This window comes from Siniperca chuatsi, linkage group LG5 (assembly GCF_020085105.1).
Source record: "Siniperca chuatsi isolate FFG_IHB_CAS linkage group LG5, ASM2008510v1, whole genome shotgun sequence".
NCBI classification, from domain to species: domain Eukaryota; kingdom Metazoa; phylum Chordata; class Actinopteri; order Centrarchiformes; family Sinipercidae; genus Siniperca; species Siniperca chuatsi.
Genome location: NC_058046.1, coordinates 16,276,508 through 16,348,596, shown reverse-complemented (window position 1 = coordinate 16,348,596; position 72,089 = coordinate 16,276,508). Strand labels below are relative to the sequence as shown.

Below are 72,089 nucleotides of genomic sequence, written 5' to 3'. Positions count from 1 at the left end.
TTATGTTCTATGTGGTAACATTGAGATAGAGTAGTTAGCATTTCTCTGTGCATCAGCTTATTTTAATATGTTTTGTGATGCTGTTCTTTTAAATTGAGTCAGATTGTATATCTCATTGTTGCATGAAGTTATTTAGATCTCCTTTATAAAAAATGCAACTTAATTCAAAAAAACATTAAAGAAAGATATTTTCTACCTCCACATCTCTTGAGAAATACTACACTAGGTGTATGGCAGCGCAGCAATCACAGCAATCAGCACTCTTATTTCAGGATTTCTCTGGACCACATAGCACTGACAAAACACATGTAGGAGCAGAGCCGACAAATCTGGATACAAGATGGGCACTCTGACCTTCCCCTGGCACGCCGCCCACAGCCTACAAACCCACTCAACATGACGGGTATCTGTGCGTCTCTGCTGAAATCGTGGCAGGCATAATTGCGCCTCCTGTCCAAGTGCGAGGAAGATATTCTTAAGGACCTTTTCTCTGTGCATCTCTGTGAGACACGACAGAACAAGAGTACTCATCGTCATCTATGGATCAGACCCCAAAGGTCCCTTGCTTTAGTCGGAAATGTAATGAGACATTACATTAACTCAATTTTCACAATTTTCAGAGGAAATGAAAAAGGCTTTTCTGTGGGACTGCAGAACATCACAACCCTTTAATTATTTTGTCTGGAGTCTGATGTGGGTGAACAAATGTGACTTTGATACTTAAAATGTCAAAGATGTGGTAGTGTCCATGTAGCACAAAGTTTATATATATGTATATATATATATTGCATATACTGTATCATGTGTATTGTATCAATGTGTGTGTATATGCTAAATTAAATATGTAACACAATCTTGAGTGTTTAGGTCGTTTATATTTATTTTACCTTCTTCTTTCATGACCAGTGAAGGACAAGTGATTCTGTCCCCATGAATGTGTGTATGTACTGTTTGAGTGTGTTTTGTGTGTGTGTGTGTGTGTGTGTGTGTCTGTGTGTGTGTGTGTGTGTGTGTGTGTATGTGTATAGGTCTGGAAATGGATGTATCTAACAAAGGTGGAGACAGACAAATAGCCCCGCTCCTCTGTTATCTCTGCCTTTCTAGGTGTTAAAGGGTGCTTACCACAACCATGGGTCGCTGTACAGATGCCGTTGACATTTTGACATTTACAGAGCTTTCTCTGCATGCACACAAACTCACACACATAAACACACACTTACAAAGAATCACAATGTTAATCTGTGTCACAATGCCCTCTGAAAAGATTGGGCACCCTTCAAAAAACACCCCTGCTACAAAGGACAGTTCGTAGCACCAGCACATGTTGTCAAGGCTGAGGTCATGGTGAACCATGTCACTGTAAGCCCAGAAAACAAATGAGGCAGGTCTATTATGCCAACTCCTGGTTACATGGACACATTTAGGGACAGACATTTAGGCTGTCTGCTTGGAATAATCAACTTGCCCTGGATGGCTGGCAGAGAGTGTGAGAGAGAAAAGGTCTTAGTTTTACCCCTGTGTCCTCCTCCTTTCCCCACTTCTAATTGAACACATGTCCATCAACTACCACAACATCTCCATTTAGCGCTAATGAGAGTCTCACTCGCAAGTACACACAGGGGTATGAGTGACCCTTCGCAACGGACATCAGCGCCCACAAGCTATGATGTTTGGCCTCTCATCCACCACAGCCCAATTCTTAAAACACAAGAGATTATTTAGTGGAAAATGTGAACATGGAGAAGAGAGGAAGTAGAGAATTGTTGCATGAACCCAATGTAGACCTTTGTTATTCTGCATACATATATTTTTCTCTCTACCAGCGCACTTTAGATTAAGAGAGAGAAATCCTGGCTGTTTTTGGGTACATCACATGGTGTATGCATGTGAACTGCTTGAGGAGGCAGCTGCTGGTTTGAAGCTGCTTGTCTGTCAATCTCTTTCACACATGATGTCTGGACTGTGATGTTAAACTGCGGGCCTGGGGCCACAAGAGAAACACATAATTGTTGTTCTGTTACTACTTCCACTGCTGTTTCTGTGTTTAAAATCTGAAGACTTTTACATCTGTATGTTGCTCCTTTATTTACAGAGTGCATCTGCCCACACAGAACAAGTGTGTATGCCCAATGGGACTGCAGTACTGCAGTAGGAGCAGGCACGGGGTGCAAGGGAATGTTGTCTTCCTGCTCAGAGACAGACTTAGTGCCACTGACGAGGGGAGGGATTTAAAAGTCACAGTCTCCTTGGTAACAACATGCTTTCTCCAAAGCCCAATCTCAACTATTTAAATCGCTTTAATCAGTGAAATTATCAACACAATTACATTAACAACGCAAACATGTGAATAAGCAGTTCAGCATTTATTCCTGCTGGAATAGAGGATTGCATGTTGGTGAATAATTGGCACTGATGAACAACACAAAGCCACATGTGGTTATGGCAAATTAAGCAAGTATTTGGTAGTATTAAGTTATTAGCTGGTTTCACTTTTCAACAATAGTGTGAGTTCTCACTTTTAACTTTTTGGAAATCTGAATAAAGGATACCAAAAAAAAAAGACTTGCGACTTTAATCAGGAGCCTTTCTTCAGCTTTTCACTTATTACTTTAGTCAAACCACCCTAGTGTTCCAAGAAATGTTACAGTATATATTTTAAAAGGTGTATCATACCTCTAAATCAATTGTAAATTAAAGCATAGTTTAATTATACATATATATATATATATATATATATTATATTATCCTTAGCCATCAAGATGAAAAAATGAAACACTTGCCAGGTGGACAGCCCAACCAGTAAAGGGTATTTCCAAGCTGAGCTATCGTTCCAATCATCTACCCACCCCCTGTCCTTCCTCAGTACTAAACAACTAAATTGATACCACCAGAAAGCATGCACTTCACCGCTGACACTGTGAGGGGGATTTGGTCCTGTGGGGATATAAATACCTGCCGAATCATGAAATGCCTACCACTGAGAGACGGAGGAGAGGCCAATCAGGTGAATAATGGCCATAGTTTTTACACCGTAGCCGCCAGTACAGGTTGCCATCAGTAGTAATGTCCACCTTGAAAAACCCTAAGTGTGCTGTTTGATCAATGCTGCCTGATGGGAAGGGAAAATCAAGCCCATAAACAGGCCCTTGGATGCTAAAAGGGGAGTGAGACCTGAGGGACCGAGCATTGAAATGTATGGTGAGAGGAATATTGATGGCTGAGTTCCGAGAAGTAGAAGTTTGACCCTATAGCACTTTCCTATACTTGCTGTATATATGTGCATGTTTTTTGTGCTGGCAAATATATGTGCACAAGTGATGTGTTATATACATGGAATTAAGATAAAGAATCTGTCCAGCTGCAACACAGTGCTGAGAGACAGTTATGACCTTCCTGCATGTCTATTAGATCATGCTTCTGTGGTTGAAAAGTTCATCTCTTCAAATGGAGAAAAAACTGTAGAAGCCTCTTGAAGCAGACAACAAGAGCAGAAGAAAGGCAAAGACAAGGAAAATGAAAAAAAAGAAATAAGTAGCAGCAAAGTTTCTCTTCTCAGCCAAGAAGAAGGCATGTTTCTGTGTCACTGTTTTCCCTTTTCATGGCAAAGGGAGGAGAGCCAAGGTCGAGCATGTCAGTGTGAGTCAAGCCTGAAAGTGTGAAGACTCCAATTAGACATAGCCTCAGGTCTGACTCTAAAAGACAAGGATAACACACACCCCTCCGTGAAAATGTGCCAAACAACGCATAGTGCAAACACATACACAAACACTAACACACACACACATACACACCACATGTCTTCATGTCCCTGTTTTACATGAAATGCATGTTGATACCACAGCTGTTTGCACCCCATCCATCATCTCTAGCAGGCAACAGGCAGAATTATTAACAAGCAAAATCTGTCATGCCCTATTAGCGCAATAAGGAACCTGCTAAGGCAAGTAAACAATTTATTAATGTATGGCTGGTGTATCTAATTACTGTGTGTTTGAAAAAAACAAATATTTATGATTTCACAGTCTATTTGCACTTAATTGAACATGTTGCTCTTAAAAAGTATCACAGCATTAATTATTTAATGAGCACTGGAAAGATTTACAGTTAAAGTTTATAGCGATGGATTTCTGTTACTCTGAACTTCTTGGTGAAGACATGACATCATCATTAATGTTTTTTTTTTACTTGAGGTAGTGAGCTCTAAATAAACTGAAAAGTGAATTTGTTTTTTTCACAAATTATTTTCACTTCACTGCCATTAATTTTATTCAAGATAATCCCAGCACGAGTATTAGATATGTTTGTATAGATTTATAGATGTATAGATAGGTTTCTTTGATAATTTGTTTTAATTGCTTTTAATTTGCTTTCTTTTACATAATATTATCTTTTAATTTGTGTGTTTTGGTGTTTTATGCTGCATCACTTTTTAACGTGTTTAATACATTATCTAAAGTAATTTAAAATGTCTAAATAAAATTTGTCATAAATGAAGTTGCCTCTCAGTGCTGTAGGAAGCTTGTCTACACATTCAAATAAATCAAACAATTACCCACATAAGAAATACTTTCAGTGATGCCAATAATCATAGATCATATTATGGCTCATTGAAGTGACCTCGATCCTATCTTTCATGTTTTTGGAAACCCACTGACCTTCATTATTATTAACTGGTTGCTTTTCTGCTGGTTTGCCAATCAGTTGTGAATGATCCAACTTGTTTGTGGTAAGTAGCCTGACTAACAAAGGGAATGAAAATGCACTGGCTTCTCATGACCCAAACTCAACACATTACTTGATAACTGAGGCCTCATAAACCCAACTCACCACATCAGTGGATAATTGGGAGCACACTGCAGCAACTTACTTTGTGAGGATAATACCATTACATGCTGTAGACAATAAAATGAATGGCTGTCACCCAGTTTGAATGGTTTTCCTTCACTTGTAACAAAGAACCACTCAAAAGCTCAGCTCAGTTGAGATTAACTTCACCCTGAATTAACCTTGTCCCCTGAAAATAATGTTCATAAACTAATACTTTTGTGTGAACATTTCTACAAAATTGCAAAATGTTCATTCTGAACATATCTGTAAAATCTTCACTGTCAACATATTTCATTTGTTTTTCCTACAATATCTCCTTGCGGAAACTAAAGCATGGTAGACATTTTAATGATTATGTTAAGGCAAGTAAAACACTTGGTTAAGGTAAGGGAAACATCCAGGTCTTTGTTTTGACTGAAAAAGTCAAAGCTGGCAACATGTCTACTTTTTCAATATTTAACAAAAACCCCAATCTTTCCTTAACAGTAACCAAAGTGTTTTAGGAGCCTAAACTTAGCAACCTAATAACACACAATTCCGAGTCTCTGGTGTCAAAGTCCTGCAGATACTTCACTCACCGTTCATCCTGACCACTTCTCTGCAACTTGTGTGCGAAACAAGAACACAGTGTAGTTATCCCTTCTGCCTATTAGGTCAATCCCGTATCTCTCTCTTCTGTGCACTGATGCCTGGCTGGAGCAAGGCATGAAATACTCCAGTGTGCAGAAAATGCAACAAGAGAGAACATTTTTGTGTGTGATTTGGAGAGAGAAAGATTGCGGAGATAAAATAATATACAGTATTATAGTGTGTCTAAAAAATACAGGCAGCGAAAACACACTCGCATACAAATGCCGAGCAGATGTGCAGTGTACAGTGTGGACTTAATGAGCCATGAATGATATGAGAGGCAAGTGGAGATGCCTGTCCCTATCTGTTTTGAGATAGGTTGTGCTTGGTACACATCTGATACCTGCCCCCCTCCCAATGGCACCTGTGCTTTAGATGCTCAGGGACAGTTGTGAAGCAAACCAAAAGTATAACCTCAACCTCATCTGATATCCATTGCACAGTAGGCCTATAAGAGAGGTAGACCAAGACCTAATTCACTGTACACCTGGTACTAAAATGTTCTCTGTCTAATTTTCAGCATAGATACAATTCTCAATGGAATAGTTTGACATTTTGGGAAATGCAATTTTTTTTTTTTTTTTTTTTGGAAAAGATCAAAACCACTTTCATGTCTGTGATGAGAATTAAGCTAGAGCCAGGAGGTGATTATCTTCACTTAGTGGAAGCAGGGGTGGAACAGCTAGTCTTGCTCTGTCCATTGTTAACAGATTGTATTTTGTGTGTTTAATACATACACAAACAGAAATATAAAAATTACAATGACTGCGTTTTTTTACGGGGGTTACGTATATATCTAGTCTTTATGCTAAGCTAAGCTAATCCCCTCCTGGCTCTAGCTTCATAGTATAATAATGTAATGCACAGACATGAGAGCAGTATCATTATCTTCTCATCTAACTCCGGGTAAGAGAGGGAAGTAGGTGCATTTCCCAAAATGTCAAACTATTCCTTTAATGTAATAGGTAGCCATTCATATCACACTAATCTTTTACTTTCTACGCAATATGAACTTGTGAACTACAGTATACAAGTCATAGACACTTACATCACAATAGCAAATGGGTATACAGTTAGATTTGGCAGAAAAGGGTCTGCTGTTTGAGCATACTAACAGTATTCTAATTCAAGGGAAATATTCTAAACTCAATGTACAGTACATAACCTAAGAGAAGCAACAAGCATGTTGCAATTCCCCTTGAATGCTAGCAAAGTCCTTCTCATCTGAGATGTAACTCAATAATATTGATTACTCTCAGAACATAGGTCGAGAAATATTCTACAACTAAAATGCATGTAGAGAAACACATGTTGCTCTTATGCAAACCACGGCCTCCTCTCTTAAAGCTAACTATTAACAATGAGCAGGAGTTTAGCTATAGATTCCATATGATATGAACAATCATAAACCAAAGTTTGAGTAAAGTATTATCTAGTGATCAGCTAAAGACCATGCATGAGGTAATAGAAAAACCCCAAAACAGCTCCCAACCGCCAGGGGACGACATGCCCAAAACCAATTCAGCCCATACAGGAGTATTCAAATTATCACTGTGGACATTAACAATAAGGCAAGCATACCAGACAACACCACAAGAAATTAGCACAAGTGTTATATTGACTGCAAATTAATAAACATACATTGCAAATTCATACACAGACATTCAGCAGCATAGCAAACTGAGCAGCCAGCAGCACATCACAGCACATCAGAAGCCATAAATGCCGATCATTTGTGCTCATCACAAATTTAATCTTGAACAGTAACAGTAAAGCAGCGAAGCTAAACCGAGAAATAGCCAACAACAATGCAGCCATAGCTAGCTTACTGGCATTGCCAAGCAAATACAACAGCAGCACAAGCAGCATAGCAGCATTGAAGGGCCAGTGTGTAACATTTTGGAGGATCTATTGTCAGAAATGGAACATAATATTCATAAGTATTTTTTCATAGTATATAATCACCTGAAAATTAGAATCTTTGTGTTTTCATTACCTTAGAATAAACTGTTTAAATCTACAGAGGAAGCAGGTCCCCTTACATGTTGCACCTCCATGTTTCTACAGTAGCCCAGAATGGACAAACTAAAGACTGGCTCTAACAGTAACAGTAACAGTAACATGACATTGGTTTCTATTTATTTATAAAGCCCTAATGGCAACTTGCAACAATATATCACTTCCTTATTAAACTGGTCCCACAGTCATTATTTGACTTGATCTATTGATTGGTTGATGCTCAATGTCCTCGCCTGCAAACACTAAATTTGGGAAAACTACTTTTGGTTTTTGTGCTGCATACGCTCAATACATTTGTACCTATAGGTCAATTTAAAACCATGATTACAAACTACTCCACACTTGAATGTAATTGTTTTTAACTGTGTTATGTTGCTGTCTGTTTGTTTGTTTTCTCGATAATTTTTGAAAATGAGGGCATGCCCCATAATTCCTCAAGATTTATATAAGGGTAGAATGAATTAATGAAAAAAGATAGGGCCCTTCACGTTTTTCATGTTTTTTGCGAGTTTCGCGGCCACCATAGTTTTTTCTACACGCTTGGAAGGGGAGGGTGAGGCGAGCAGTACTCAAATGATGAGTACTGCTCGACTCACTAGATGCCACTAAATCCTGCACACTGCTCCTTTAACTTAGGCCCCGGGCATAATCGCAAGTCGAAGTCCAGTGTCTCCAGACACATGGTTGTGGTCCGACAACAACCACAGGAAAACTCTGATTCTGTTCTGGCATCTGAACTGATGGCTGTTTGTCAAACGGGGACCACCACAGGTGGGAAACTAGTTAGCCCACCTTGCTAGGTTCCACTTTTAGAGATAAGTGAAAGCTTAACTGTTCAAATTCCCAAATGCTGAGTGTTGTAACGACACACACACACAAAATTTTTAACGGAACACAATGCCATGTCGGCTTGTTAGAAAAGGGGGAAACAGTTTTGTATCAACGTTCGTAGGCTACACAAGGCTATGACGTGCTCCAGTCAATTGCGCACCAAGGAAGGTGCATCTCCTAGCAACACTGTCTCATAAATATCAGTCAACAAACAGCCACCCTGTTTGAACGTTGTTTTCACAAATCTATGGTTTTTTTAAGAGTGGACAAACATGCACAATAGATACAGTCCCCTGTTGGTTCACCCTCTGTGTTTGTCTGTGTGTGTGTCTGTGTGTGTGTGTGTGTGTGTGTGTGTGTGTGTGTGTGTGTGTGTGTGTGTGTGTGTGTGTGTGTGTGTGTGGCTGGCCAGGCGCAACCTCCCAGGAACCTCCAATCGAGAACTGACACACCTACTACACTCCTGCTGTTACTCACCTGATCTCCATCCTGTAATCAACACCTGACAGTATATATACACAGCTCTTCCATCCAGTCTTCGCCAGATCATTATTTTACCTACGCGGTATTGAAACTCGGCCTCTACCTGTATGCAAAGAAATATTATTTTGCTTGTATGTTTTGTGAAACCCTGACTAATCCTCTGATTCCTGTGTCCAGGCTCATCTCACCAACCAACCTGTCTCCAACCAGCACCGGCTCGGCCAGTCACTCACCAGCCTGCCTAAGCCACTAGCTCTTACCGTTTCCCTCCACGCACCAAGTGTCTCTTCGTGGTTCTTTCATTTGGGTCCAGAACCTCCGTGAATCATAACAGTATCATCATAGTTTATATTTTCTTACACAAAAAGTGAGAAGAATTCAAATTTCAATTTGACTTTAACTAGCTCTCAGGCTTTGCTCTATGCACTGGCCATACAGACATATAGGGTTGACAAATGCTGTTAACTAGCATGCAACCAAATAAGACCCACCTTTGCGCCACTGTTTGCTGTTTATGCAGTTCAAGTTCTTAATTTCCTCAAATGTTTTTGTATACCCACTCTTTTTATCCTGTCTAGCTTAGGAACACTCCAGTATCCCCTCGGAGGAGCTGGGAGCATAGCTCAAAAAAACATCCAGGATACCCCACCATGACTCAGACCTGGAATTATGTCTGAAAATGAATGAAATGGATGGATGTATTTTTTAATTTACTTAATTTATTGTTCCAACAAAGGACAAAGGAGGTTTAATGGTTTTAGTGGAGAGTGATTAAAATATGGAGAGGGTGATTATAATAGGGCAGAAAGGGAAATGAGAAAGGGAAGTGAGAGATACCGAGGATGAATGACGGATGATGGTGATGCACTGGAGCAAAGCTCTATAAAAAAAAGCAAGAGAGGAATATCTCATGAAGGGAGCATGGAAATTGATGGTGGTCTGTTGTTTGCCCACTGGTCTACAGCTAGCTCTGTCAGGGGCACAGATGACCCAAAACCAGAAGCTCTCCCTGCTGTCGTCCACCTCTCGAGACCTCTATGGCACTGACCTAATTTACATTGATTGATCTTCTTCCAAGCCCTCAAATGTGACCTCTCAGCCACTTTACCTCACAACTACAAATTTGGATTTGAAACTTTCAGTTTTGAAAGTGTTAATGTTTTTAATCAATCTGTTATGCCTATTATTTATTTACATAGATGCATATTGTATAGAGAAAAGTGTGTATATGTCTACCAACAAGTCTATCTGACTACTGTCTGTTTATTGTATTATTGCTTTTTCATGGTGCTTTTGCTTGACAGTGAGAAAGCAGTTTAATATCAAAAGAGTAGAAAGACACAGAATAGAAAACAGCAGTGTTTAGAAAATCCACCATAAGATCAGGCAGTGTTATTGTTTAACAAGGTTAAATGTGCTGAAAAGAGATGCTGCATCTCAGGGATTGCTGTTATAGCAATATATATTTGTGAAAGGAAAATGTTGTGTTTACTTTTCTGAAAAATGTGTGCCATACCATGTACAGGATGTGTCTGATATGGTACTTTACTTGATTGTTTGATGATCGAACTTGGAATTTTTCAGTAAATGTGAGAATTTTTCTTTTCTCTCTCTTGCACAGACTCTAGTAAATATAATATCACAGCACAATATTATAAATGTCTTCCCTCTTTTTAGTTGTCACTTCATTTGTGTGATTGATATAAGGTTCACCAACAAAGCCTGTCAATTCTCACTTTATTGCCATTGTTGAATCAGATTGTGAGCTTGGAAGAATTCTTGAGAAAAGCAAAACTCAAATATTGTACATTACTTTATATCATATTAGCATATCAGTACAAGCTGAAGCACTGTCATCACCACATCCCTCCTAAAACAAACAACAAAGTGATAAAGCACGCTGGGGGAACTATATGTTACTCAATTTGTGTGTGACACCTGAAGATTATAAAGGACAATGCTAAAGATTCAAACTTTGGTCTAGCTCTCTATAGTCCACTTTGTTTGATTGCCCATGCTTATCAGAAAAGTGTTTTTACTGAGTTCACACTGATAAATGATTCTGCAGACGCAGAAGAAGTAGCAAAATGAAAAACATTGTATATTTAATTATAACATTTTTCACTGTTTAACATTGCTGTCATTAGTATTATCGTCATTGCCATCATCACTATCATTTTTAGCAGCAGCAGCCACAGCTGCATCATCATTATCATCAGACTCACTAATGGCATCATCATTGTCTTCATCAGGTGAGTAAACAACTGTGATTGCTGGGCAACACACAGCATAAATTCTGTTAATGGATCTGAAACCCAGATAGAATGCAACTTCATCCATCCATCCATTTGTCTATCTAGAAAGGTAGAGGAAAATCACTGGAGGCCTCAGACCAGCCTCTGTAGTCCCACACTATCCTCTCCTGTCCAGGCAGCATCTCAGTGAGATAGACTGAGTGGCCTTGCTCCAGCATGTTGAATAATGAATTAGAGGCTGATATCCTGTGACAGAGACTGGGAGAGAGCACTTCCTCCCTGGGCCAGAGTGGGGCTTGAATACCCGTGAATAATACATGGCCAAAAGTGGGTCTGGTGAAATGACTCAATACTGGGAGTCAAGTGCGAGATTATCTTTCCACGGTTATGAAAATATTGCAGGCTTCGTAACAATAGGAGAGGTGAGAAGATGATCGTAAGAAGCAGGCTCACAGTTACTGTACTGTGTGAACAATTTGTTATCAAATTAGATACTATTTTATCCTACTTGAAACAGGAGGAATGTATAACTATTACTTTTCACTGAAACAGAAAGAAGAAGAAGAAGAAGTGTACCTCTGTTCAGCATGGCATGAGTAAATCTGCAGTCGTACATTATTTCTCAGTCTTTCCTTTTTTCCATGTTTCATCGTGGGATTCTGGTTGCATGAATGTGGAAAACTAATAATCACGGCACCTGTCTTTTCAAACAAAAATAAATCCTCCTGGACAGAATTATGATGTATTTACTTATCTTTATACAGTTGTCAATTTACACATTCAGAAATGGATTTTCAGCCTCCCACAAGAATAACCGGGGCCCCCTGTCTCTCACTGGGCCAAGAAAGCCTCCAAGAAAGCTGGAAACCGCAGGCTCTCACTCAGCCCCAGCTCTCCCAGCTAACCGCTAATCCATGTGTTTGATACATTAGACACTCTGCTTGGCTTTGTTCTGCAGGGATGTACTGTCCCTTCTCCTGCCAAGACTCCCTCTTTTCCTCGACTATGTCTCTTGCTTGTGCTCTCTCTTGCTCCTGCTGCAGTCCAGAGGATTATGCCGGAGTCCATAGGATTTATCTAATTGTGTTTAATTATGGCTGGGCTAGGCCAGAGTCACAAGGCTCAGGCTGTTAGATTCTAGGAAGCTGCTATGATATGATGATACCATGGAGTAACCCCTCCAGATCTGAGGCTGGCAGGTGGGCCTGAGTAAGGTGAGAAAGAGCCAGAGAGAGAGACGAAAGAGAGGATAAATAAATAGATTGAGAGTGAAGAGAAAGAGATAGAGGGCAGAAAGAGGTGGAAGAGAGGAATCAGTAAGGCGACAACAGTGTCTGTGTTGGATTCCCCCAAGGAGAAATCGATTGCCATGTGCCTCGCTGTTCCCCAGACCTCTGCTCCTCCATGCTTCTCTCCATGACACCATGCTGTGGGGAGTCGTAACTCACCATGCCCTTGGTTGAGGCTTAAGCGGATTGTGGGTCAGGAAGTCTTCCCTTTGGCATGATGCACTGTATCCCTGCTAAAATAAATTCTCCACTGAAGAGCATTAACAGCAAGCGGCCTCTTGCTCTTGTCTGCTGAGGACTACCAAGGGCTTAGAGGAAGACAAAGGCACAGAGGGGGTGCAAAAGGAAAGCACCAGTTTCTTTGATTTTCATCGACTAAAGACCTCCAAGTCTACTGAAAGCATTTAACACTCACTATATCTGGGTTACTTGGATTCTATGTTGTCACATACAGTCCTATCATAATTCACCTAACAAGCAGTCATGTATGCAGTGCATACATCTAATATAGAAAACAAACATGTCAGCATTTACTCGGCCCACTACATCACGCAGTGTAAGACTGATCTAAGATGTAACCATAGGAAATGAATCAAGTGGTTAATGACCCTCATCTCGTCAAAGGAGAAGCATACAGTTTTTTTCCATCCAATAATTCTGTGAAATGCTATTGATATTGAAACATGCCACATGTAAAAATTCAGCAATACATCAAAGAAAAATGTTTACCCTTGTAAAGGAGCTGTCATGTTAAATCTCCCGAGCGCTTTCTCCTGTTACAGACAAAATGGATCTGGTCGCCTCATAATGAGCCCTTATTATGGCATTGTGTTTATGTTGGGCGAAACAAATTGTTATTCCTGTGGGGAGAGTTGGGAAAAAAATGCGTGTGTAATTTGTGTACCACGGCATTGTCAACAGGAGTTACTGTAAAAGTGGGCGGCCTCTGAAATGTGAGCTGCTGACACACACACACAAAAAAGTATGCAGTAGTAAAGCCACACAAAAAGGAGTTCTGGGGCCCATAAGGGCATGCTGATGGAGCGGCAGTTGTAAATGAAATGTAATGAAATGCTGCTGCTTGCTGTTGTCTTGACTCACTTCATCACTTGTGATCTAAGACTTTATGAGACAACCACCCCAACTGGCAAATCTATGTAGTGTGTTTCTTTCTTCCCTCCGCCTGTGCATGTATCTAAATGTGTGTTTACCAGAGAAAGACAGAGATGGTGTGTTTATTATGTTCAAAATATTGACAATCATTTTCAAGTTCAGGGTTTAGAAATCTGATTGCGGACATGTCAGAAAAGCCTACAAAAGGACCAAGATAGTTAGTCTCTACATAATAGCATGTCAGTGCCTCTATTAGATACAACTGCAGCATGCTAAATTGCTCAATCCAAATGACTGCCACAGACTAACCGTACTATATAACCCTATGATTCCCCAATGTCCATCATAACCAATGTGTTGATTCAGCAAGAGAGACAGACGGCCAGTGATAGCCATTGCCATCAACCTCAATTGACTCCAAAAGCTCCCACAATTACTCACTACCTCTTAATCACAATGACCCATATCAGTATCCAAGGCACTCCACTGGGCTCAGAAATGGTTCACTGTACAATTATTCAAATCACAGTTGAACAAGAGCAATGGATGGATTTGTTGGAATTGAGTAATTATAGGGGCAGCCTGTGGTGGCTCAAAATGCCACAAGCTGAGCGATTAAGTAATAGCCTTGTATCCACAGTAACATTTCTGAAGGAAAGTAATATCTGTATAATATGGCCCCATCTGATCAGAGAGAGAGAGCAGAGATGTCCAACATTTTTGTGACCAAGGGAACATTGAGGAAATGGTTGAACAAAGACTGCTATTATTGGTTTTTAATATAGTATAGTTAATTTATTTTTACAGTTTTAATGCAGGGCATTCTTTCCATGGTGTCAGTATTATATTATGGTTTCTGACAAGTTGAGAGAGCCACTAAACTGGCTTTATGGAATTGTTGCTGTGTGCCTCTGGTTCCTCACATAGGCACTGCAATTTCTGTGCAACTTGCTCTTATATCTATGTTGTTGATACCCAAGAAATAGCTACCATCACTGCCCTGAGCAACACCCTTTTTCTGGACTTCCCTGACACCTGCACGTATCCTATCATAAAGAAGAAATGGGGAAACGTCTGTGTGAGGTTTCATCACATGGAACCAGATGGAGAAAATGAATAAAACTTTATTATTCATCACAAGGTTGGCAGGGCGAACTACTGAACACAATATATCCATTTGCATCACCCTAACAACTCAGTCCTCTGTCGTCCCCAGCATTAAGAAGAGCATTAAGAATTGAGCTCTATATGTCAGCCCTGGTCAGCCCCTTTCAAATCTCTGCATCCTCAAGACAATACTCCTTATTTGATTTGAACTTTTGATTTGTAGCAACTGAGGAGGATTTTTGTGTGTGTGTGTGTGTGTGTGTGTGTGTGTGTGTGTGTGTGTGTGTGTGTGTGTGTGTGTGTGTGTGTACATCTACTATAAAAAACACTTTTAATTGTAAATACTGAATTTAACATCTTGGATTTACATTATTCACCACTGGATGGTTATGTATATTTTATTCCTATTTTGGTTTACGACATATGATATAAGCAAATTAGATTAGAGCTATAAATCACATTTTGTCACTGGGCTTGAGTGTACATTTGATATGTAAAAAATCAAGAATACTGAACTTACAACTTACAATATTAAGGATAACTGAGGACTAATGAGGAATGTGGGCAAGACATGGCTGACTTAAGGGATTTTCAGTGAACTAGGCATCTAGTTAGACAAAAAGGTGAGATGATTTTGAGTCTCCACAGAAATTCAATCATATTTATTTAAGTCAAACAGAGAACATATAATTCTAAATGACACATGACTATACACATGGCAATACAATTTTCATGTAAATCCTAATAACCTAAATATCAGGAAGAATAGAACAAAAAGAAGAGAGGATAGTCATACAACAATGCAGCAACAAAAAAATCAAGGAGTGAAACTGGATGCATGGTTATTTTCTTTGCATAAGTCACCTTTGTAGACTGATGCTATGAAGTATAGCTGCATTGTCCTGACTTCATGAGGTAAAAGTGGGACACAGCCAAACTTAAATTAGAGAGAGGCACAGCAGTTGCATGTGCGCACATAACATTGAGGCTGGTTGCCTAGTCACAGCGGAACACAGCGCTGCATCCTGGTCCCAGAGAGTGGACTGGAGATGCTGACTCAGCCAAATCCCTCAGCTGCAGGCTGGAATTGGCCCCCAGGAGCACAATGTCTGACCCACATAACTCCACTCTAGGTACAGTACAGTACCAGCATACATTAAGTTTCACAACACTTTACTTGTCATTAAACTAGCACTTCTGGTAACATTATGTCCTAACACATCAGCGTTGATACACTCTAAAAAGATATATGTTCTATTCTAGTTGAACATTGCACAAACAAAATGATTTTGAACTTCCTAAGCAGGTAACTGAATGACATGCTTGAATAGGCTGTCCTCACATGACCCATGAACCTATGAGGACATTAAAAGAATCACCTTGTTTGTGCAGCATCTGTGTAATTTGTGGAGTAGCTTGCAGCTTAGTGTTAGTTAGTCTCTAGTAGCTGGGCTTTTTTGTTCTCAAAGTAGATTTAAATCAGACATTGGCCATATACTGGTCAATTACACATACCCTTACACACACACAAAGGGCAGTCAGATGTGTGGTGGTCTGAGGCTTACGTGCCCTTGGCAACAGACTGTACGACCATCGCCTCCCATTAACCCCCTCCAAAGAGGGGGGCGAGAACTGCAGACAGACAAGAGCTGGAGACTTTATATTTAGAGGTGTGCTGCTGAGGCTCTGCTAGCTATCTGTTCCGTCTTTGGTCCACCTTCAGAGGCAGTGCTTGCAGGCTAGCAGTAACCTGGCAACAGGTTAGGTACTCTTCACTGATTGTGTGCTTTTATAAAAAAAAAAATTTGCCTGTTGAGAAAGTTAGGTAAGCTCACTCACTCTTCATATAATATCCAAGTGTGTACAGTTGAATTGGCTTTGATCAGTAGAAAACTGGCAGGTGGTAAACTGGAGGTCAAAGACTTGGAACAAAGTCAACCCAGAAGAGAGGGAAGGAAAGAGGAAACTTGGGTTCTTGCATGTACGAATGTGGCCTATGATATTCAAGCTGTGGCCTGGATGAGCACTTTTACATAAAATAGGTTTTCAGATATGTGGCGTTCGTGCTCCCTCTGCTCCACTCTTCTGGTGGAAATATACTCAACATTATTCAAGATCAACTTTTGTGTGAGAGCATGCTTTTGTCTGGGATTGATCGGTAGCATGGCCATTTATCATGCCGGTACGTACAGCATGAGAGCACTGAAGTTTGAGTGTGAAAAGAAGGCACAGTCTTTTTGATTCTGCTTTTGCCTGTTTGTGCTTGTGGTCTTCTGTTAAGCATTATTTGGTTAATATTGTTCTGAAAGACTTCTTCCTCCCTTCTAATCAATAATTCAATGTGTTTTTTAAGCAGTGAGTGATTCGGATCTATTCAGATAACATGACCCCCATTATGTTATCATGAAGACATGAAGGTCATTGATTGGTGGAGAATCATTTGCGACTTTCAAGCTGATTCATTTGCAGCTCCATTTAATAGGCAACATGATTGTGAATGGAGAAGTCAGAAGATTAACTTGCCCCTACAGCTTCTAATCAATACATGCCACTGTAACCAAAGCTCACAAAATGGTTCTTAATTTTTACAAACTAATGCAAATGATTAAAAAACAGACTGAACATACTGAGTGACACTTCCTCAAAAAAAGCAGACATTATAGTACACATATAAGGTTATATGACTTACACTGTTTTATTTCTCAGACTGGAGTATGAAAGCTTGTGTGTACTTTTCCACGCCAACTTTGATCAGAGCCCTGGAGATTTTTTTTTTTTTTGAGTAATGGTCATCTGGAGTCTGTAAAGGAAACTTTGTCTTAATTGTTAAAACTAACACTGTGCAACCTGTACTGTGTTCTCCCTGGGTAACAGTGGGCACAACGGCAGCTGGCTCTATTTTGTTGTCAAATACAGGAAGGCAGGGAGAAGAAAAACACCATGAACTTGTATCAGAAGAGAGAGAGAGGACACTTGGTATTATTAATAGTAACAGACCCATGACAGTGAACAGAGAGGAGCCTGTGTGAGCTGCCTTTTATTTCAACCACCCTCACATATGCCCCACAACCTCCCACTTCCCTCTATCCAAGCATCTTATGAAATATGTACAAGGCAAACAGAGGTGGGGTTGATGCGCAGACCTTCCTTCTCTTTGACTAACCGCTACACGTCCAGTACCATTACTTATTTATAAGGCATGCCGTGTAAGTGCCAGAGTGGCCTCGCTTGCTTCCCTCCATGCCATAAGGGCACTTTCATAACACCCTGTTTACATTTCAACCACCAAGAGAGGAGTGATAACAAAAAAGGATCTCCAATTAGTTACAGTGTCCAGAGCATGGCGAGACACAGGCGGCTGTGACGGTTCTGATAAATATTTGTAATGTCTCTTAGAACCCGTTGGTTTGTGCTGGTCATCATCCAAGGTTATTGGGGGAGATGAGCTGAATACTTTTCCATAGGGTCCCAATTGGATTTCAAACTACAGAGGGGGAAAAAGTGTAAAAACTATAACAGCTTAGTTCTAAAAGAGCTGTTCAGTGTACATTGCAATTAAATTCAAGTAACAGTCTACATAAGTACTATTATCCTGTTCCTTTACATTGTCTGCACTTTTGAAATAACCTTTTTGTCTTCTATTCTGGCTATGTCTTTAACACGGGAATGGATCACAGATGCCAGTTTGCATTTTTATGTTGCAGGGCCAGAACTATTGCCATGATTCAATATTATAACCACTGTGCATGGTTTAAAATCATTTTGCAACGACATTCATTTCAGTCCATTTAATGATTTCAAATAGATGTACTGCACATTGAAAGGAATGATGGATGCTCAATAGCTGGATTAGATTCTCTTGATACACATGGATTGAATAATAATTAAAATCAACATTATTATAGAAAAATCAATGAATATGGCAAAGCCTCTTGCATAGTGAATATATTGCAGCTTTTCACAGAAACCGCTGTAATAGAATATGTGGGAGCTTTTAAATTTGGCTTCTCAGAAAGAAAAACACTCTTTGCCACTTGCATAGAAATAAGTGGGAGGATTCATTGTCAGCAAGTAAACAAAGCAGTGTGACAAGCCAATACACACCCCCACCCCACAGTTTTTGTAACACAATAATGAATCAGATCAAATCTGGATTAAGAAAAAAATGCCTATGGCATTTTACATGCACCTCCCAAATGTATAGATTGCAAGCTTTGCCAGGGTACTTACCAAGGTACACCATCTGGTTATAACTACATTCTTCTATATGGTATTGTTTACTCTGTGTAAACCATGGAGCTCAATGGATCTTTTCTACAGACACTTCAAATCAGTTAATTCTCTCTAACATGTATCTTTTACCAGTGCTATAAATTGGTGTTGATGATGAAACTGATAAAAACAACATTGTAAACCTTAAAATATGAATAAAAACATTTTTAGAATATATTTTATGGAAAAATGTAGGCTGCTCAGGAATTTATATAAAGAATGTCTTTGAGATAAATGTGTACATGTTGTATAGTTATTGTACACATAAGTATTCAGATTGCTTCTGTGTACATTGTGAAAGCTAAGCATCCTTCCTCCCTTATGGCAATGTAGGTCATATTTTCCTCCAACTCTGCCTCTTGAGTGTCTCAGCATGAGGCTAGCCCTGCCCCATCTCTGGATGCCACCAAACACAGAGCTGGCACTACCTCTAGGGACGCACACACACACACACATATTCCAACAGAAACAGTGCCAGGCAGACCTCAGACATGTTACCATACTGCACCACTGTCTGGGACCTCCATTGCCACTATATCCCCAAACCACTATCCAGCACTATGCCTCATAGATCCAGCCTCAGGCCAGGCTAGCCCTGCCCAGCTGTGTGTGATCCAGCCCAGACCTGGCTGACACAAGTCCACCCTCCATCCACACCATCTAGTCCATCCTTCTCCACATCTCCCACACCCTAATCTCTCTCATCATTTGTCTCTGGATGGATAAGGGCTTGGGATTGACGGCAGGCTTGTCGCCTCCGTCCTTGCCATCGCCATCTGCTTGGTGAGCCCAAGGAAAGCGAGAGGAACGGTTGCGTGTGTCTGCCAGCCAGCCAGCTAGCCTTGCCGAGGGCCGCTGTGTCCAAAAACGCTGTGCCGTGCCACAGAACCTTAACTCACTGTCACAGGGCCGTCCAATGTGATTGATCTGGTCCATTTAGTCAGAGCAGCCAAGTCTGGAGGAGGCCTGGTCCTCCTGTAGCCCCTCCAGCCACCTTCAGCTGACTCTAGCCCTGACATCCCAACTAGCACAACACAAACACTAGAGCCCTGCCAGCTGGCCCACAGGCTTGACATGCTCTGTCTGCTTTTTAGTTAACACGCCACGGGCCTAAAACCAGGCTTAAATGGCTGTCCACAGCTCAATTCTTTTGGCTGTCCTATTGAGGAGTAATTGAACTGAATTGAAATATTGTAAATGTTCACATTGTGATATGCTTTCAGTACATGATAATGTCATTGTGTTGGGAAAGCAGAGTTTTGTATCTTATTAACCACAGGTAATCTGAGGTTCAGTGGGTTAAATGCAGTTGCAACGTACGACCAAATTAATGCTCAAAGAGAAGCTTTTCACCAGCTCTATACTGTAAAATTGCACTGATTCACAAAGCAGAGACACATAGTATATCTATCTTTTTATTTCAACAAAGGTGCCCTCAAGAATATCAACACATTAATAAGTGACAGATGAAATGTAGTTCAGAGGAAATTAAAGAGGTCATCAGTACAGGTTTGTGCAGTTTTATTTTACATCCCCAATATTATTTCCTGTTCAGCATATTTACGTTTCCCTATCACTTTTATTGGATGGTCGGTGCTCTGGCTTGGCTCATTCCAGGGAAGACATTTCATTGGTGTTTAGTTACTATGAAAATCAGTTCCCTAGACACAGAGGTCATGGCCACAGCCCTTCATCCAGTTGCTATTTATGCTCTGTGTGTATTACATCACTTTGAAATCAGGCTAGTCCAAAGCATCGACTTCTCAATGCTCCCTTTTAACAAGCCCAGTGTTAGTTTTTGGATTTACCCATTGCCAGGCTTTATGGTTTTCCTTAAAATTCCAACCACATCACATGGACTTATTTTTCTTTTTAGACGTCTGACTGCTGAGGAGAAATCGATTCTCGAGCTGCTCCATTTCACTATATAAACAGAAAATGATTGTAGATTTTGTGTTAAAAGTCATGTAAGGTTTACTTGATTTGCTGATATAGATGTGACATTTAGCTGAAACAGACATTGCTGTAAAGCTTTAATTGTGAGCACTGAGGCAAGGCAAAGATACAGACCTTTTAGTTTCAGGCCGGGACTCAGAAAGAGAAATTGACTCTATGTACTGCACGTACATTGTCAGTGAGTTTAAGAAACTCAGGGAAGTTGTTAGGAAAGTTGCGTGTCCTAACACTTTAATATTTAACAAGAGGAGAGCTTTTTCTGTGAAACTTTTCAGCTTCCTTTTGGTCACTGTATTTTTTTCTCATCTCACCAAGCAATCTTCTCTCTCTCTCTCTCTCTCTCTCTCTCTCTCTCTCTCTCTCTCTCTCTCTCTCACTCACTCTCACTCACTCTCTCTCTCTCTCTCACTGCCTGCTATTTCTGTATTACCTTTGCTTCAGAATACGATCTTTGCATCAGACACAGGGTAAAAGGGACAAAGAAGAAAGGTGTACACCTTAAATAAGGTACTAAACCCCTAGCTGGTCATGCAGATCTGATATTTATTAATAGTCCAACTTTATTTAATTGAGACTTAAACCAAATATGCTCACTCTCCCTTGTCTAAAGCAATATGTATAAACACAAGTGAAAATGTTTTGACATTTTTCTCCAGTACAGTAGTTTGTGTACAGTGGGTCAATAATTCTAATCTCCATGGTCCTCTACCAGAATTCGAAGTCACACTATGATGTGACTGACTTAAGCAAACTCCCTATCTGATTGAGGCAGTTGGAGCGCTTGTCTGTGAGCTGTCCAAGGACCACCATGGGAACTTTACTAGCAGGGCTGGATGGAAAGATTGTGGGAGTGCAGTGACAGTTGGGGGACTTTTCTCATGTGAAAAGGGCCCAGCCATTCCATAGAAAAATACACCACTACAAACAAAGAGCATCCATGACCTGATAATGAGAGACTCTGAGTTAAAAAGTAGTGCAGTTTACCAGTTTATGGGGGGGTGTTGTGGAGGGTTTTTTTTTTTTTGCCTTCTCCACATTCGTAATCGTAGCCAGGTTAATTAAAGAATTCTTTTCTTAATTCCTCAGAATATAATCATGACAGTTTTACAAGCAGCAAGGTAATGTGATCTCATATTTTTGTTCGGAGCTGCTAACCGTGTTGCAAAGTAGTTTTAAGCGTGTCTCCAATGGTGACATCTCATCATGGCACAGTATGAAATGGTCCTGAAGTTGAATGAGACTCAAACAAAAGCGTGCGGGAATTAGTACATGTGAGGCACATTTCCAGAAAGTGTTTATGTTCTTCTTAAAGCCTTTCTCTGGCAGAAGCGATTACATGAACGTCTCCTACTTATTTGTTTTCATCTAAACGTTTGGCTGAGGGGTTTATCTATCTTGACAAGCACATAATATGGTTTTTGGTGCTGTGAGGGAGAAAATGAGAGATCGGTGGAGAGAGAGGGGAGAAAATGTGAAAGTTAAAACAGAGGCTCTATGGTGGGGTTTTATCACTTTTCTTGCTCTTCCCTTCCTCTCTTTAACAACATGCTTAACCCCCAAAGATGTGTTGAAAGATCACAATAATCCCCTCGAAATGACATTAGTCCTCACTCTCCTCTTTGAGTAGGTGGAATGTATCTGAGCCAAATTGCTGAAGACACTCTAGGGTGTTGGGAACGATGCGATAAACACATAAAGTTCCCAATGTAATTTGATTAAGTCTAAAAAGTATAAATATGGTGTCTGCTCAGCATTCCATGCTAAGCCAATTAGAAGCTCTACAGTAAATTATTTTTTGTCCATATGATAGTTTGACTTGACTTCCAGAGTAGTCAAAAGGTTTCTTACCAAATAGTGAACTTACTATGTTAAACTTTCCATCATCCTCTGTTGGACACTATCATTTTTTAAGAAAAAAACTTCCACACCAGCATGAAATAGGTTATTATTATAAAAATTGCTTACACAGGCTATAGTTAATGTAATTGATCACACTGGATCAAGACACTATCAAAGTCCCATTCTTATGCTATGTTGTATTCTAAAATGTACTCCACCAACCAAAACCACCATAGTGATCAGGACAGAAAACAGAGGGTTTTTGCTACGTAGAAGGACAAAAAAGGAAAATGCATAATATTGCCTGGCTGGATTGTCCTCTAACACACTGTCTCAACCACTTGGCCACTACTTTAAGCAAACTTCAGAATAGAGCATTACAGAATGTGGACCTCTCCCTCCACCAATGGTACATTTGAACATTGCAGAAAGAGCACCAAAGTGCTTATTTCTACTCCATCAAATGGGGAGCCTGGGAGGCTGGATTGGAGTGCTCAGCTCCAAATTTCTGTCAAGATATGCCACTGACTTTTCAGCCAGCTTTCAGTTACAACAGTATAATACAAGAGTGGAGAGAAGGGGTCTCTCAGTTCTTTCTCTCTTTGTAGGGGTACTTATGACCAAAATATTTTAGTTTGAACAGTGTTTGTTCCCCCTTTTATTGTTTTTTAGCCTTGACCAATTTAATTTTGTTTTTGTTCTAATGTTTCAATTTATTAATTTGTCTATGTGGAAAACAATGTGTGACACATGAAACTGACATGAGTAAATATTTAGTAGATTTAGATTAATTATATTAACATGTTTTTCAGATTGTAATGCTACCTATGTATCTATCGTGTGTTATAACTTGTGTTGTGTTGTATCCTAGTGGTGTATGCATATGTCTGACAGTGTTTTTGCAGCCCATATAGTTCTGTATGTGTGTGGCTGTCTGTTGGCCAATCCACTTCCCCTGGTGTGTGAAGTGTTGGATAATTAGCTGCCTTATCAGCCTGGGACACGGGCAGTCTCCTCTCCACTGACAGGTCATGGAGCCCAGGACCAGCGGGTGGTTGGAGAAAAGGAGGAGGTGGGATGATAAGGCCTCTTTTGAGGAGAGACAAGGAGGAGAGAGAGAGAGGGAGAAGGAGCTGAAGGGAGAGAGAACGGGGGGGGCGTAAGAGAGGCAGACAAAACCTGAAGGAGAGAAATGGGATGAGGAGCCAGACAGAGAAGTAGACAGAGAGATGGAGCAGTTAAAAAGGGGGAGACAGTTAGGCCCTGCAAGGACAGAGCAGCTGCTCCAGCCTATCAGCTCTTCCATGAGACCTCGGCGCTCATTAACATAAATTCGAATGACAAATGTGGCCCGCTTTGGCAAAGACTAATTAATTCACGGAGGGGGGAAACTCACCAGAGTAAGAATTCAAATCATTCAATGCCACAGGCCTGAACAAGTGTTAAGAGGCAGCGTGTTGAGCTCCAGTGTGTTTTGGAATTACTTCAGTTGTCTTACATGTCCTGAAAAGGTTACAGCTTTCATTTCAGTATTTGAATTGTGTTTGTTTTTTGTATATACATTTTTTAAGTATTCAGGTTGAGCGCTCAATTTTTGGAGAAGTTTGAGTTTGTAAAGGTACAATGTTGCTATTTTTAAATATATTCCATACTTACGTGGTATGTGTGGGTGGGTGTGATTAGGTTGATTAGACTAATGTTCACTATATTTTCACACACACACACAGGCACACACACTCAGAACTTCATGATTTATAAGAGGGAACAATGGACTGGAAAAGATTGCTTTACTCTGAAGTGACAGCAGGCTGTGCAGCCTGGGAAACACAGGGAAAGGATAAGTGCTCCCCCTTGTGTTCATCACACACATTTCTATCTCAATCTGGTTTCATAAACTATGATCATACTCTGCAGGACAGTGTAACTCTAGGTCACATTAAAATGATATTGCACTCTGTGACTATGGATACCTGAACAAAGTTTTGAACATCATATTCAGCCTCTTCCTTTCTTAGCACAGTGAGCATTACCTCCATTCACTTGTCTGAAAAAGAGGCAAAGTCTGCCAATGAAATGTCTGTGTCCTCACCTTTTGTTAACAAGCCGTTCTTAGGGGATTTGTGTACACTGAATCAATCCAACATGTTGGCAAGTGACACCAACTGGCGTGGGGGGCCTAAATGATCAGTTTGAATGAGCTTATAAAGTGTCTGCTTCATGCCCCAGCTTGTGCTAGCCCTCAGTCCTCTTTCTTTTCCACTTTACAGCAGGCTTAACTCATCAAGTCCAGGTGTTCCTGCAACAGCGCAAGTGTGCATGTGTCTGTAACTGTGTGTGTGTGTGTGTGTGTGTGTGTGTGTGTGTGTGTGTGTGTGTGTGTGTGTGTGAGTTGGAGAGAGTGTTACTGTCTCTCACCCTCTCTCGCTCTGTGTCTGTCTCATTCTCTCTACCTCCTTACGTCTCTGTCTTTTCTTTCCTTTTCCTCCCTACTCCAAAACAAACCAAGCTCCGCCAGGTGCAACCGTTTTCCTTACCAAATCCCTTGTTAAAGACCATACAACGGTTGCCTAAAAGCAAACCAGGCTCTTCTTGCACCATAATTACATCAAAACAGAACATGTTGTGCAGTGTGAGGACTATTTATATATCCACATCGAGAGCCAGTTTTCGCTCTCTGTGCTTTCAAGGAACATCCTTCTGCGACTACTGTGTGTGCATATGCGTGTGTGTGTGTGTGTGTGTGTGTGTGTGTGTGTGTGTGACTTGGGGTGGGTGTTGGGGCAGTAAATGGGTGGTGGTTGGCAGGCGTAGTCTGATTCTCCAGGTGGCACACAGGAGCCCCAGTTGCCGCTGCCCATTACCAATTACCCCAAGACTCCTACACCTGTGAAACGCATTATATCTTGACCAAAACACTGAAAGTCAGTGGTTCTCTTTTTGCCTGACAGTGGCGGACAGCTAAAGCAATTTGAAGGCAATGCTATAACCAACTGTTAGTTCAAAAGGGATCATTCAGGCAAAGCCACAACTATTATGGGCCTACTATTCATATCTTTGTATGAGGCCATCACAATTTCCATACTAGCTCTGTATGTAATATGATTGCTCTCTGGTTTAAACTACAGAATGGTCTTTGTTGGATAGATCTCATAATCGTGCAGTGTTCCAGGCTCTGATGGGCAATTACACTGTAGGCTTGGTCATTTATTTATTTAATACCGTCGCTACCATAGCAATGACGTTTGTCTCATTCACGCTAAAATGCTGTGATTTCATTTTATTTCCCAAATCTCCACATTTGCAGACAGATTTTCTCACTGATGCAGTGAGTAAGACATCATCAGGTCAAGATGACAGATGACAGAGAAACTTAACTGGCTGACAGAATGAGAAACTTCATTTAGAACTGTTAATTACTATATGGTACACAGTTTATTATATTGACACGTTGGAAGACACCTGGAAGAAAAATATGGAAATAAATAGAATAACACACTTACTGTATAAACATTATATATGCTAGAGAAATCTTTATGCATTGCTGGCAGTTATTTGACAAATCCATCCATCAATTATTATGTGAAAAAAATATTATCTTTGATGTAAGGAAAAAGCCTTCTGCAGGGTACATATACAAACACAGACAAGAAATTTAATGCCCCCACACTCATCCTATCAACTTCAGAGTGTCATGACCAGTTGCTTCAATCCACTGAGGGGGCTCTCATATCACTGATAAGCCTGGGGAGCTTCAGAGACAGAGATACAGTAACAGGCCCCAAAACTCTAAGCTAGTAAAATTAATTGACATCAAAACTTTAAAACTCACTCATGTTGACTAAATTTCTGAGGACAATGTGAGTTGCCTATATATGCCTATATATATATATATATATATATATATATATATATATATGCTATATATATATATATATATATATATATATACATATATTAATTTATATATTAGTGTAAATTTTAAAGTCAGTAGTCCTATCTTCCTTAAACGTTTTGACTTCTTTTTAACAAGGATGATGAAAACACTGAAGCTTTATATCTACTTTCCTGAAGGCAGCTACAACCTGATCTTAAGATAACGAAACTCACTTACACTAAGGTATGACTCTTGCTACACATTTCAATACTCTGCAAGGTGTAGCCATGGAGCAGAGAGGAAGGGAGAGGAGGAATCATGGGAGGAAATGGTTTCATGGCTGAGCTGACTGTTTGAATTAGTGTATCTGAAATGGGCATCGTCTGCTAGCACTCTGACATGGTGTTGCTCTCGCCTTTGGCATGCATCCATCCCTTCAGACTGACACACATGCAGACACACACATAGTCACACATGCAGACATACGCAAACACATATGCACACACTCACACAGGGAAACACACGTCGTGCATTTAGCTTGCCTTCCTCCGACCTCCCCGCTGTGTCTGACACAGTACCCATGATCCTTTGCCTCACGGGCTGTGAGCTGTCAGAGTGATAGGGCATGAGGAGGTTGACATGTGACATGATCAAATGTGTCATCATCTCCTCAAACAAAGAAACAAAAAGATGAGAAACTCTTTTTCTTTAGCATAAGCAAATTTTTCTCTGTAATATCGGGTTTAAATTTTTCATCCTTTTCATCCAATTTTATCAATTTTATTTTATTTAGCTCTTTTAATCTACAGATGCATGTAGGGGAGGCTTTGTTTTGAAACTAAAACTGCAGTCAAATAGGCAAAAGAAATGTTGTAATGTAAATATTTTCAATTTGTCCATCTTTGTGAATGTTATGTCATAGTTCTGTGGCACTATTTCAAGTTCCAGTTCCAAAAACTGAATATTATGAGCAAATGGATTTGGACCCATATCTAGGTGAAATCAAAGAAAAACTATACAGTAGATGGGTCAATACTGAGAACATAAGCTCAATTATTATCTGATCTGAGCAGGCTGAGGTGTTAAATTTAGATTGGGGCAAAAAGGCATAAGATTACCGCAGTAATCCTCTACTTTGCTCTCCTGTGTCTAACAAGCTGTCGTCAGGTAGAGCACATACAGTATGAACACACACACACACACACACACACACACAAAGCTGTCCAGGTCTCACTAGCTTAGTCCAATCTCTCCTGGGCTGTCCAGGCCTCTGGCGTGCTAGTAGACCACACATCCACACACCAGCCCTTTATTGTTTCTTCCACTGTGGTAATGGAAACAGAGTCAATGTGGCACGGAGGGGGAGGAAGTGGTGGCCAAGGGCTGTGGGTCCTGGGCCCTGCATGGCCCCTCCATGGTTGGCATCTCTTTACTTATACACACTCGCACACACACACTCATTCACACATACACATTACTGCACACAACCTGTCTTTCTTTCCCTCTCTGGATTTGACACACACATATATACACCATTATGAGGGAGTTCGGCAAGCCGCACTGTAGTGAAAACACACACCGCCCCTGCATCCCTTCAAATGGTAGGAAATCCTGGACATGTCGAGCACATTTAGAAAAATACTTGAGGTTTTGGAGAAATTGGGATCACCTCATCTCGGAGTAACGTGATGCTGGTTATATTAAAAAATGAAGGGGTGCCCATATGGAAGCCATCGCAGAGCTCGTGCATGCACATACAAATTAAAGAAACTCCAGCCCGGCTGCTAATGAGGGTGACCGTGATGTTTTTATGCTGTTATCCTACTGTGTGGCGTAGGTAATGGCTGTATGGGATGGGAGGTTTCATCCACACACGAACAGGGGGGTCCAGGCGGTATTGTTACAGCCTAAACACTTTTTTTTTTTTTTTTGGTCTTTTTAGTCTTTGAATTACAGTATCAGCTCTACACATGGCATGTAGGGTTTAGTGGTTGGTTAGCAAGCTGGATTTATTTACTTTAAATGTCTCACAGCAGCCAAATTGACACAGGGGGGTTGGTGCTCTGTTCACAGTGTAACAGCAAACACCAGTGGTTCATCTGAGCAAAGCGGAATAGAATAAAATAGAATAGAATAGAAGATAGGCTTTAATTTCCATGCTGCACAGGCCTTGTAAAATTGAAACAGAACTATAAAATTACTGGCTTTCACATTTTCTAATTGATCTTTGTGTGAACAAAGAGATTTTAGATGTTGTGGTATTAATTGTTTGAGTGCCCCTCATTGCTGTTAGTGTGTGTGTGTGTGTGTGTGTGTGTGTGTGTGTGTGTGTGTGTGTGTGTGTGTGTGTGTGTGTGTGTGTGTGTGTGTGTGTGACAGATACAGTGCGTGCATGCCTGTGTCTGTATATTTGTGCATCTGTGCGTGTACTTGCATGCCCCTGTGCTATCAGTCTTAGTCAGGTACTCGCCTGGGTGTGTTAAGGTTTGTCTCCCTGTGTTGTTGCAGCCTGTGTAATCATGGTATTAATTATTAGCTGTTTGCTCTCCATCATCCCCCTCCCCTGGGGCGGGCACCGTGCCTGGCCTGCCAAGGGCTGGCTCTGGGTGTCTCATCCACTGTAAATCTGTACGGTTAACATCACAATCATTGGAACAGCAGTGTGAAGCACTAAGTTGTCGTACATGTCTAATTGCAGCGTGAAGAAATGTGAATTGCTAAGGTTAGTTAAATTTTTACTTGCATTAAAACAAACATTTCTTGCCTTCCTTTGTTATTGTTGTAATAGGTTTTTTGCAGCTACATAAGACGATGCCATATTTTTTCCTGTGTTTCAAAACCACACTTATAGCCTCAAATCATGTAGTTCAGCCAAGAAATAAACAATGTGTCCCCATGGGCTTAGCCTAAATGGTGTGAGAAAAGATGTCTCACTTTATCCTGCTTAATGTCCTCAGGCCAGGCTGTGAATTAGTCTCAACTCTATCTGATCTCATATGTGTCCTTTTCACGTACTGCCACCGGCATATCCCCATCACTCACTAACACACACACGCTTATGTACATTTGTCTCCCTCAAATGCCACCATCGGCATCGCTCCTTCAGAGATACTTGTGAAATGAATTGTCTGAGAGAAAGTCACAGCATCTGGCAGTGATTGTGGTGCCACAGGCAGTGTGTGTGAAACCCAGAGCACGTGTGTGTGTGTGTGTGTGTGTGTGTGTGTGTGTGTGTGTGTGTGTGTGTGTGTGTGTGTGTGTGTGAGTCACCAGGAGGACAGGGGCTTTCACCCCTGCTACTCTTTAGGGTAAGAGACAGCTCACCCCATTATTGACCACCAGGGCCTACTTTACTTTTTGACTTGTGACTTCTGAAAACAATTTAGCCTTCAGTTTAAGGTCATGAGTTAATTTGACAATATTTATCTATCCTTTATATATTTTTTACTATCGCTGTTTATTAAAAAATATGACAATGTGTACCATCATAAGCAATCCAAAACAGTTAAAGTAATTTACTGGATTGAAAGCAATTTACAAAATCTTAAGATTAAACCCCATTATCCGTCATTTATCTTGGCCAATTTTGCTTTAGTTGGTTTTCAGCGGTTACCACAGCCTCTGTCATGTTTCCCATTTCTTTCAAATTCAATGATAGTCATAAAGACCAGAAAAGATCATTTTAGCAAAACACATTTTACATCAATTTACTGAATGGAAACATAAATGATCGGTATGAACAAAAATCCAATAAACCTAAACCAGAGAGAGATATATATTTCTTCTGGAACCACAGCAGAGTTAATAAAAATCACTTATGGTTTTCAGAGAAACAACAGCATTTCATTGTCCAGGATAACGGCTTAAAGATGAGGTAACAGATTTGGACGCGCCTGTTGCTAGATTCAAAGCAGGATTTTTGTTTTTCATCTTAAGATTCAGGAAAATAAAGCATTTGTCCAGAGTTTGTTGCATTAATTAACAACTACCAATGTTCCCCTGTGGTTTCCAACCACTTTGAAGATTCCTTCACACTAGACTGAGAGACTTAACCATTTAGGAACTGAAGGGGAAAAAATCTCTGTGATTGGATCACAATGCCACATGTTGGCTGATTGCAAGCGCAGGAATTGTATCGTAAAAGCAAAAACTGCCTCTCGGGAATCATGTCAGGAAAAATCCCAGGAATGCTGCCAACTAGTCTTCACCAATGACTCATAAAAAGAGATTTTTTTAAATCCATTTTTACTTTTTTTTGCTTCAAGACAGAGAGATGTTCTAATCCTCTGTTCATTGTTAGGGTTGTGTGGGACTGGCCGAGGGAAATAGCTTTTTGATGGCAAAAGAGGGGAAAGGGAGCTTTGCCAAAGAGGGCTTCAGAAGTTAATGGGCCGGTTTCTATGCTGACAGCAAAATCTTGGCTGGAGCCATCAGGAGCTTCCGAGGCGTTATCTACTTCAGCGGTTTTGAAGATTATCTTTAAAGGGAAAACAGAAAATGACAATGTCAAGAACAAGAGAGATGTCTAAAAGCAAAGGTTTAATCAAGACTTACACGAGATGGAATTATCACCAAGCTAAAGCTGATTTATGTTGAGGAAGCATAATAGTTTAGTGAAATTCTTCCCAGATAACAGTTGTAGCCTTGAGATCTTCTCGCAAGCAAACAGAATCAGTGGTGGATTCACATTTTGATACACCACCAAGGGTTGCAATGGAGTTTCTATTGCCGGTGGGTAATGTTTGATCCTGTGGATGAAATGTTGCCTGTGGTAACTGTTTCCCCTGCAGAACAAAGAGCCAAACAGAAAATGAGACCCATTTTCTCAGTGAGTGCTCTTACAGACAGGTGCTTACAAACACTGATCTTCATTTCAGCAAGGGAAGAGAAAAACAGCAGCTTCTTGAGTATTTTAAGAATATAACACTGCATGCCTGAGCTCTGCCAAACCTGGGTACTGTAAGTTTCATAGCACTTTGTAGTGGGGAAGATCCAACCGGGCAGTCCTCTGGCACAAATATTGGTAAGGTAACCTGAAGCCTTGAGGACAGATGGCGTGACCCTGGCCTTCATGTTTCCTTCTGCAGAACAATGAGCCAAAAAGACAAGAAGTCCCATTCGCTCACACTTGCACACAGGTGCTTGCAGTTACAGTATAATAAAGAAGGAAGGCTGAACACAGAATTATGAGACTGCTGTGGTAAGATTTTTTTCTTGTGTGCGCTGACACCTCTCCCAAACACATAATTAATCACAAAAAGTTGCAGCAAACTATTAGTTAGACAATGACAGGCAGGGGTTGAGGAGTGACAAGTTGCTTCCAAAATGGGAGCTTTGAATAGTGGGCGTCTGTGGTTGTGTGCACACGTAAGTGTGTTTCATGTGTGTATCAGTGCCCATATGCATACATTTGTGTGTCTATGCCTATGGTTTTCCAGAATCTGCTTCAGAGCAGAAACCCAGCCAATAAGCCACGAGCCATCAGCAGCCAGGTCAGATTAGGTGTCTGTCGTTGGCCTTTGTGCTGATAACACTACAATGAGTGGCACTTCCCTACCGCCACTTCACCTTAGCCGTCCCACACTTGTCAGTTCTCCACTGGTCAGATAGGGTCTGTCAGTTAAATAAGAGATAAAGGGAAAGTCAGGAGGAGGGAGGTATTGTTAGTTTAGCACCCGAGTCGAAGGGTTTTTGTTACTGATGAGGGTCACAGAAGGAAGGAACAGCCTAAAGACAATAGGGCAAGGGGAAGGAAAAGTTGACTGGCATATTAGCTTGTGTCTCCCTATCACTGTGCTTAATCTGAAGAGACAAGGTATCTCTTGAGTTGTGGGGATGACCATTGGAATGGGGATATGGCAAAACGAGAGATGGGGGGACACAACTGTCGAGACCAATATACCTTCACATTCTCTGTGCACAGATGTCCTCTCTCTCTCAATTTATCACTCACTCTATGGCTGTCTATCTTTTTTCATGCACTCCAATGTAAAATCATATACATTGGTGTTATAAGATTAGTGTTAAGTTTTCCTTTTTTTCTGCCCGTTTAAAACTTAAAGTATTTTTTTCTATCTCTCAATCTTGCTCATTTGAGCTTTTCACGGTCTTCTTCTCCTTCCAACCCAATTAGTATTTCATAAGAGGCTCATCACCTTTTCACACATATCACTGGTGATTAGCCTTCTGGGATAACCTCAACAGAATAGTCTCCTGGATAGATGTAGTCAGTCTGTCAACAGGCATCAGTTCAGGCAGGATGAGACCCATGTCAAACATTACCTCTCTATTTCAGAACAGAGGCACATCTGCCAAACACTGTTATTGAACTGGCACTACAAGAGCGTAACCTAGTCCCCCCATAAATATTAAAGGTGTATGGTTAAGAAATATTAATGTCATATTCAATCAATCAATATTACCCTTGGGGAAAATCCTGTTTGAGGTGTAGCAGAATTAGCAATTTTTAGCTTTGGAAATGTCTGGATTTCCCACTTCTAAAATGTGTGTAACAATGAGCCTCCTCTCTGCTTGTCAAAATATTTTGCCTTTTGTCCTGAGGAATCTGTTCATTTCAGTGAGCGCTCTCTCAATGGTTTCACTGACAAATTGGAAAAGGCAATGTCTCCACCTATAGGTGCAAATACAGGACTACAATTCAAATTTTTTTTGTCTTCTACCCAATGCATTGGGTTGCAAGAATCAATGCATAAGTTAAGTACGATAACAAAAATATATTTTTGAAATCAAATTTAATCATGAAAAACTATGCAAAGTTTACCAATAAAATATTTTGCTGAAAGTCTTATGACATTCTGCTCTCATTAAGGAATAAATAAGCTATTTAGAAATCAATCTGTCTTCTTACATTAGACAAAATCAAATGTGGGCTATCTCTTTTTTAGACCAGTGATCACCTGCTCATGATCACTTCACAGTTACAGTTATGTTTAGGAGTCAACCTTGTTTGTAGGAATACTACCTGATTAAGTGTGCTATGAAAATAGTATTTTTTTTTCTATTGCTTTATTTTACTTTATTTAAAAGTAGTAAATATTTAATATACCTGACTGTACAAAGTAGGATACTTTAAGAGTTCCTGCAAAATGTCTGATGGGACATTTAGAAACACTGTGCTTCCCTTAAAAGGAATGAAATTCATTTTTTCCCCTAAGAGATAAACAAGCACAATACTGCTCCCATTAACATGATAAAACATTAGAGACACTATAAATAAATATTTGAAAGAATGTGGACAAAAAACAGTTGACAGTAATGATAATATCAATCACAGTTTCTGTTTGGTTGTTGAAAACTAAATGTGAAGAATAAAGGAGGAGACAAACATTTTAATTTTTTGAATTTGTAGATGCTATTTATTTGTAAGTTTGGGGTAAATACAAAGAACATTCCATCAAACAAGCATACAACATACAAGCCAAGTATAGAAAAAGAGAAGATCTTTGACTTTTTTTATACATTCTTATATACAGTGTATAGTATTAAGATATTACAGAAGATTAAAATTGTATCGTGTGTGTCAACATAATGCTTTAATTTCTTAAAGTGAAAATGAAGATGAGCCATAATCACAAAATGTATGGAAGGATCACCATATGAACAAAATATAGCCCGTCTTAAAGAGTGATAGAGAAATACAGGTGTAAACACAGTGCTTGTTTACCGTTTGTTATGCTGCTGTTCTGGTTTGGGTAATTAAAATGTGCTATGAGACTGTCAGTAACAAACACTGTGCTACAAAACAACTCAGGAAATACAGGAAGATGATTATAAGATGATGTCTGATAAGTGTATCTTGATTATATATACCAGTCAAGAGCAGTAAATTATTTTTTAGCAATGTAAGATACAAAGTAAACAGTGGGCAGAATGGAATGCTTGTTATATGCATGGATCAAAAAGAAGACTATACACTATTAAAATCTGTATGTGTCTCTTACAAGAAAAGCAAGTTTGTGATCATTTGTCATTGTGATCTGATCCCTCCCACCAACATTCCTGCTGTATCTCAAAAGGAAATAAGTTATTTTGGTCCAGGAAAAGGTCTCCGCTATTTTATCCAAGAAAATGAGGCTGGGTAATTTCTGCATACTTGTTAGAATACTTAGTTTTTCTCAAAAAAACATCAAAATAGATTGTCACACTTTTCTTTATGCTTTCTACAAAATAGGAAGTCACATTTTTCTTTATCCTTTCTACAAAATAGAGAGTACAAAGTTTCAGTGGGAGGATTAAGGTAAAAACATGCACAAAAGTGAGGGGAGATGGTGTCCCTGAGTGTGTGTGTGTGTGTGTGTGTGTGTGTGTGTGTGTGTGTGTGTGTGTGTGTGTGTGCGCTAGTGTGTCTCTGTTTGCCTATATGGTCTCCACATAATTGGCAGGGAACAAGCCTTGACGGCCATCTTTGTTCCACCCCCTCCACCAGGCCTTGTCCACCGTTTCCACGTCCGTGATGATGTCACCAGGTTCAAAGGAGATCTCAGATTCATCCTCTGTGGGAACCGCAAGATAACATGATGAACACCCACTAATCACAGTGTAATTACTGTAAGTGGATGCACTTTATGTGCACAATTTATGTGTGGCGATTATCCTCTAAATGGCAGCTTACCTGCTTGGTAGTCATACAGAGCTCGGACACACATTTGTCGCTCGGCTAAAACCTGAAGTAGAGAGAAAAATGGAGTCAGAGAAAGACTGTAATCATGAAATACATCTTACAAATACGAACATAAATCTTGTTTAATTAGACAACTTACTAACAAGCATTGCCTGTGTAGCTAAAGCTGTTCATCTATGTCATAAACCTCAATTGTTGTCCAGAAACTATTAAAAACTCATCACTGAGCATGACATGTTCTTTCATTACTATGAACATGGGCATTGTAGTTTATTCTAAATCCCACGTTGTCCTGCTGCTGTAAATACTCACTGGAAAACCGAATGTGTATTATATCCACTGCTGAAAATAGTCCCCAACAAAAGCAAAATATACTCCTGTTTGAGTAACGTTTGCTGAAAACAACAGTGCCCAACTGATTTAGAAAATTACTGAGCTTTTTTTTTTTTAATGAAACAATATGTTTCTACATCTTGATTAGGAACCAATGGGCTTGGGGCTGAGAGCCACAGACAGGGTCAGAGAGTACTGAGACACAGACACACATTGTTGGTTTTGATCTTTTTCATTTGTTGACAATAAGAAAGATAAGATGATTTGATGACCCTTGGACCCAACCAAATATTCAACAATCTTTTTTTATTTTATTTAGAACAGATTTTAATTAAAAACATATTTCAATATTTAGACAAACAGGCTTTGTGTAAGACACTGTACAAGTACAATATGTGTTTGTAAATATAGTACTTCTTGTCCATTTTCTGAGATCTCCTGTTCCTTATCCTCAACGACATCATCCTCCTCTGCAGTGCCATGAAGACCGTAGCACACAGCCATCTCCGGTGAGCTGAGTTCTGTGTCAGATGGACTCAAAGATCTCTCTGTGTGTGAAAAGCATTTATCACAGTCCAACCAGCACAGATAATGAATTTATTAATGTATTATCACTGAATAATCCTACATTGTATAATTTAAACTGATTTGTTGCCAAACCTATGCCATTCTGTTCTCGTGTGTCTTCTCTATTTGTGATGCCATTGGTTGACAGGACGAGAGTCTCATGTTTCATTTCTTGACAAATTGGTTCGGCATCTGAAACAATGACTTGGTTGTAATATTTTGTCATTGTCTAACATATTATCAAATGAAATTTTAACTTTTAGAAAGCTACAGTACATCATTTAAAAATAAATTGTTTGTGACAGTGTAACAATACTCCTTGTAAAATGTTAGTCAAGTCAAAATAACAATATGCAAGAACAAGAGGGCTACCTGTGACTGCTGACTCTTCCTCTTTCTCTGAAAGCTCAGCAGAGGCCTGATTGTCTTCTGATTGGTCATTCTCCTGTCCATCTTCCTTTATCTCCTCTTCCTCCTGCAACACCTCCACTGGCTCCTCCAGTGATGCCGGCTTAGCTTCCTGTATTAATCCCTCCTTCTCCTCCAAATCCTCCTTCTCCTCCTCCTTTTCCTCCTCCTCTTGCTCCTGCTCCTCTGACTCACTCTGGAGTGGTTCTGTGGTAACAGCACAAGGCTGTGGTTGTGTTTCAGCTATATCTTCCTCATGCTCCTCTACATCCTCTTCCTCATCCTCCTCTACCAGTACAGCCTGTACTTTGTAGCCAGTGTCAGAAACCAGCTCACTGTGCACAAGAGTGGCTGTGTTGAGGTCTGCTGATTGGAAAATATTGAATAATTGGAAAATAATATATAATTAAAACACAACTCTACATTTGATAAGCTTACATGTTATAAAAGTGCCCATGAAGGCTTTAATGTCTGTAGTAGAAAGGTTCTCTGGGCACACATTACAGTTAAGCTTGGCATGACTGAGAGTATATGTGGTTACTTTAGGAATATTTAATTGTGACTGGACTGTAAAAATATTCTGAGCTCTGTCATTTCTGTATAACAGGCCACTGATTCATAGTCCCTGGACTGCTTTACACAGTCTGGATCATGTGGAGTAGTTTTTGGCAAAAGCATCTAAGTCACTTTAGGTGTAATAAAAATTTTAACAACCAATATTTAATGTCAAACGATTAATGTCTTTGGCAAACAAATGAGTTATAAGCAGAGTAATATGCTCTTCTTCACACTGCATCGTCATGCTGTTTTTGCGATAATGAGACCTTCTCCGCAGATTACTTCAAAAAGGAAAAATATAATAACACAATATAATCAGATCCCAATATAATTCTTTGTGTCCTGTTCCACCCTACCTGTGTTTAGCTGTGGTCTCTCTGGAAGAGGAGCCATTGGAGCCTGTGGAGACTCGAAGCAGAAAGTTGAGTGCTCTGGCTGGGTTGGGGTATTTGGGGGCGAGGCGGGCAGGGCCTCTGGATGTGACTGAGAGGGGTTGTTTTTTACTAAACTAGGGGACAAGGAAGCCAAGAGACTAGGGGAGGCCGGAGGTGCAGAAGGTTGTGTGGGTGATGGGGGTTTGGGCTCAACAACAGCCTGAACTCGGTTGTTAGTTTGTGGAATGCTGGGCAGGGCTGAGACTGGAGGGGCAGGGCGAAGTGGTGATGTGGGCGGTGACATGGGGGCTCTGGGCCTTTGCGGAGATGTGACAGGGCGGAAATCAGGGCTCGTGGGGGGAGACATGGCCTGGAAGATGGGGGAGGGAGGAGCCCGAGAGAAGGGGGAGACCAGGGGAGAACTGCGAGGGGAGGTTGTTGTGCTCTCTTCTGCTTTAGAGAAGATGAAGGCTGTGTCTGTCAGGCTGCGCTGGTATCGTCTGAATGGTTTGCCTGGAGAGAAAGAAAACAGTTTGTGAGTAGTTCAGAAACGGAAAGAATACACATTGTATATCAAACATTTTCAAACTGCAATCCGTGGCTGATCCTTGTGTTTCAATGAGCTTGTATGGACCTTTGAGTGAACATGAAAATGGTAACATCACTCTCTCACACACAGTATACATACCAGTGCGGGAGGACCCAGGGCTAGTGGGACTTTGTGATGATGATGACAGCTGCCTGAAGAACTCCCGAGGGTTCATGGAGCGTTGGGACACTAATGCTGCTGCCTCCTACAGGTCAAGTAATATGCAGTATAAGCAAGAGTTAAAATTATTAAACAGACTTTGCTCGTTGAGTTTTTGGAGCAGGTTTCACAGAAATCCAGCATTCTAATGAGAAATGTGAGGCCCACTCAGTTCTTTGACAGTGCTAATTCAAAGCAATATTAAACAATGTATAGGTTTATAGTAGTCTAAGATTCACTTACTGCTGCTTTTTCTATGGACTCACTCCTTCTAAGTCGAGCCCTCATATGTTCCTCATGCTCCCTCTGCTGCTGCTCCTGTCAGCGCAGAAACACAGCAGCAATCATATTTACATATTCACACACGTATTTTAATGCTTTTAATCTCCTCATTTAAAATAGAACTATTTGAAAAAGTAGATGACACAACACTTGAGACTCGTGAAACCTGAGTGTTTTGACATTTTTGATACAGAAATCAGTGAACATTCCAAATATGGAGACAACCAGTAACCAGTAAGCTCTGGCACAAAGTGATACCTTGCAAGTACATTTTAGCTTTTGTCTGACATCTGGAAACCCCTCACTACACACACCACCCTTACCCTCACCTCTCACAAATATAAACATACTGTAAGTAGCCTGGGCTTGACCACTTTTGCCAAAGGGACTTTGCATCATTTTACATGCAAAAACTGTAATTCTAGCAAGATACAGACATCATTTCACTCACCCATCTAAATTTCTCCTTTCTGCGCAGCTCTTCTTCTTGTTCTGCCTGTTTTCTTCTGAAAGACAGAAAAACAAATAAAGAAGCAGCACCACTTATTATTGTTATCCAAAAATCATTATCAAAAATACAGTGCATTTACTGTGCACGGGAATCTACTTTGTTCTTCCAAACAATACAAAATACAGCCACTAGAGGGCACTGTTGACAGGACAACGGACATTGTTCCAACCTCTGCTCCTCAATCATCTGTAGCTTCTCGTTCATCTTTCTGTCTCTCTCTTCTGCATCCCTCCGTTCCTTTAAAATTCTTTCTCTTTCAAGTCGGCGTCTCTCCTCTGTTGCCCGTCTCTTCTCCTCTTCTTTCCTATCTTCCTCTTCTTGCTGACACACACAACAATGGAAACAATGGGAGGGTATATTATACTTTTATTTCACTTTCAAATGGAAAAAATTGCTGTCTTCAATAGATTCCCAATGGTAAATGGCAGTAAACATCCAGCTGCACTACATTTCAGCCACTCAAATGTGGCCAAATAGAGACAAGGCTACTTTGGCGTACCTCTGCACGTGCCCAGAAGGAGTCTCTGTTTATTAATCTCATCTCCATTGCAGCATTGGTTTTTCTGTAGTTTGTACCCTAGAAGAAAAACAAATGAATAGTGAATACAGACACAACACAAATTGTTAAACTTTCTAATAATGCATACAGAGACATTTTTATGTCACTGTATTATATTGTATCATTTTCAGTAACTATACTTAAAACCTTTTCATATGTTTCATTATTTCCATGAGCATGACTGAATAAACATACTGGAAGCAAATGTAAAACACTGAATCACTATGGAGATAACCTGCAAAACTGAGTTATTACCTTAAATTGTGTCACAATGTGTATAAGAAAGTCTCTGTCTCCATCTGATGGGCAGATGAGGTAATGCAGGAGACTCACCACTAATTCCTCTTTGTCTGCAGACTTGGAGCTCCTTCTCACCCACTGTGTAGGAGTATGGGCCTGGGTCTGGGCCTTGCTGAGCTCTGCTCTTATCTTCTCCTCTGTCACATCCTCCATCTTCTCTGCACTAATGAATGCATGTGCTTCCTGAAACATGGAGGGCAGGGAATGCAAAAGAGATGGCAAGTAGAGTAAGACCGATGTGAATTTAATCCACCCTTACATCCCGTACTGTAGCCACACACACAACCACACACAAAAGCTAGAAATCCATACACAAGTACACACAGTCCCTCTGGTGGTTTTCTCTTGGTCTGACTTGAGGTTATGCAAAGTTGGAGCCAGACAGTTGTGTAACTTCTTCAGTTACTGTATAAGGATTGTGAGAGAACAAAAATACTCCCTGGCTTTAGCATGAGGACAGGAATGCATTGGTTTGGATGGTTACAGATAGTGGAGGGGGAGATGGGGAAAAAATGAAAACTATGGGGTGAGAGGGAAAGTGAGAAAAAGAGACTGTGAAAGCATGTGTCTTTGCAATAAGATAGAAAAAGAGAGAGACCCTCACTTAACATTCAACAGTTGCTCATTACCTAGAAGTCAAGCTTAAGGGAGATTCAGAGATATGAAAAAAAGACTATTGACAGATTATATTCAATAACCACCGACCAAAACATAGTGTTCCACTGCTGCTATTTCTATGGGACAGTGTTAAACATGGGCTGAACTCGTGCATGTATGCTGTACAGGCATTTATATGTGGCCAGGACCTCAGAATAATTTCCATGGAGAGTAAGTCCAGGCTTGTTGATGGAGGGCCAGGTCTGTCAGCCTCCAACAGGAAACCACAGCTTTATCTGAGTGACAACACTGACACTGACACTGAACAGAGCATTCAATGCACCCCATAATACATGTCAGTACAGTGTATAATCCATATCAATCCAGCTGTCACTGCCAACTGCACACACACACACACACAGACCAGACAAGCAGTCCACAGTGCTGCCAGGGATGCTGGGAAAATCATGGAAACAGACCACAATCTACACCAAAAGCTCTCAGTAGCATAGTGCACTGTTCAGTTCTGCAAAGTGCAGTGTAGAAAATCACTGTTTGCCCTTTACTGACACCAGCTCTGCATCCTCATGTACTGTAATTCAGTAAGTACAGGAGGTAGAAAAACTGCCAGGGTTAGCAATGGTATCATTCATACTCAAAATAAATGTACTCACAGTACTGCATGGTAGTTCATATAAAAGCTGCGTAAAGTTCAGACAGCTGTATGGAGGTGACTTTAGCAGACAGAATAACAGTTTTCTCTCTCGGCTCATACCTTTTTCATAACTCTTTTCATAACATAACATGGCTGGGAGAGTCATTCAAGTGCTAGGACTTCCATATATCCAAGCAAAACCTTTTTTATCATCTTGTTTAAGATGTTTGAGATTAAATAAAGCCCCTACCCTCCTCTTAGTCTCTCACCTTCCCCTCATTGTTCTTTTCCCTCTTCTTTTCACCCCGTTTCAACCCCATGACATGTTTTGCTGTAGGCTAAATTTAATGACTTCACAAGTGGCAATCAGAAAGTTTTAGCATTTTACTCTTTCTAGCTGAGTTCATAAATAGCTTCAACAGTAAGCTGCTCTATTTAGGCAAATGTGTCATAATCACCCTTATCCATGCCCTACATATTGTCATAGGAAAATCTCAGTATAATGGCCAAGTAGGATGTTGCATGTGAACCAACCATGTTTTTAGGATTTGTGGCATTGATGACCATGGCAATGAAAACTCGCTATGGGTATAAGAATATAACCTCTCTGGGAGGGAAATGAACTCAAGTTGACGTGACAGGTTCACTCTACACAAGCTGTCTGCTCTGGAAAAAAACTGCTTCATACAGTCTCTCTCCTGCTCAGGAGTTGTTCAGACTGTGAGAGGCAGTAGGTGGATGTGGGGATACTGAAGTTTGACCAGCTGAAGTTTGACCCAGTTGATTGATGAGTCACTTATGAATTTAGATTTTGTTGCACAGTTAGCTAAATCATTGCTGTTTGAAAACATTTACTTTCCTTTAAATGTTAAAAATAATGTAAGTTGATTCATGAACAGTAAGATGAGATTCTTGTTACATTAATAGCGTATTATGTTCCTACGAAGTCATGCCATTTACATTTGTAATGAATTTGCTCAGACGAAATAAGACAGAAGGAGCAACAGACAAGATGTCATTCAACATAGGCTATGTTGGTTGACATGAAACTAAAGCCTCTGTTCTCAAGTGTTTGTCAGGGCGAGATGACAGATTTGAATAATGTTAAGTGTTTCAGGGTTTAGCTCCTTGACTCGAACATGTTGCTGTACTGTCATGTGGCAAAATACGCAATTTTATATTATATACAATTGTGTATTTATATTATATATAATATTATAGAAATGAAATGTTAATTTCCATTTTTATATCCCTTTCTCGTGTCTGACTACTGTTTATCAGATACTCTCATATCTACTTTCTCATCTGCAGTGTATTGCTCACAGTATCAACATCTAATGCCCCTCAGCACACAAACACACACACACACACACACACACACACACACACACACACACACACACATCCCTTCTGATTCAACTTTATTCTGCTGTTATTTCAGTGGAAATGTAGGACAATGGAACAATGGAAACATCTGCACCCTATTCATATTTTAGTTTTTATAACATAATGCCACACTGGAGTACAGTATGTAACATACCCAAATCTGCTGCTGCAGACTCGCCTTGACAAAACCCTCTTACTGCCAGCTGGGACATGCAGCATAGAAAGCCAGAAAGAAAGAGGCAAAGTGAAAAAAAAACTAGGAAAGAGAGAAGAAGCAAATAACAAACAAAGAGCCACGGGAAATTCTAACTAACTCTATCCCAAGCAATGAAAGCCAAGATTCAAGACAACAAGCAAATTGAGCCCCCAGTTATTATCATCAATCAATGTATGTATGTAGGTTATCTCAGTAGTTGTGTTTCCCGGTCATCGCAAAGTAGGAATTTGGCTGAGAATCAGGTTTGTTTAAGGGTGCAGCATCTGTTTATTTTCTGCTAAATGTGGACAACATTAAAAGAACCTTTCAAGGTTGTGGGTGATATACATCATAGCTGCAGCTATCCTACAAATCCTAATTTATGAATGCATTATGTAACGCCATGCCTATCACTTTGGCTTTGTTTAAGATTTGTAGCATTGGTGGAAGAAGTTTGCATATCCTTTACTCAATGTAACAATCTATTAAAAGTATAAGCCCCACAATCACAACTTTACCTCAGTAAAAAAGAGACTCTAAATGTGTCATAGTTTTCAGGGGTCTGTTTCCTGTTTTATTTTGTAGTGTTCTCCTCTCCTTGTGTGTCTTGTGGTTTTACCTCCTGTCTTTGTTTGCTTCCTTCCAGTTTAGATTGTTAGCACCACCTTGATTAATTGCACCTGTGTCTCATTGTCTTCCCAACCTAAGTGTATTTAGTCCAGGTTTTTTGCTTTGTTCAGTGTCTGTTCGTTGTCATTATCATTTGCATCAGCAGTGATATGTGGTCTAAATGTCAGGTGTCACAGCCTTGATTCCTGTGCTTCTCCTCAGTCTCTTGGATTTATTTCTGCGTTTGCTTGGACCTCACCTGGATTTGGATTTTGTTTATTGCCTGCTCCTTGTCTGATTTGTTTGCTTGTCTTGGACTGCCTTCCCTATTTGGACCTCTGTCTGTCTGACTACCCATGTAAGCCTTTCCCACAATAAATTGATGAACTGTATCTGCTCTGCCTCTGAGTCTGCATTTGGGTCATATTCCTTGTGTTCCCTGCTCCCTTGCATGACATCCACTATGACAAAATGCACTTTAAAAATTCTAAAAGTGCTAATTCATAGAGACTTAAGAGGTTTCTTAAGAATTACTGCCGCTAATGGTAACATAAATGAATCAATCAATTAATCGTTTATAATTTTTTACTTAATTTACTAATCACTTAGTCAGTACAATGTAAGACAATAGGGGGGAATGGCCATCAAAATAGAGCCCAAGGGGACGTCGTAAAATTGTTAATTTTGTCCAACCAAACCCAAAAAATGTTAAATTTCCTGCTGACTCTTTTCCACTGATTGATGATTAATTGATTAATCAACATTATGTTGTCACTCATTTTGAATGGACTAGACACAGAATCAATGTATGGAGCCTGCGATAGAAGTAATTTGGTGCTTGTCATCTTTGAAACATCAGATATTTATGATGTCCTCATAAAAACAAACACTGGTATCAGTTGGTAAAAATATTAAATTCTACAGTGTCACTTCTTTGACTGCTAATTTTTGCCAGGTGAAATCCCACATTCCTGGACAACTAAAGATTGATAGAAGCTACAAAACAAACCGGTCTGAGTAATCGTTTTTTAAAGAATTTGTCATGCACCAACCCCAGATGATACCAGACAGAGGTATGGCACAGACTGTTGTACTGTTTTACAAGCTTCCCATGATGTTTAAATTATTCTTTGTCAGCATATGAAGCAAGTTTTCACAGATCAATTTTGTTCATGAACAACGTATGTGATGGGAAACGTGATTACAAATGATTACAGTGTGGAAAAGGTCAAAGTTAAAATGAGCAGAAGACGGGAAAGCACAGTTCTGGATCATCACCACAGTCTTTAGGTCAGGATATTTCTGCAAATGCAATCCATATGTTTGGCTATAATGTCCACAATGCAAGGTGATAACCGTATGTTCTCTTTTATTCCGATTTACCTTTAACTAATAAATCTAAGTTTGAAATGCTAAGTAATGGAAAATGAAACTTACATTATTTTTATAACTCTTACAGTTTAAGCTAACAACTGTCAACAGTTTGGTCTTGATTTCAAATAAACTGTTTCAGTTACCTTTTTTGTCGTATTCACAGAGAAGTGGATAAGCAGTCACAGTAGTGGCGGCAGGTTAATTGCATTGTCGTGACACAGGTCTGGACGTTAATGTACAGTAATATATGTGTGTGTTAGCTAAGGTTAGAGGTCACAGTTCTCCCACAATTCACAGATGCAGAGACAATTTTCTTCACTCCAAGCCATATTGACCATGTAATCATAGTTTCAGAGAGTAATCAGAGTTTCTCATATACTGTACACAGACAGGTCAGAATCATAAAAATATACAGAAGTTCTCTATTCCCTCTACATCCTGTCTCTCTTATCACAACTTGAGTTTGTAATGTGACTTTGGGTTGCACCACAAACAACAGAGCTTTCAATCCCAAACTCAGCTGTCTTCCCCTGTAGCGACATGGCAGATGGACCAATCAAACACAGGACCAACACTGCAATAGAACAGGAAGAGGACTGAGGACAGGAAACACTCAAAACAATACAAAGTAAACTACTGTGTGTAAATATAGAGTTTGTGAGTACAAAGTGTAGAGTCCAGGGATAAAGAAAACAGAACAGGACACATTTTTTCTCTATAGCAGGGATTTGGGAAAATAAAGTGTACCAGTTGTTTACAATGTTTTCATGTACTGTACTGCTCCTGCCCCTCCTCAATGCTAAAAATGTCACAGCTGGAAAGATGTCATCTTTAATGCACAGTTTAGTGGGGAAACCAAACAAACAGACAAATCACTGAATGAAGTGCACATTCAGTCCCAAAGGTTAGTGATAAGCACATCTTGATCTACTGCACCTTGAAGAAGTTTTTGATGGCTGGAAGGTGGCTGGCACATTCTGTCCTTCGGTAATCATCCACATTTTGGCCAACCTGCGAACAAACACAGGATGTAGACACTCACATTCATATCATAGCTCTCTCGGAGTTGACTAAAAAAAAGAGGAGGAAGAGAGGTTGAGGAACAATAGGATTCACATTGCTGTAGTTGAGCCTAATCTGCATTTTAAAAAATTGACCACTTGATAGATGACTCACTGAAAAACATAGAAGCTTAAAGCTCAAGTATTATGTCACTGTTAAGTACATACAGCAGATCATATATATCATATCTTGTATATTTATAAACCTAATATGCAAATAATGCATGTGTATGTGTATTATTCTGTCACTGTGATTTTCTTCAATATTAGACTGGCTGCAAATGTGACCTCTGACCAAACTCACAGCTTTGCACACTACCATGAGTGTAGACCAGCAACACTGTAAACCTTCTCCCAGCATCTGTTTATTGGACTAATTCATGACCAGAACATGTGTGTATATATGGCTTTCTATGATTGTATATGAACTTCTGTCTATGATGTGGAAAAGGTGGATTTTCAACCAATGAGAGGCAATGGCAACCTGGCAGTTTATAACAGGATGACAATTCCATGTAAAAAAAAAAATCTGAGTCATTTAAGTGTCCCACAACTATCTGACAAATATCAGACATGTCCAAATGAGAATTTGAGCATTCACACGTTCTGCTTGCCTTGTGATTCATAAACCTTTGTACTACAATGACGTAATAACACATTCTCACAGCATTTTCCCACATGTCAGATGCCAAATAAGCCTGTGTCAAAACAGGACCATAGAATGTGAATAAGCCAAGTACTTTAGGGTGTTCTCCAGAACATTTTAGAGATTAATGAGTGCATAGATTTTTATGTATGTGACCACTTAAGATGTTAAACCCATTATCTTGGAACTGAGCTTGTCTGCCACTCACCCAGCTGATCATAGTAATCCGAGGGCCTCCTGTCTCCATACTTCCCACTTTGCACAGTCCATATTGAGGCTTGGAGATGTGAAACTTCCCTGCCAGCTCTGCCACACCACCTGCTGTTAGAAAAGAGACAGATACAGTGATAAGTTGGAGGGGACAAAGACAAAGTTGACTGATGGAGAGTTTGACAAAAGAAATGCTACATTTTCTCTCAAAAGCAAATTGTAAGAATGTTACAATATTCTCTAAATGCAAGAGAACATGTGAATTCCTTTCAGGCCAAAGTAAACAAGCTGACAAGTTTCATTCTTTGTAGGGCTTAGAAATTCAAAATTTGCATTTCTAACAAACATACCACATATGACACTGCGCCTTACCTCCTGAGTCTGCCAGTTTGAGCTTGTTGGTGACTCCATCATATGTGAATATTGCCCTGTGGACATACAGACGCACACACAGGTCAGCTACTGAGAAATGTGGGCAACAAAGACATGACAGACAGATTTGTAATGTTGAGTGTTAGAAAAAATTTCAACAAAACACTGGTTGAATTTTCTGGCTTAAATGACTTGTTTGATTTCTCTATGCCCAAGAGTAAAGGCTCATTCAAAACTTTCATACCCAAACATGAGTATGTGGACAGCTGGGTACGCCATGTGTTCAGTCTTTCATTGTGCACAGGGGACACACAGGCACGTACACATGCATAGCCAGATGTTTTACTGCACATAATTTGTCTAAATCATAAAAAGAGTCCGTAGAGTGCAAAGTATCTCTACAATGCACCAACAAATATGAATTCTCTTCAACGGTGACACATGCACTCCTTTCTAACTCCCTTCCTGCCCTTCTTTCCCAGAGGCCTTTATAGCATATGTGTAAAACAGGAAGGCACTCAGCAGCAGTAGTGTTTGCCTCATAGATGGATGGCTCCTGAATGTGAAACAAATGCAGTCAGTGCTATTAACAGCTACAGGGCTTTTGACATTTTGCAGGTGAAAACCTGTCGTACCGCACCCTTCAGTCAGTCAAACTGCAGGTCACTGTGGCAACTCAACAACTCCTGACGCGTTTCCATGAGACCACTGAGATACAACTCTACTGAACAAACTAAGTGCAGAGTGATTGTTTTGAGATGGCTAGAGTTCAGGAAATATCAGTATATATGTTGGCTTTGTTGCAGAATTTCCATGACAGAAATGTGTGACTACATAATTAACCAAAAAAGAAACAAACCAAGAGACAAATGAGATATTTACTTTAGTAGTTATTATGCTACGCATCTTCCTGGCTGTTACTATTTCAATCCAAAATGATACCCATATGCTATCTGACATGACATGCTTATAACACAATCCCGATTCATGTGTGTGTTTGAAGCACAACTGGGGGTAAATGTGTGTGTGAGTTTAAGTGACTTTACAAGGTGGCCTGCAAAGAGATGAATTGTCAACGCTGTATAGGACTGTGTATATGTGTGTGTGTGTGTGTGTGTGTGTGTGTGTGTGTGTGTGTGTGTGTGTGTGTGTGTGTGTGTGTGTGTACATTTCTCTCTGTAGGACTCCTGGGGGTGTGTCAATAACATCTGGAGCTGGGTAGCAAGAGCGCAAGGCCATGAGCAGCTATTACAATGGGCCAAAGGTGAATGGTCTGCGTGTGCATGTGTTAGTGGATGTGTGTCAGGAGGAGGGAGTGAGTGAGAGACAGTGAGACACAAAGATGGAGAGAAAAACAGAAAGTATTTTTTATAGCATGCAGAATCTACAGTAAAAACAACAGCGGTTTGGCGTACAGGCTAACAACAGGCCAGCTAACTCGGTTAGCATCATGAATCATCATTATTTTTTCCTGATACAACAAGTCTCTCTCTGTCCAAAGAACAAAGAGCGACAAGTCAATCAGTGTGTGTGTGTGTGTGTGTGTGTGTGTGTTTGAGTGTGCTGAGGACACAATAACCATATTGTGCACCCTATTGAGCAAGCTGCATGTGTAAGGAGGCAGGCTGACACTGCTCTCTCATTTAGATAATGCTGAAAAGTGCTTACTGTATATCTTTCATGTCATCGAGCAAAAACAAGTATTATTAAATAAGATTTCATCAGACTATCATGCAATTCTTGGAAACATTCTCCAGGATTATGTGAACCTTGTGTCATTCACATATCTCTTCTGGGATTAGTCTAGGAATAAAATCTATAAAAACAACAAACTCCACTCCCTCATTAGTCTTACTAACATCCAGAGCTTAAACACCAATCCACATTTACTGATCCTTGGTCCTTATGACATTCCTAAAGGTCACCATTCTCGAGCAGTCAAGGTCAAAGGTCACTGTGCTTCTGAAGGAGTCTTAATTGTATGTGCAAATTCTCCACCCACAGGGAACAGGCATGCACATGTGGATCCATTGGTGCTGTGGGAGACTCTTTGTTCTGCCAGAGCTTTCACTAAGATGGAGTTTGAAAAGATCCTATTTTCAGACAGTTTTCTCCTCAGGATTTTACTTAATCCATGTCTTGGATACTAACAAGGCCAAGGGGCTTACATATGCAATGACTTTACAAAAGCAACTAAAATAAGAAATGGTTGAAATCTGTTTTTTTTAAACAATAAAAAAAGTATAAATAAGGTCATGACCTGATCCCTTTAATAACCTTTATTTTGCTAAAGCATTTGGAAGATCCATCTCTCTCCTCTTGTCTGCCTTGAGGAAGGACACATATCTCTGAAATGCACCGGCACAATAAAGTTTATTGAGGGAATCAAGTTACCATCCTAATTCTTTTTCTGAAAGTCTAATTTTAAGGACTGTTCACCCCTCTGCTGGTTTTATCAAAAGATTATCTGCATGGTTGAAATTTAAATGAAATCTGCTATAACAGTATTTCTTTGGTTCAGTGAATACGCCAAAGGATGTTGCTGCCATGACATGAATGGATTATCTTTGATGTCAAGGCCTGCAAATGTTCACAGTTCTGGATATTACATGTTTTTAAAACGGCGCTTCTACTACACTGCTATTTACTGTAACAGAGGATATTGTCAAACCTTGTGGTAAACCACTGATTGATAATCTGGATATGCCAGCAGTGTGGTGTAGTTGCTGTAGAGGGACAGTTCTCCCTCTATACTTATTACACATACGGTTAAAGTTCAAGCTCACATTACAAGTGTATACCCTGCTGAAGTGTCCTTGAGCAAGACAATGAATCCAAAACAGTTGTACACTCACTCTTCTGTAGCTGACCCATGGTATGCCACATCCAAGTAAGACATTGGATACCCTTCTCTCTCTCTCTTTGTGTCTGCACCACTTGATTAGCTTTAATGCAGTTTCCCAACTTTCCCAACTAACATAGCAGATAGACCCCCATTCCTTCACACATGTTAGTTTCTTGAGAGCTACACTGACTGATGAGAAAAACAGACTCTATTATGTCTGTACTCCAGCCCACCTCTAAACTCAGCCAGCTATGACCTCATCCCTGAGAGAGGGAGGGACAGAGGGTGGAGAAGAGAAGAGAAGAGAAGAGAAGAGAAGAGAAGAGAAGAGAAGAGAAGAGAAGAGAAGAGAAGAGAAGAGAAGAGAAGAGAAGAGAAGAGAAGAGAAGAGAAGATAAGAGACATGTAAATGTAGGGAAAGAGGCTATCATTGCAGGGAGTGAAGGGCATGAAAAGGGGAGCGGGTGAGGCAAAGAGAAGAAAAAACAATGATGGTATAATCTGAAACAACATCAACTTTTTAAAAGTAATTAATAATGAGAAATGAAATCTGTGTATCATTACCAAAGCCAGCCACTCAATGCAGCTATAAGACAAATAAACAGCCATTCATCTCAGAATATACAAAGACATAGGCATACATAGAGTACATAAACACAGACGTGCACACACAGTATACTGTAAGCCTGAGCCAGTAACAATACGGATGGTTTGTTTTGGACTAGCAGAGCCCCTGTAATACCTCCAAACATGCTACGCTCTACCATTTCAAGATGAACATAACAGAAGCAGATGGTGAGCTGTGCTGGAGAAGGCCTTGTTTTCACTGATCCAGGCATTTCACTACACCAGGCTAAACTCTGAACCATTTCAGTGTGGTAATGTGCAGGAAATACTTGAACACGATCTACACACTTGTCTTATATTGCAATTTCTAAAGAGAAATAAGGAGATTTTCTTCCCTTGTACTGACATCCAATTTTGTTTTGATGCTCTCAGGGAATGCATTTCATTGTACTTGTGCATTGTTATACAATATGAAAGAGAAAACTGTACCTATGAGATTTGTGATATGATATTTTGGGCCACAGAACCAATAACCATTTCTCATATTGTCATATTCTTGTTCACTTCACCACCCCTACTCTCTTCATATATTCTGCTGATATCTCACCATCATTACAACTCTAAATTCATTATTCTGACCCCCATCTCCTACAACACATATTTCTTTCCCTCCTACATTAAATCCTGTAGCACAACATACCGCTTTCACAAACTGAAGCAATATCTCATCCTCATCTTTTCTCTCTCGACTCCACACTTCCTACCCTCTGTGTCTCTCTGACAGGAAGATCTTGTGGGCTCAAAGGTCATTTATTCATTCCATCTTTGCCAGCGGGGGAGATATGAGAGATTTGTGGTTATGCATGCTGTTGCGAATGATAAACTGTGCATGAAAAGAAAGATATGGGAAAATGGATGAGAGGCTAGGAGCTCCCACCAGAATTCACTGCCCAGATTAAGCTCTCCATCAGATCATTCTTTTGCTCCTTTTTCTCTTGCTCTTCCCCTTCCTCATATTGCACGCACATCCCCAGTGGTCCCACCAGTTCTCATATAAGGCATTTGTCAATACCTGTGATTTTAACAGTGCAGTCTTTTGAATGCTTATTTTATTCTCTAATTTCTTTCAGATTAATATTTTTATTACATCTACCTTTCCATAAGCTTCTTTCTGTTCATTTCATTTTACATCACATGTTTTTTTTCTCCCCTCCACCCTCAGCCCCCCAACTTCTTACTCTTGGCTCAAAGCTGAATTGGGCTTCCAGTGCTATTTTTAGCACTTTCCCTCTGTCTACCTCTCTGTCTGTGTTGGAGCGGGGGAACTCAGAGACGTCCCCACAGCACACAGCGCTCATTTCCTCTTGCCAAACATGGGCAAAAAAATTCCAGCCAGACTCAACTGCTGAAAAAGTCATTCCCCCCACCCGTCCGGCATGTTACTCATATAGTGTCCATGCACCGACCCCAGTGGTACGTGCATTCCTCCGTCCGTCTGGACTGCAGAGACATGGGGAAGTTTATGGGTAGAGGTTGAGAAATGTGAGTAAGAGAGAAGAAGTGATGGAACAAGAGGCTGACTGAAGCCAAATAAGAGAATAGGAAAAAGAGAGAATGGCACTACATTTGTCTGGCTTGTAGAGGCCTACAGAGTAGGCTCTAAGGTGATGCATCACTGTAAACATTATGACTGAAAAATGTGGCATGGTAAACCACAGGGACCTTCAAATTATAATGTGGTGAAAGATGTTGCTAGGGAGCATATACAGTTTAAATATGTTTCATTAGGTTTTATATTGTTCTGGTTAAAAAAAACCCTACACAAGGCAGGAAGACTATCCAACATCATCCACGATCCCTAGTACATAAAACTCAGTGACCCAATCAGTGTTTTTCTCTACAGCCCCTCATTAAGTGATAAAGGATGGTGTTTATGTGAACACATCTATGTGCTTATTAAATATCCAACAACAGAGTTGACCCAGATCCACTCGGAGAAAGAGTGCCAGAAAGAACAACAGATACAGAGTTAGGAGGAAGCAAGGAATCAGAATCAGAAGTGAAAGGATGTGACAATGTCTCTTGAAAGGCAGGTAAGGAAAGAGGAAAGTTGCAAAGAAAACAGAGAAGGAAAAAGCTCACAAAGAAGGGATAGCTTGGTCCTCATACTCATGGCTTGCTGCAGAGGATTCAGTCAGGTGCCCTGCAGAGACTGGGCTGTAACCACTGTAATCCACACAGACTAAGCAACAGGGCCCCTTAATAAGAGCTGCTGAGCAGGAGGGGATAGAAACCCAACATCAAAGACTCCCACAGGAAAACTTATATCAGTGAAGTAATATTTTTCTACTTGCCACAAATGAAATGCATCTTGGTTATTAATTGAATAGAGAAATGTCATTTACATTTGAATGTGCTGATAAAGTCACAAGGCATAGAGTACACAGAAACCAAAGACAATATCTAAGGGGATGTTCGTGGATCCCCGCAATGATGTGGGGCGAAGTCACATATAAACAAGCCAAACATCCTCAATTTATGAAGTAAGGTGTAATATCTCTGTGCTGTCATTTCAAATGATGATAAAACTTAACATGCCCCTCTCCCAATGAGATGGGATTTAAGTAATACCCCATGAGAAGGGCAGTGTATAACAAAATCATTATAGGTGAAAGAATGAAAAGCAGAAGCATATTTTTATTATAAAACATACACTGTTAAATGCCAGTCCACCATATCATGTCTGGTCTATTCCACATGTATTATTGTGTCAGGAGCAAAGCTGGCTCAGAGAAAGGCCATACGTAAACCTCTCGCAGAGGCTCTACAATTATCAAAATCAGAATCAGAAATGCTTAATTGATCCTGAGGGTAAACTCTTTTGTTTCAGCAGCTCACTATCACGTCAGTGCACACAGGAATAGAAGTACTAAGCAAAAAATATAATACACTAAAAAAATATAATACACTATGATGTGATGGTAGTGACTAGCACAGAAACCTTGATCCAATAACCGAACCATGCCAAGTTCCTATCAACAGCATTTACACTGGACACACACACACACACACACACACACAAAGAGTTTGATTCAGTCAGTGCTTTACATTCAGTAAAGCCTAAAATTAGGTTTAATAATTATAGCAGTGTTGCTGTGGATGAAAGGCTTATACTCTGAGAATAAACACTCTAGAATTTCCCATTTTAATCATGAAAATGATACAACATAACATCTGTATAACCCACTATGCTTCAGTGACATTTCACCACAAAAAAACCTGATCTTCAACTCATGTTCAATCCAGCCGCCTGCAGTAATCTTACCATAATGGCAACAAACAAAACCTTGTTGAAAAGCTTCACCTTGTGCTCTGACAAGTCAGATCAACACAAAACTGTTGGATCAAACATGAATCCATGATAATACTTTTGAACTGACAGAATTTAAATGAAACACTTCACGTTCCATGTGAAGCTCTGCTATTGAGCTAATGTACAATGTACTTTTAAGACAATGGTACTGCCTGAAGCTCTAACATAAAAGTATTACTCATAGTATTCTGTATTGTCATTAACTGCCAAAGTTTTATTTTTTTTTTTTACTTTTTTTAGAATATTTAATGAAGTCTAGCTGTATCAACAGAAAACTACCAATCGAGTAAACTTGCAGGGCTCCAGTGACTCCAGAGAAAACAAAGTAATGCAAAAAACACTGCTTGCTTTGCATGCTTCAAATACTTTTGAAAACTTTGACAGTCTGACTATAGGATGTTGAGGGGGGTGGAAATGTGACCTCATGTTACTCCAAAGTCACAACTGTGATGGGGGGTATTAAGTGCTGTGTCCTTTCTCATCTTGTTAAGGCTATTCATGCAAAAATGAATAAAAGGTGCATTCTAAAATGATCAGTTTCTACATGTATGTATTGAGTAGGACAACTTAAAGTAACCTGTACTTTGTCACCATGAAAATATTTCTTTGCTTTTGTATTCTCAGTGGAGCAGTGCTCATACTGATGACAAATCATGTTTAACTCCCCTTTAAGCTGTGCAAGTCAAACTGCCTATTTGACCCATACGAGTATTTGCTCAGATCCACCCACTGACTAACACTGACTGATCTGTATAGTATTTGACTGGGTGGAGGACACAGCAGACTCCCCAGGAGACTATTACAGACCACTGAAGCAATTTGGCCTGCAGATAACGGTAAATAGTGGGAGAAATGACAGAAGTAATGGAGAACAAAATTATAAGAAAGAACAGAAAGAGTAGCTAAAAGAAATGTAGCATTAACTTCGGTAAAAAAGTAAATCAACAGAGTGCATACAATATCAGTCAGTGGGGGGTAGTAAGGTAGTGTAGGTAGTAAGGGGCGGGGGGAGAGACTGGATGGAATGCTGACAGGAGGAGGGGAGGGAGGAAAATTTCTGTTCTCAGCAAAACAGAGTGCCAGAGAAGTTTAGAATATGAAAAACTAAACAAATAAGTAATTAAATCACTGCCAAGGGCCAGTGAGCGAAAACAGCCCTCTGTGTGCTGAGGCAGATGGAAAAGAGTGGGGGATGGACAAAGAGAGAAAGAGAGACCAAAAGTATGCTGCTGTTTCAAAATGTCCTGAAACAACAAACACAGACAAAACACATCATTAACACTTTGACTGGGGTATGACACAGTTGAACAGTAGTGAACACTATGTTGTCAGGTGATGAACTGTGAGACTGAAACTGTGCGTGTGGCAGTGGATTGCATGGACAACAGTTAGCCTCGTGTTACAGCCATGAGTTAATCCACTGATAACATTAGCCAGTCAGTGTGTAAATAGAGCTGCACACAAACTAATTACATAGCCCCCACATTTCTCTCTGTGTATTATAATCCACACCATCAAGAAAGACAAGTGTGTCAGTTTAGGTGTGTGTCTGTTTGTTTCAGCATATTTTGTCTCAAGACAGAATGTGACAGCAATATTTCTAACCGTAACATTCCAAGTCACCCTATTTTTTAAACCTTGGAGAGGCTGAAGCTTGGAGCAGCTCAGTCTTACTGGATTTAAAGATTTAAAGTTCTTTTTCAAAGCTATATGACATATATCAATTCAGCAAGAGGAAACAGTCTAGACCTCCCCTGTTGTGTGTTACATGTGTAAGAACTGATAACAGAGAGGATTTAGGTATGTTTACACTCAAAGGTACAACTCAGCTCTAACTCAGCTCTGCACTAAATACAAATGGATAATAGCAGTAGATTAAATAGTTCATATACATATATATATATATATATATATATATATATATATATATATATATATATATATACACTCAGGAACGGGGCCACCATCATTCACCTCCTCTACATGGATGACATCAAGCTATACGCTAAGAGCGAGCGGGACATCGACTCACTGATCCACACCACCAGGATCTACAGCTCTGACATTGGGATGTCATTCGGGCTTGAGAAGTGCAGTCGAATGGTGACAAAGGGTGGGAAGGTAGTCCACACAGAAGGGGTCTCACTCCCAGAAGGAACAATAGCAGACATTGAGGGTGGTTACAAGTACCTTGGAATACCACAGGCAAATGGCAACCTTGAAGAGGTAACAAGGAAGACGGCAACGGCCAAATACCTCCAACGAGTAAGGCAAGTCCTAAGAAGTCAGCTCAATGGCAAGAACAAGGCCCAGGCAATAAACCGCTACGCCCTGCCAGTGATCAGATACCCTGCGGGAATAATAAGGTGGCCAAAGGAAGAGATACAGACCACAGACGTTAAGACGCGAAAGCTCCTCACCATGCATGGAGGGTTCCATCCCAAATCCAGCACCCTGAGACTGTACACTAGCCGTAAGGAAGGCGGCCGTGGACTAGTGAGTGTGAGAGCCACTATCCAGGATGAAACATCCAAGATCCACAAGTACATCCAAGATAAGGCCCCAACAGATGACGTGCTCAGGGAATGTCTCAGGCAATGGGGAACAGAGGAAGACGTGCTGGAGGAGGGACCATCATGGGAAGACAAACCCCTACACGGGATGTACCACCGGAACATAACTGAAGTGACTGATATCAAGAAGTCCTACCAATGGCTAGAGCGGGTTGGATTGAAGGACAGCACAGAGGCACTCATCATGGCTGCACAGGAGCAGGCCCTGAGCACCAGAGCAATAGAGGCCCAGATCTACCACACCAGACAAGACCCAAGGTGTAGGCTGTGCAAAGAGGCCCCTGAGATAATCCAGCATATAACTGCAGGGTGTAAGATGCTGGCAGGAAAAGCATACATGGAGTGCCATAACCAAGTGGCTGGCATAGTGTACAGGAACATCTGCACTGAGTATGGACTGGAAACCCCGAGGTCAAAGTGGGAAACACCTCCAAAGGTGGTAGAGACAAACAGCAGAGGAAAGCCGTTGTGGTTGACGTAGCAATACCAAGTGATGGCAACATCAGGAAAAGGAACATGAGAAACTAGAGAAATACCAGGGGCTCAGAGAAGAGCTGGAGATGGCCTGGAAGGTGAAGGCAACAGTGGTGCCCATGGTCATCGGAGCACTCGGGGCAGTGACCCCCAAACTGGAGGAGTGGCTACAGCAGATCCCTGGAAGAACACCAGACATCTCGGTCCAGAAGAGTGCAGTACTAGGAACAGCAAAGATACTGCGCAGAACCCTCAAGCTCCCAGGCCTCTGGTAGAGGACCCGAGCTCGAAGGACGAGACCACCCGCGGAGGGTGAAGGACAAAGTTTTTTTATATATATAAACACATACACTTACTACAGAAAAGAGTGATGTGTAGCTGTTGTGTTTTCAACATAATATGCAGCATTTTGAGTTTTATCTTATATTACTATATAGTAAAAATTTTTCCCCTTTGAATAAAGAGTATGTAGATCTGACATTCTCTTCAGTGTGGAGGTGTCGCTCCATGCGCACATGCTGTGCAGTGAAAGATACATATTTTTTTACTCAAAAATGCAGCTAAGGTAAGCTAAAGCATTTTCAGTCTTGCCCAATTTTCGTACTTGTTAAGAGTTAGGGTTAACAGTGGTGAAATCAGTATTTAGGGTTTAATAGAAGATGGGTACATGAAGATCAATGTCATGCAGGTGTGATGGGGCACAAGGAGAGGGTGCACCAGAGGGGGGATGTATTCAGGTTGGAGAAAAGTCACTCAAGATTGGGTTCACACAGGGGAAAACGATGAAAAGCACCAGGGGATGTAGATAGGTTTAAATGGGTAGGCTAAGAAGGTCACATTTAACAATGCCACACAATGGGAAACAGCCAGAGTGTATTGGAGGTTTCTAAGGTGGTAGAGGAGTATGTGGTTATTGGGGGCAAGTGTCTTGATGGAAGTATTACAGGGGAATTGTCATGGGTCTCTATGGGGTAAACCATTATGACTCTTAGAGGGAGGTATACGGTTTGTTTAGAGAGCTACAGGGGAGTGGATGGGAACAGAATTTATTTTCATACACCTGACATGGGAAGGAGAAGAGAGACGTGATGATAAAACCCTCCAAAATTGTGGTCCACTGGGATCACGCTGGCATTTCCTGTGCATGCTGTCTCTCACTGCTACACACAAACACACACACACACACATAGCCTCCTGTCTCTATTTCGCAGTTATTATGGGACCATTAAAACATGATGGCATCTTATCTTCAACTATTTCCTCCGTTTAAACAAAGCAATCTCTCTCAAGTATCACATATCCACTAAGAACTCATTTGGCCTGTCTTCTCTGCTGCCTCCCTTAATGCTTTGATCTTTCTCTCATTCCTCTTCACCCTTCCACCTGTCTTCTCATCTTCCCCTTTTCTTAGCTCATTCACTACCCCAACTTCAATCATTTACTGATTCTGCTTTTCAATAACCTCTTGTCAAGACCACCCTGCTGAACTTGTCTTGGCTCACTGCAATTCTTTCTCTTTCCTCTCTTGTGTTCTCCTTTCTCATCTCGTTATTCCTCTATATTTCTTACCTAGTGTGCTTTCCCATTCATTTGCACCCCCTTCCCAGCTTCCTCAGTCCCTCTCCACTCATCTCCCCCGCTTCATTCAGTCTCTCTTAACAAACAACCAAACTTTCCCACCAGGGTCGTCAGGACAACGGAACAACGGAGCCCCCCCCCCCGGACTCTCCTCACCCACCCACAACCCAATCCCACCACCAGCAAGTGAACAAACAAGCAGGAAAAAGAAAAGTTTAGTCCCATAAAAGGCCCTGAATCCAGTGTTATTTTGCTGCAAGGTGCTAATAGTTAACCCCCAGGCTGTCATGATTTTAACCATGGTAAAGAGGGAGCAATTGCTTAAGCAACTCAGAACAGAATCACAGCTGATGGTACCTCACAGTGTCAAAACAGCTATGGGAACGACAGAGGGGTGTGTCCTTATTGAATTGGCCCAGTGTCTGTCTGTGTGTATATGTATTGGCATGTGTCAATGCACACTTGTATAAAATATGTATGAAAGTGTCAGTGTGTGTGTCTGATAATAACTGTGTAATTAAGAGCAAAATAACAATACATATGTTATCATCTGTCAAAAGATTTGTGGCTGTCAGACACTGCTGGTGTTCTGCTTGGCGCGCTCACAAAAAGACGTGCCACAACAACACAGAACATGACGAGACGTTTCAGCATGCACTGTGCTCCTTTCCCAACATTCTACATTTAGCTCTGACTAATTCAGTAGCTAAAGACGCCAGAAAGAAGAGATGGACTTTATTTCTGGAAATAAGGCAAAGCAACACACCTGTTAATTCTCCAACATGGACCTTTAAGATCTTTAGCGAACATTGTGTCACACTATCTCCTGCTTCAGGACTTTGCAATCCAGCAATGGCAACAACATTAAGCAGGGTTGGTCACTATCATATCTAAGAGTTTCAATGTGGTTGAGAAACCTGAAACTAGGTTTCACAGATTATATCTTTGGCAAGCTCAGACACATGAAAACATCAACAGAAGAATTAATTTCTGTGATATCATATTGTTACTCAGACATACCCTAAAAGTGCTTCAACTGGGTTTAGGACACACACACACACACAAACCACACACCATATTCATCCTCTTACCAATGTTGGCTGTTGTTAGAAAGCTATCTGAAACCCTCTTGAAAATCCCACTCTGTCTGCTATACTCAAGGCCCATTAGTTAGATTAAACAAACAATTCACCTCAATCCAGTTTCTATTTTTCATAGTATTTGCATGAAATATCCATCTGGTTTCACAAAGACACAGCCAAAGCTTTCCAGCAGAGTGTCTCAGCCTTGCTCTTGAACGGCAAAGGGAAACAATAACATATTTGTTGTGTTCACTGCTGTAGGCATAAAAAGGACAGCTTTCCAGTGGAAACAATGTGCAGAGGGCATCTGGATTAAGGTCAACTGCTCTGAGGGACTTGAACAAACAAAAGGAGGATTTGATAGAGAGGTCAGGTGTGAGAACGTCTGACAAAATACTTTAAAGGTTATTGTTCACGGTCTTTATATAAACCTTTACTACAATAAAAACAGAGATGCCACACCTGCTGGATACAATGTCTTTTTCAAGGTATCAGCTCTGTTCTGTTAATAATCTTTAATTTATTTTGTTCCCAATAGAAAATTGACACCAAGAAGAATAACAGCACTGCAGTTCCACCAAGTCATGAAACATTAATTACCAACCTTTTGCATCTTCTATGGGGCAATTACAAGTCACACTTCAACATGGTGTCAATTTGTGGTCTTGCATCCAACAGTTTGCATGCTAAGGAACCTAAACATACAGAGACACACACGCACACACACAATACACACATTCACACAAACACATGTCTCATCATGCATGAGACCTACTATTACTGTAGCTTCATCTTAGACCCCAGTTGAATCTAAACAATGTTTAAGGGAGTAGTAAGCAGTTGTTTAGCGATTACTTTTAGAATCATTCTCTAAGTTCATCTAAACAGAGAAACATATAACAGCCATTACAGCCATCATTGTCATCATCTTCCAACATGCCACCCACCGACATGCTCACGGGCACCCTTTTGCAGAACTCTTTTGTGCAAACCTTGTATTTTTGAAATGGGAACTATGTCAGTTGTGTGCAATAGCTTTTTAAAAACCTTTATTTTACGTCTGTGGCTTAATGGGACACTTGCATGCTTAATTTTTGCCCTAATGTCACACTGTAAGCACTTGAATGGCCCAAGTACCGATAAGTTCAGCCCAAGTTAGTGCTCAAGTGCCCCAGTGTCAAGCAGAGAATTAAAGCCCCTCTGGTCAGGCCAAGTTCCTATATTTCTAGCTCTTGCTCTTAGGGTGAAATTACTCCTAATCCTGAATTCTTTTTCATTTTCACTGTTGCCCCTTACAGAGTGTGTGCACACAGTAACTGCAAAGTATTATACAGGAAGCATAGATAGAGAGAGAGAGACAGGGCAACAGAGGGAGAGAGAGTGTGAGAGAGTGGACTGGGCATTGGTCCAGTGTAACTGCTCTTTGACTTCCCACTTACATATACCGCTATTTATATCAAGGATCGATCAAACATGCCCTGTTATCATTCAGCCTATTAACAACACTGTGTGCTGCCTTTGAAGCCTTATCCTGAACAGCCAGAGGAAACCAACCAGACTGCTTGTTTTCCTTCTGTGGGATTCCAAAGTCAGGTGATCAGAAGGATTTGTTTCAACATTAAAAGCTAGACAACAGTTCATGTGCCGACAGCTAGCATTAATATGCCACTCACTCTCTTTTTGAGAGTTGGGTCTTTGTAGCTAATTCAGGAACTAAACGAAAAGCAAAACCTGTGCAAGGAAGTTCAGGCAGTGAGTAATTTCTTGATAACAGTGTGATGATAATGGTTGTTTATCCTTACTAACAAAATAACTGACTTGCTGCACTTGCACATATAATCTCCCTCTGGAGTCTGTAAACACTGTACACCTATACACAAGCAGAAGCACTTAAGCTTGTGCATCCACACACAATGGCAGCCCATTTCACCTTCCTTCCTCCCATCCTCTCCCCACACCCACAGGTGTATTCCATGTAAATGTAACTTTAGACCCAAGAACTCTTCAGGTCTCAGTTAATCATGCATGAGCATGTGGAAATTCTGGCAAGTAGCAGCAACACAAACACCCCGGGCCTATGCTGAAATAACGGCTCTTCCATTTATCATCAACAGGGGAGTCACTTTACAAGAGATCTGAGGCCTGGTGAGAAGAGGATAGTGTGTTGCTTCTTAAATGAAAATGGGTGATTGATTACTTAAGTTCCCCAATAGACTGTCAAAATCAAAGAAAAGATAAATGAAGGTAAAAATAAAAATAAATGACCCATATCCAGATAATTAATGAATATAGGTGAAATGACATGTTATATTACAATACTGGAGGAATGTTTTCTAACTGCTGCAAAAGAACAACATCTTGGACACCATTTATAGAGTGTTACTGAAATAAAGTATTGCTATAAGTCAATTTCTGTTTCAAAACAATCCTAAAATTCCATGACGATTGCCATTTGGTGGCAGATCACTTTGCAGCTACCGTTCTGCCAAAAAAGGTCACGAGTGAAGGCTTTACATCATTCAACCATAAGTTCTTCTTAATTTTTACATTTTCAAATCAATGAGGAACTGTCTTTACCTGGTAAAGTTAAATCTGGGCCAGTAAAAAAAAAGAAAACACACCCTAACAGTATTCATGAATTTTGTCTCTTTCAGCAATCCAGGAACAATTATATTACAGTATATATCACCTTAATAATATAATCATATAATCTGTAATGTCACTTTCTAAGCAGCTTGTTTTCTTTCTGGAAATACGGCTACAGCACATGTTTCATTCATATATGTAAATAAAATATCTGACCAAGGTCTAGAACCAGACTTTCAAACTGGAATGAATGAAGACAAGATTGATTAGTCTCTGAATACTCTAAACTCTAAACTCAATCTCTCTGTTACTACAGTGAAATCAGATATTTACTTTATGTGTCACTGCCTGCTGACTGTAATAATCCCTGCAAGAGAACATAGCGAAGCACTTAACACAAGCACAGCACACAGTATCAAAGTGTGGACAGCAAGAAAGAAGTCTATGAAGAAGGTGTGTTCAAAGTCACCAGGCCCCACAGATGTCTGGATACAGCCCACACCCAATTCTGATGAATAGAGGTCAAACTGCTCCACAGCTCAATAGGAATTCCCATCTGATATGCTTTGCAAGGCTGAAACAATGCTGTAAACATTTTTCTAAACTGATTTCTCCCACTCTTTTAAATGCTTGGCTAAGCTGGTGCTGCACTCTGTTTGATAGTTGGCAGGAAGACATATCTGGTAATGTCTGCTGCTTTGGAAAATTGTTCTTATTTACACAGTTTTATTGAGTAGGAGTTAAAAATGTGTAAAGAATTTTGAATTTGAGCTAGAACTACAACTTATACCCATCCTTTCATTCAAAATGAAAAGCAAAGGCTCACATAAAAGATGTCAGCATAGTTGCTTACAAACATTTCCCTTTGTGCATGGCCACAATGGCGACAGTGACCTTACCTAAAGTGCCTATTTAAATCACTTATTTAGGTGAAAACACGACATAAATCACAATTTCAAGTATCTCCTATTCAGAGGTTTTCACAGTGTCCTTGGGAACATGCATTTTCACTGTTTCTCTTTCGTTCTGTCGCTCAAAGCACACACAAACACAAAACACATGCAGACAGTGCAGGTTTCCAGCCTACGAGTGAGACACTTTGTAGTCCTCAGCGGTCTGGGAGACTGAGGAGAGACCTCCAAGGCTGTATGTTGAGCAGAGACGTCTGAATGAAGGGTGCATTGAAATTGCTCCTCTTTTCTTCAGAGTCTCACCCACAAAGGGTCTGTTTCCAATTCAGGACACAAGGTCATTAGATAATACACACAGGGACCTCAAGGCCACACAGTAGGGGCGGGATCATTCAACAAAACAAGCCTTCTACCCCTCACTGTGTAAATTTCTCAATGCCACAGATTCACTTTAATAGTCTCTGCAGGATGCATATGCACATCCAGAATCAAATATATTCACATGCAAACTCACACGCAGGCACATAAAATCCCTTCAACACACAGACACGTGAGAGGGGTGTCTCTTTCAGTGGTTTGACAGTGGGAATCATGACATCATCCTGTTCCCCTACCATCTCGCTATTCAGTCACAGCAGAGTTACTTAGCCTTCTAAGTGGGCTCAATGAATGCAGGGGGATTTCTCTCCTCTTTTTCTTTTTATTATCTTGTAAGCACAACCAAACATGTGCATGTAGTGGATAGATGCATCTGCGTGTGTGTGTGTTTGTTTGTGTTTGTGTGTGTGTGTGTGTGTGTGTGTGTGTGTGTGTGTGTGTGTGTGTGTGTGTGTGTGTGATTGTTTGACAGCCAGTGGGTTGTTCACTAAAACTTTAGGAAAATGCTCTCCAATGAGAAACTGCTGGATCAGTGAAGTATTAACATGGAGGTGTTGCCATGGGACAAAACCTCCATAGTGATACTGAACATGGAAACTTTTAGAGATTTTCCATATGCAAGAATGGAAACTGAGCATGTTCTGCCTGGATGGGAAACTTCCACCCCATTCATGAAGATGTCAGATTTCAGCTTGTCAAGGTTAACTCATAGTGTTCTGAATCTCAACTCTGCATGGCGTCATGAAAAGCCAGGAAGAAGAAAGTGGGCAGGGAAACCCTGTGGCAGAGAGAGATGTGAGGTGGAGGAAGATGAAACAGAGATGGACAGAATCTGTCCTCTACTTCCACATGAGCACATGTGTGGGCTTGGGCCTTGGCCTGCTTCTCTAAACTATAACTTCTTCAAAGTGAGTGGATACTGGAAAGAGCGGGGTCATAGTATATCTATTCTCCCTGAGTATAGCCAGTGACAACATGGCTGTAGCTGGAGATGACAATACCACACACACAGTATAAGGGAAGAAGAAAATGGAGAAAGAGGATGAGACAGACAGATTGGTACTGTTTGGAAAATATGGATGGGTCACCATAGTTACAGACCAGCCAAACTCTGGGACAAAAGGACAGAAAGAGCCAAGTGTCACGAGATCGGGTTACAGCATGACTTGGTCTCACATATGCCAGAGCAGATTAACAAATTATTTCAAGGTGTTCTTCCAATGTGTTAAAGAATCATCTTGAGTGAGCTAGTTCTTCTGGTGCTTGCTTATACTTAAACTGTAGTCTGAATACAGGTTCTGTATTCATGTTTCAAGACCACTCTGCACAGTCGGTATTTAATATTTAGTTCCTAAATAACCTTTATTTATTGTACACATCTTAGTCATTGCTCAACATTTGAATTATTATTATTGGTTAGTTATGTTGATGGTACTCATACATGCCTCTGCCTGAAAGACAACCCCTAAGAGATCAGCACATCAGAAACTTGATCCTCAGCACAAAGAATGAAGTCTCACAGCTCCTGGGGGAGAATAGCAAAGTCATAAAGCGCAAGGCCCGGATGAGGGCAGCGGGCCTCCGGCCAGGTGCTGCGCGCTGAGCCACACCAGCCGCCTAATGTACGGCAATCCACACCTCACATCAGCTCTCCGAGAGGAGGGGGGGAGTCAGTACATCCCTGGCCTGTGCCACTAAACTAGCCTGCATGCATTTGTCATTGCTGTACTTGTAAATATAGTCCAGGTTGCGTGCTGGCCACCTCCGTATCCCTCATTGGATTAATTAAAATCAAGCCTCTGCTTACGCAACAGTCAACCTGGTTATGCGCAAACGGCTACAAACGAGAACAATAAAGTTCCATGAAAGTTACTGATTCTACTTGTCTTCGTAATCATAAAGTTGACATTTCATATGTTATGTTCTGTGCAGGCAAAAAGGATTCTACTATGGCAGACAGATGCAATATTGTTCAAGAGCACTATATGTTACCAGTTGGTGGAGGAACGGGGGTTGAGGATGTCCTCTTTAGCCGTGAGCAGTGACAGGCTGTAGGTATCAAGGTTGATCGTTCGCGTGCTCATAATGGCAAAAGTTTCCAGACCACTCCCGCAGCTTCTCTCTTCACTGGTCCCGACGGTTTTCGGGGTTGGAGTATCTGCTGGAAAACAGCCACAGCTGAACACTGAGGGTCGTTGACGGCCGAGAAAAGAGTAGTAAAGGTATGCAGGTTCATGCAATGTGGGCTCAAGTTCCAAATATAATAGATCTGTGCGGGCGCTGCGCACTCACAGCGTGGAGGAGACTGCGACTGCACACTGGTCTTTGTGCAGCGGGGAAGAATAAGTTTTCACTAAAAAGCCCCACCTCCCGTTGAGAGAGTGGAAAGCATAATGACTTCACTAGCTGGGTCACGCAAGAAACGCAACCACTCAGCTACACCTACAGATCATAACTGTCTCATGTACCCTCCTTATCCTGATATCACTTGGTAACCCTTGCTTTCTATAAGGCAACTTGCCTGCTTATACTGTGACTAAAGCAAAGCAGACCACTGGAGGTATTGCACCACATCACCACTATTTAGACATTGCTGCTAGCAAATGAATGATAGCTGAGCGTCAACAGCATGCAACAATCCAATAAATGTATTTGTTTTGTAAGTTATTGTTAATTTGTTTAAATAATTGAGATGGCTAAGCTTTCTTTTCAGAAAAAATCCAGAAAAGGAATTGTTGATGTGGTTCAGAGGGGGCTACAGCTTTGGCTCTGTCAGTCACTCTTTTGTCTCTTTTTGTCTATGAATCGGCCCCCACTGGCCCTTGGCAGACTCCAGAGAAGCCATTTACAGTGCAGGCAATCTCTGAACAAGCCAAAGAGGGGCCAATTTCATGGGAACTGAGTCTGAAGCAGGCAGCACATAAAAAAAGAGCAGGGGAGGCTGTTTCAGTGTTAGAGAACGACTGGGGGTCTGTTCAATGGCTGCCCAACACTGACATGCACATGCAAACACAAACTTACCTCAGGATCATGCACACTCACAAACAAGGGCATGCATTGATGCATAGGCTCACACACACACACACAAGCTGTGAACTCTCGACAAACTCCCTCCAGAGATGTAAACACACACATCCACGTGCACACATACTCACTCATGCACTGGTATTTGACTGTGGGTCAGTGGCATGGGGGTTTAAGATCTTGGATTATGGGAATGTTCCTGAGCTCTGTAATTTACTTAGCAGCCATTCTTAGATAATCCAGGACAGATGTAGAGATAAAAGTCACAGGTTTTTATTTTCTGATGTGTCAGGCTCAGGTTGGATTTGACCTTGTGAAATTTGATTTCAGGTAACTTTTCCTAGAATTTAATATTCCATGCCATGCTTTTCACTGCTAGTATTTGACCTGAAAAACAATTCACAGTGGCTAATGAGTAATCCTCTGGTGACTATTGGATTGACACAGTCACCCGACACAATCACTCGTGGAAATAACCGGTCCTTTTAAGGCAAAGAGTTTCCATTTCCATCTTAGTATTCCTCTTCCTTGGGTACATTTTTTACAGTCAGGGTTGCAGCTCTTTTTCAATGATGCCAGAGTCTGGGAAATAATGAATAGATCTACGCTGCAAATACAAAGCAGTGTGGATTTTAATTCAACACTTTCAGTATTTAGATTAATGGAGAGCGAGCCACTGTGAAATAAAGGATATCTCTGGAGTTTAAAAAGCATTGCCATAATTTAAAGAAGTAGTAAAAATGGTGACACAAACCTGGCATGATATTTTGTGACTGTTAAGCCTCACTGAATCAAATTTGTGTTTGGAAAAATGTACATTTCTCCCCAAAAAGCCCACATCTGGTAAACCCTTGCTGTAAATTGTGTGAAAAATGTTGCATTAGTTGTATAAGCAAGCAGGCAAGACACACATACTCTGCTGTTTTGGCCAAAGCTTGCATGCCAGAAGGACAGGGGGCATGACATCCCCATACCGCTATTATTCTTACAACTTCCTGCTATTAGAAGCTCTCCTGCCCTTCCAGCCTCTCAGCCCTTCGCTTTGGATGTGAACTGCAGTGCTGTTATGCTCCACTTCAGAGGACTTTGGCATTTCCTCTGCTGGGGTGCGGTGGCAGCTGTTGTTGGAGATGGGGTCTAAATGTGGGAATGATTGTATGTCATGTGGGGATTTGGATATGTGTGTATGTGTGTGTACTAATGGGAATTTTCTCCTCATTTACTTAAACTCCTTCTCTAATTGTCACAGGCTTTTTGTTCAGCTTCCTGCCTTCCTGACATTCTAAACCAACAGCATGTGGGTGACAGAGTGTTGACTAGTCCTGTCACATACAACATCCTCTCGGAGTCTCTCAGAGCACTCTTAAATTCTGAATCTATTTGAACAAATAGAAAATTCATTGTCAAGTCCTTGTACATATGACTGTTCCACCATCTAATGATGTGTGGCATTGCATAACATACAAAAAATAATCTCCCTCTGACTAAATAAACTTCTGCCACCAAACAAAACGCTTCCTTGTAGGCATGGATTTGTTCAAGTCCTGTTTTCCTGGGTTGTACCGAGGCTTGCATGGCAGGTTTATGTGTTCCCAGACCTGATGGGTGGTGTTAAAAGGTCAGAGATGTTTTTAGGTTCAGGGGTCACAGCTTGAGCTTTGTCCTCCTGTTGTCCTACACTTCACTAACAATATGTTTTTCATTGCTCTTCTCTGCATGCTTTGAGAGGCCAGGACCTACCTACCTTCTTATGTGTGAGCATGTGCTGTCATATTTGCATGTATATGAACAGTTGCAATGGTTGTAATCTTCTGTTCAAGTTGTCATAAATATAGCCTTTTCTATGACATTATCTTGTGACATTGTCTAGTGAATTTATTGTTTTACAGTATGAGCCCTGGAATATGTCCAACATTTTAAGTGCCATTTGTGCCAGCTGTATTTCAAACAAATCAGACCTTGCTGTACATGGTAATGTTTTTTCATCCCATGGAAATCATCAAGCATCTCTGTGTGCAAAGTTTTGCTTAGTTAGATTACCATTAGCTAGACGGTGTAGTCCCTCATTCGTCCACGATTTCTACGATTACCAGCTATAGAAAAGTGTAATGGTCTCCCTGAAGAAAAAAGATTTTCCGTTTAAGTGCATGTGGGCTGGGCACTTGAATGTGCATGGCATAAATAACATAACTAATTGTAGCAGCCTTATGTAAATGTTCGGTTTTCTATATTAGTTGTTTCAATGAGAGAATACATGGGTGTTTTTACTTCAGCAGACTGAAGACACTTTGGCATCTCAGTCTCACCTCCTCCTGTCGTGGTAATGCTGAGCTCACTGGAGGAGTCATGTTATTGCTTTCCTGGAGGTAGATAATGAGGTGGATGTGGGAGAGGCTCACAAGTGGTGATCATACAACTGAGTGGAAGTTAGTCACAAGTGATGCGCCAGTGGTGTACACACATTTATCTGACAGCTGAACTCACAAACGTACCAGCAGCTGGTCTTTTATGGCTTAGCCTTAAAAGACAATAGAGGTCAATTGAGATGCCAAACAGGCGTGATAAGAGAAGGAAACATCAGAGATATGTTAGTAGGAAACAAAAGACACTGGCTGGAAAGAGAAAGAGAAAGACAAAACAGAGAGTGCACAGGCACAACATAGTCAGGCATACCTTTTGCCTGTGTGTGTGAGAGAGAGAAAGAGAGAGAGAGAGAGAGAGAGAGAGAGGTCCACACATTCTCTGTGAATCTGGATGTCTTCTCATCAGGCTTCTAGGTGAGGTCACTGCTCAGCTATGCGCCTTCACAACAACCCTGAGATATCTTCCCCTTGAGCCTCAGTGTGCATATGAGTGTGTGCATGGGTGTGTGTTTGAGTCTCTGTGTGCATCCGTGTGCTGTGTGCAATTTTAAATCACATTCTTACCTCTGTAAACACAAACACAAGTACTGAAAAACAAGGTTTTCCAAATTGCTGCCTCTCTCTCGCTTCGCTTTGTCTCCCTTTGAATCATTGAAACTAACATTAAAATAAACTTCTGACTCCCTCATTGTTTTCGAGGTTGCCTTGCTTCAGAGAAATATGACAAGCATAAACAAATGGCAAGGTTATGTGGAAATAAAAAGAGACCACAAAATTCTGTTAATAAAGGAGCTCTGCATTTGTGTTCCCATACAAAATAGCCCTTAAATTAGACCATGGTGTCAGGATGATGAAGTATTCATAAACTTTGCTTTGAGAGGCCCTGATTTCGAGGTGTATGCATGTGTGTGTGTTGGGGGGGCAGACAGTTTTGTTTATGGAGCAGACCTTGGGGAGGTCTGGACCAACAACATGTAGATGAGACATACTTGAAGTAGGGTGAAATATACAGAGGAATGTGCTGTCACTCCTCAACTCCTGTGTGTGAGTGTGTTGTTGTATCCTTAAAAGCTTTGCAACTCTGAAAATACATTCTTGGCCATGATCAGCTTAGACTGTGAACACTAAAAAGTGCTGTCCCAGGTTTGATCAAGTCCAAGATTTAAAGCTTCTTCCCACTCCTCCATCATATTCTTCAAGGCCTCAAGCATCATCAAGATTAATCTAGCTGATTATTTCAGCTTCTAGCATACCTGAAGGGTCCATGAAGACCCCCAATACATTCACAATGTGCTATTCTCAACTGTAAGACAATGTTTTGTCTTTTGCTCTCAAACTCAGATCGTCTTATCTGCTCCTGAGGGATCCCTGGGAAATGAGAGCCAGATGTGGTGATGTCAGCGCGTGTCTGTGACTCTCAAGTTGTGTTCTACGAGGCTGCGGTGCAAGAGCAGGGGCAAGGTTGGTGGGAAATTTGAACACAGCTCACAGATCAAGTAGCTGACGCAGCATAAAGGTCTGTAATCAGTGCTCAAACCGATACTTGTGACGGTGGATGACGCTGAGGTTGCTAGTAAAATCCTGCATTTACTAGTGAATGAAAGGAAAACTAGTGTACGTCATTGGTTAAGAGTTTCTTGGTAGGTAGCTTTACTGGTGTGTTTTCCTACAAGAGTCTGAATGTAAATCACACACGTCAAGATGGCATATGGACACAAATATTCCACTACCCGCAACCACCACCTTCCCTCGCCACTCTTCTAATGTTACGCATCATCAGCCACATCACTAAACATCACCATGGCAACACTCGGCCCTCTCCCCCCATGTTTCTGTGGCTTTCTGTGATCCTTTACCAAACTTACTCTATTTAAAGTCTCAGCTCACAGCATGTTCATCTTGATGATTTGCTCAGGGAGCCACTTGGCGAGAGTTGCTGACTCAGCCTCTCTTTCATCCAAAGTTTCAAGAAAATGTAAAAAGAATATACGTATGTCAGAGGGCAACTGTTCGGTGATTTTGAAGACGGCTTTTAATATTGAAACTGAACAAATAAGGTCTTAATGATGAGACAGAAGCTGATTGTGTTTAGTAAAAGTCGTAAGTGTGTTGGAGCCTTTACCTCAATGTCATTGGATTTCCAACCAAGACCGAAAACATATGAAAATTCAAGTTTAAAATGTGTTTTCTATTAGTGCCTCAACAACACTTACACATCTCATGCATTCCAATACAATAGGTAAAGTAAGTAAATGATAGCTTATAATGTTCAGTTCTTTTTGACATGGTGATACAGAGGCACTGATTCTACTAACTTCAACTCAACATTATATTGCAGTGTACAGAGTTCAGGGTTTGCTGGGATCGTCCTGGTTGACAGAACCGGTACATGCGAATTTCAGTGCACTGCTCAGCAGTAGTTGTAGGGACCTCCTGCCAGCAGCTCAGTCGTGGCCCTGAAACAGTAAATATCTATGAACCTTGGCATGTCCTAGAGCCCCAACCTAACTCTGGGTCTTATGAAGTTTGTCTGTGTTTGTGTGTAAGATGCTTAAAGAGGTGCCACAAAGACTTTAATTCAAACTTAAAAAAACAGCATGGCATATCTGAGGCATACAACTTATATTTTAAATAGATTGCTTTAACATGTAGAAAATAGGGATATAACCTATTCCACCTGATTTTTTTTTTTTCTGTATTGCAAACCGTAAAGTTGCACAGTTGTTTCTTCCACTAGGTGGCACAGCTGCATCAAACTTGCAGTGTGTGTTTGCATGCATTGTGTGAGACAAAGGGCTGAGAAAAACAAAAGAAAAAGACAGAAAGCCTGGAATCAATTGTGTTTGTTGTTTTCTTTTTCATTCTTTGAGACTTTAATATATTGACTTGTTAAAAGCCAAATTTTCTACAATATAGTGGGTCACATAGTGTACAAAATCTATCATAAGATTAATGGACTGTAACCAATCTCAGTTTACATTCGAAGAGTTCATTTGCAAAAACAGATATCTCCATTTTTTATTAATTTTCTACTAAATCATTTTACTGTGCACTCCAGGGAATATCAATCAAACCGGTGTTGGGTTGTTTTGATTAAGAGTGCCATTTTTCTGTTTTCTGTTGCAAATGAACTCTATGAATGCTATTTTTCAAATCTTATTTAATTACTTTTTTATGCAGAATTATCAGTGGATATTTTCTCCTTAATGATTTAAACCTAGATGACCATCTCTTTGCATTTCAAAGGCAGTAAAGTGAGTGTAGTGTGAGTTATACTTCATTTGCTGGAACTCCCAACTCACCACCAAACCTCATGCATAATAATACAATCAGATTATTTGATGCTGGTTTGCATTATAAAGTAATCTGGTAATTCTAATAAGATGGTTCAATAGCATAAATCAATTAAATGGTATTATAATGTGCATCTGGATGTTAAAAGCAGTTTCAATA

General features: G+C 40.6%; 1 protein-coding gene across 2 annotated transcripts; it reads right to left on the bottom strand.

The window, feature by feature from the left end:
• Window positions 1-33,842: 33,842 nt before the first annotated feature.
• si:dkey-40c11.2 (drebrin-like protein A) lies at window positions 33,843-65,639 on the bottom strand. Of its 2 annotated transcripts, none has more exons than XM_044196683.1 (16): window positions 65,242-65,639; window positions 46,883-46,938; window positions 46,509-46,621; window positions 45,530-45,604; window positions 39,810-39,959; window positions 39,417-39,494; window positions 39,087-39,238; window positions 38,858-38,912; window positions 38,368-38,442; window positions 38,065-38,170; window positions 37,359-37,889; window positions 36,409-36,810; window positions 36,130-36,228; window positions 35,884-36,017; window positions 35,128-35,179; window positions 33,843-35,008 (listed from the first exon to the last, which is right to left on the bottom strand). In XM_044196683.1, the coding sequence occupies exons 1-16, from the start codon at window positions 65,331-65,333 to the stop codon at window positions 34,872-34,874; spliced, it is 2,307 nt and encodes a 768-aa protein (XP_044052618.1). In that variant the 5' UTR covers window positions 65,334-65,639; the 3' UTR covers window positions 33,843-34,871. The 2 variants fall into 2 exon arrangements, with proteins under 2 accessions (XP_044052618.1, XP_044052619.1); XM_044196684.1 differs by having other exon boundaries at window positions 36,409-36,807; window positions 65,242-65,638.
• Between the last annotated feature and the right edge of the window lie 6,450 nt (window positions 65,640-72,089).

Bases quoted from the DNA above. Each gene is read 5' to 3' on its own strand.
- si:dkey-40c11.2 (XM_044196683.1), bottom strand. From the start codon at position 65,333: ATGAGCACGCGAACGATCAACCTTGATACCTACAGCCTGTCACTGCTC. The intron at 46,939-65,241 runs GTAACATATAGT...GTATGTCCACAG, and splicing joins CCCCGTTCCTCCACCAACTG to GGCAATATTCACATATGATG. The intron at 38,443-38,857 runs GTGAGTGAAATG...CTGCGCTGACAG, and splicing joins GAAAGGAGAAATTTAGATGG to GAGCAGCAGCAGAGGGAGCA.